This window comes from Macrotis lagotis, chromosome 1 (assembly GCF_037893015.1).
Source record: "Macrotis lagotis isolate mMagLag1 chromosome 1, bilby.v1.9.chrom.fasta, whole genome shotgun sequence".
In the NCBI taxonomy this organism is placed as follows: domain Eukaryota; kingdom Metazoa; phylum Chordata; class Mammalia; order Peramelemorphia; family Peramelidae; genus Macrotis; species Macrotis lagotis.
In genome coordinates, this window is record NC_133658.1 from 641,644,564 (window position 1) to 641,709,906 (window position 65,343).

Sequence of the window (65,343 nt, forward strand, 5' to 3'; positions counted from 1 at the left end):
CTAAGCAATATATGGAAAGAAGAAGTCCAAAAGCAAGTAGCAACTGTATGGCTCTGGCACGGAGTAGGGTTTCAGTGATAGCCTCAAACTCAATCTGAAGCCTCCCAAGAAATAATCAAGGCAGGAATCCTAGACCAAAGGAAGACTTCCAGTCTGAACATGCAAAGTTTTGCAACTGGCTGAAAGAAGTGAACTCTTGCATCAGTCTACTGTTGCTCAGACCCAAACACAAGATAAGAACTTACAGAATCCAGGCCAAAAGGGAAGGAATCAGACTTTGTACTGAATCAGACTACTTAGGAGCACTGAAATCTTGCAAATTCCCAACCTGGGCTGTCTCTGAGATCCTGGAACAACACAATACTCTCTACCCAAGAAAGCAACAATAGAAAAAAAAAAGTTCAGACTTTCCCTGCAGAAATGAATAGAAACTGGCCTTAAATCAGTTTTGAAGTTAGGAAGTAGATTGGAAGAATGGACAAACATAAAAGAACCCCACCATAATATTATGGTGGTAGAGATGCTCAAGACACAAAGCCAGAAAAGAATGACTTTGAAACATCTGCAAGCCTTTGAGAAAACCATAGCTTAAACATAAACTCAACTAGAATTTCTAAAAGAGAATCAAGAAACTTTATAGAAAAGGTAAAGAAAAAAGGATTTATCAATGTTAAAGTTTTCCAGGAATACTTTAGACAAAAGGTTGGGCAAAAAAGTGAAAGATATGGAAGAACAAAATAAAAAGTGAATTAACAAGAATTATAAAATATTACCTAAAGCAAAACACTCCCTGAAAATTGAATTGACTCAAACAGAAGCCAATTATTTCATGAGACATTAAGAAATAGAAAAACAAAATCAAAACCTGAAAGAATAAAAGAAAATATAAAGTATCTCATAGTAAAACAACTGACCCAGTTAATAGAGGAAAATATCACAACTTTTTTTTTAAAAGTTCATATATTCAAAAAAGTCTTAAAGTCAAGATGACTTTCTCTCCAACATTTCTCTCCAAACGATTTTTAAAAATCCACACATAAAATCTACTTCTGGAGTAACATAAACAAAGAAGGGGTGGGGAGAGGGAATAACTCAGGAAGTTGGTAAGAAAGTGACAGTAGCAGTGACCAGGGATAGGTCTCAGTAGCAACTTCAGAAACTCTCATCCCAACTACAGTAAGGGGGTTGAAAAAATGTCCAGAAAGAGATTACAAGATTCTCTGAACTGACACTGGTTAAAGGACCATTGACAAGATGTGGTTCTGGATTACAGTTCCAAAAGTGGAGAAGAATGCTTATGATCAGTAACAAGGGAACAGAGGACCTAAAAAAGAGATTGAAAATTAAGAAATTATTGGACTACATAAAAGTCATGATCAAAAAGAAAAGTCATGTAGATCATTTTTCAAGACATTGTCAAGGAAAACTGTCCTGATAATCTAGAACAAGAAGTAAAATAAAAATTGAAAGAATCAACCAATCAGCTCCTGGAAAAGATCCCAAATGAAAATTTCCAGGAATATTATAGATGAATTTCAGAACTTCCAGAAAAATATCACAAGCATACAGGGAACAATTCAAATATTATAGAGCCACAGGCAGAGCAACACAAGGTTTAGCAATTTTGACATTAAAAGGACTTGGAATATGATATTCCAGTGGACAAAGGAGATAGGATTACAATCGTCTACCCATCAAAACTGAGTATAATCTTACAGGGAAAAAACTGGATATTTAATGAAATAAAGGACTTTCAAGCATTCCTAATGAAAAGACCAGAGGAGAATGGAAAGAGAAACATAAAAAGGTAGAAAGGAAAGAGAATTCAAAAGGAGATCAATAAGAATAAACTGTTTTTATTCCTATATGAGAAAATGGTATTTATAACTCCTAAGAACTTTTTTTTAGGGCAGTTAGAAGGAATATACATAAGCAGAGGGTTTGGGTGTGAATTGAATATTATGGGAGAATATCTAAAAAATAAAATTAAAGGGTAAGAAAGAGGACTATTGGGAGAAGGGGAAAAGGAAAAGTAGAATAAAATAGATTATCTCACATAAAAAAAGACAGGAAAGAGTGGAAGAGAAGACGGAGAAGGGAGGGATTTGGAGAGTGGAGGAGGGATACCTGAACCTTACTCTCATCAAAATTGATTCAGAGAGAATAAGACACACACACACACACACACACACACACACACACACACACACACACAGAGTTGAGTATAGAAACATCTTGCCCTATCTACAGTAAAGTTGGAGGGGAAGGGGATAAGAGAAGAGGACAAAAGTTGATAGAAAGGAAAGTATTCTGGGGGATGTGGTAGACAGAAGCAAAACATTTGAAAATGGACAGGGTGAAAGGAAAGAAAGACTAGCTTAGGGGGCGGCTATATGGAGTAGTGGATAAAGCGCCAGCCTTGGAGCCAGGAGTACCTGGGTTCAAATCTGGTCTCAGACACTTAATGATTACCTAGCTGTGTGGCCTTGGGCAAGCCACTTAACCCCGTTTGCCTTGCAAAAAAAAACCTAAAAAAAAAAAAGACTAGCTTAAATGGCAGGGGAGAGGAATAAGTAGGAGAGAAATACACAGTTTTCAATCATAACTATGGGGAAAAAATTACATCAAGATTCTCTATAAAAGTCTCATTTCTCAAATATATAGAAAATGGAGTCAAACATAAAATAAGGCAATCTCCCATTGATAGTTAAAGTATATGACCAGATGAAGTAATCATGAAAAATGCTCTACATTGCTTTGATTAGAGAAAAGCAAATTAAAACAGGATATCATCCCACATCTATCAGATATACTTATATGACAGAAAAGAAAAAATGACAAATGTTGGAGGGGAATGAGAAAATTGAATCACTAATGTACTGTTGGTGGAGTTGTAAATTAATTTAACCATTTGGAGAGCAATTTGGAACTATGCACAGAAGGCTATAAAACTATGCATGCTCTTTGACCCAGCAATAACATTTCTGTGCCTGGATCCCACAAAGATTAAAAAAAAGGAAAAGAATCTATATTTTCAAAAATATTTGTAGCAGCTCTCTTTGTGGTAGCAAAAATACTGGTAATTGAGAGGACATCCATCAATTGCGGAATGACTGAACAAGGTGTGGACATGATTGTGATAGAATACTATTGTAATATAGTAAATGACAAACAGGATGTTCTCAGAAAAACTTGAAAGGACACGAACTGCTACAAAAGGAAATGAGCAGAGCCAAGAGAACATTATACACAGTGACAGAAATATTGTATGATGATCAACTGTGGATAACTTTTCTTTTTTTTTTTTAAGGTTTTTGCAAGGCAAACGGGGTTAAGTGGCTTGCCCAAGGCCACACAGTTAGGTAATCATTAAGTGTCTGAGACCAGATTTGAACCCAGGTACTCCTGACTCCAAGGCTGGTGCTTTATCCACTACGCCACCTAGCCACCCCTAACAATTATTCTTAGCTATACAATGATCTAAAACAATCCTGAAGGAATTATGATGTAAAATACTATACATCTCCAGAGAAAGAACTTAATAGAGTCTGAATGCAGATCAAAGTATGTTTTGAACTTTATTTTTCTTGGGGTTTTGTGGTCTGTGTTTTCTTTCACAAGAAAACTGACATGGAAATAAATTTTGCATGACTACATATATATTATCTATATCAAATTGCTTGTCTTCTTAATGGGGTAGGGGGAAGTAGAGAATATTGAAGTCAAATTTTTTTAAAGAGAATGTTAAAATCATTTTATACATAATTTGGAAAAAATAGAATATTGAACTTTAATTGATAAATATGTCACATAGAATGACAAAATTACACTTCTGAATGCTAACAATCAAACTTTATTAATCAAATGTACTATTAGAGGAGTTATGAACTGATACAATCATTCTGGAAAGCATTTTGGAACTGTGCCCAAAAGACAATAGTCTTTGATCCAACAAAACCACTCCTAGGACTATATCCCAAAAAGATCCAAAAAAGGGGAAAAGATCCACGTGTACAAAAATACTCATAGCAGTTTTTTTGGTAGGGGCAAAGAATTGATTTTTTTGGAGAATGCCCATCAAGTGGGGAATAGCTGAATAAATTGTGGTATATGAATGTGCTGGGAGTACTATTGTTCTGTAAGGAATCAAGAGCAGAGAGACCAGAAAAACCTGGAGAAATTTTCATGAACTGATACTGAGTGAAGTGAGCAGAAACAGGAGGACATTATTCACATTAACAGCAACATTATGAGATGATCAACTCTGATGAATTCAGCTATTCTTAGCAGTACAGTGATCAAGGACAATTCTAAATGACTTATGATGGAAATGTCATTCACATCCAGAGGAAAAAATTGTGGAATCCGAATGAAGAACAAAGCATACTAAGCTCACTTTTTAAAATTTCTTTTATGCTTTCTTTCTTTCTCATAGTTCTATTCCACTTAGCTATAATTCTTTCATAACATGTCTAATATGGAAATATGCTAAACACAATTGTACAACCTATATCAAATTATTTGTTGCCATGAGGAAGGGGGAGAGAGAAGGGAAGATGGTAGAAAAATGTGGAATGCAAAAGTTTCCAAAAATTTTGAAAACTATCTTTGCATGAAATGAGAAAAAATAAAATAACAAACATAAAAATGAGTGTTAATAATGGTTTATATAGCTATTAAACAAAACAATCATTAACTGCAGTAGGAACAAATCATCAATCTAATGTCTAGGGATTTCCATTCTGTATATCATATTAGAGCAAAACAGGATTTCCTTTCTATTCAACTAGAGATTGTATATCATACTAGTACTTAACAAGATGTCCCTTCTATTCAGGCAGATGGTTATGTGTCTTCCTCCAAGGCGGTTACCTGGCAAGCAGGTAAATCTCTGTCAATCAATAAGTTTTGCTCTAAGCAAACACAGGAGATGCTTGAGACTCATGTGGGAGGAACTCAGGAGTCAGTCTTAGTCCCAACCCAAGAGTAGGTTGAAGGCTAGAACTACCAGTGAATTTCTCATAACTAGCTATCAATTAGCTGATTTCACCCAAGTTCTGATAAGTAACCAATGATCTAATTTGTCTACCAATTAATTTACTTGATATTTATTAATATTCATTAATAAAAAAAACTTGCTTGCCATATTTGACATTGGTGATCTATCTTATCTAGAGATTTCATATGTTTATCAGTTATTTGTAAACATACTCATGTTATTTACCAACTTGTACCACACATATACTTAATATTTAAAAACAATGAAAAATAAACATCAAAACATTTCATCCCAAAATAATGTCCTATTTCAAAATTTACTCAGTTATATTAAGGAATAAACTTCTCATTATAGGTACATATGCAAATAGATGATCAACTTGCATAAGAGTGATAACTAATGGACTGACATTAACTTGGAGGGAGTTCTCCAGTGGATAGAACTCTCTCCTAACACTTGCTCTTTTCACCATGTCTATTGGAGATAAAGATGAACATAAAGACACTGGTGATAACACAAAGAGGGCTACCTAATTCATTGAATAACACAATCAGAAAGATAAGTTGAAACAATAGTATGAACCCATTAAGTTGAAATTTTAAATAATGAAGAAAAGTTGGTTTCAAAATGTCATACACAAACACAGAATATTAGAGGCATGCTTTGACTAAAGCTCATATGAAAAATCTATGACAACGTTAGGAAACTGCTTGACCAATGAATGGTTAGCTTGGTGTGGTAATTCAAAAATAGTATCGTGGGACTTCTGGGGCGGAGCCAAGATGGCAGCACAAAACTAAAATGCTTCCAGAGCCTTTCCCTACTAAAAATAGATGAAGCCTCTACTCTGACATTCACAACACAGATCCCACCAAGAAAAAGAGAAGATTCAAAGAAGTTTTCAGCTGTAGACATCATAGAGGATCTTCCACGAAGGTCTGTCTCTTTGGGGGGAAGGGGGAAGCAAAGTCCAGGAGGTGGGAGAGTGGGGAAGGAGGCTTTTAGCCACAGTGTAATACAGGTCCCAACAACTTAATAACAGAGGTCTGGGCATCTAGATAGCAAGTCAGCAGGGAGGATCCCAACCCTAAACAAAGTATGAACCCTGAAAACACCAGAGTAAAAAACAGGACTGTTAAGTCATATCTTGGACATAAGGGGAAAAAACCCTGCAAAGGTAAAGCCTGGACTGCATAGTCAACATCTTGGCCAAAAATGAGCCAAGGATCAGACCCCAGCCCCAGCAAAATAAAAACTTGGATCTATACTCCATATACCCCCAGGAGCAGTAAGCAAAAATGAACAAAAAAGCTCAAAGAACACTCATTATAGAAAACTACTTTACAGACAAAGATGACAGCAATACCATGTCTGAAAAAGAAAGCAGTGAAAAATCACCCCAGGGGAAGTATCAAAACAGTCTATAAATTGGACTCAAATATAAAAGCTCATCAAAGAGCTTAAAAAAAAAAAGAATTTAAAAACAAAAGAAGAAAGGAAGAAGAAAAATGGAAAAAAGAAACGAAAGTCATGCAGGAAAATTGTGAAATGTTGACCAAAGAAATCAACTCTGTTAAGTAAAAATAACCAACTAGAAAAAGAACCTAATTGAAGAAAATAAAATTCTAAAAACTACAATTGAACAATTAGAAAGCAATGACTTGAAAAATCTAAAAAAAAAAAGGGGGGTGGCTAGATGGTGCAGTGGATAGAGCACCAGCCTTGGAGTCATAAGTACCTGGGTTCAAATCCGACCTCAGACACTTAATAATTACCTAGCCGTGTGGCCTTGGGCAAGCCACTTAACCCCATTGCCTTGAAAATCTAAAAAAAAAAAGCAATGAATCAACAAGACTACAAGATTCCATCAAACAAAATAAAAAGGTTGAAAAAATTGAAGAAAATGTAAAGTACCTTCTAGGGAAAATGAATGACTTAGAAAACAAATCCAGGAGAGGCAATCTACGAATCATCGGACTACTAGAAAACCTGGACCAACAAAAGAACCTGGAAAACATCATGCAGGAAATTATAAGGGAAAATTCCCCAAATCTACTAGAACAAGATAACAATATAACCACTGAAAGTATCCACAGAACTCCTCCAGAAAGAGACCCTAGAATAAAAACTCCAAGGGCTTTAATAGCCATATTCTAGAACCCTCAAATAAAGGGAAGAATATTGCAAACAGCAAAAAGAAAACAATTCAGATATAAAGGGAATACAATCAGTCAACACAGGATCTCTCAGCCTCAACATTGAAGGATCAGAAGAACTAGAATAACATATTTCAAAGAGCTCAGGACCTGGGATGACAACCCAGAATGTATTACCCTGCAAAATTCAGCATATACTGTCAGGGGAAAAGATGGATGTTCAGTGAACTAGAGGTCTTCCAGAATTTCCTTGACACAAGGACCAGAACTGAACAGAACTAACCAACAATTAGGAGGAAATCAAAGAGATAATTTGGAACTACTTTGCCAAACTATATGCCAATAAATTAGACAACTTGAGTAAAATGAATGAATATTTACAAAAAATACAAAATGCCCAGATTAACAGAAGAGGAAATGAATTACTTAAATAACCCCATTTCAGAAAAAGAAATTGAAGAAACAATTAATGAACGCCTTAAGAAAAAAGTTTCTAGGTCCAGATTGATTTAAAGTGAATTCTTTTTTTTAATTTTTTTTTAGGCTTTTGCAAGGCAATGGGGTTAAGTGGCTTGCCCAAGGCCACACGGCTAGGTAATTATTAAGTGTCTGAACCCAGATACTCCTGACTCCAGGGCCGGTGCTTTATCCACTGCACCACCTAGCTGCCCCGATATAAAGTGAATTCTCCCAAACATTTAAGGAATAATTAATTCCTATTCTACATACTATTTTTAAAAATAGGAGAGGAAGGAGTTCTGCCAGTGTCCTTTTATGACAGCAACATGGTGCTGATACCTAAACCAGAAAGAACCAAAACAGGCAAAGAAAATTACAGATCAATCTTCCTAATGAAGATTGATACAAAAATCTTAAATAAAAATTTAGCAATCAGACTACAGCAAGTTATTCCTAGGATAATATACCATGATCAGGTTGGAGTTATACCAGGCAGGCAGAGATAATTCAACATTAGGAAAACACACAACATAATTAAACATATCAATAGTAAAACCACAGAAATCATATGATCATCTCAATAGATGTTGAAAAAGCTTTTGATAAAATATATCCATTCCCATGAAAAACACTAGAAAGTTTAGGAATAAATGGAGTTATCCTTAAAATAATAAATAATATCTATCTAAAACCATCAACAAATATTATATTTAATGGAAATAAACTCAGAGCATTTCCCATAGATTCAGGGGTGAAACAAAGATGGCCATTATCACAATTACTATTCAATATAGTATTAGAAAGGCTAGCTGTAGCAAATAAGAGAAGAAAAAGGAATTGAAGGAATCAGAATTGACAATAAGGAAGCAAAATTTTCACTCTTTGCAAATGATGTGATGGTAACCTGGATAACCCAAGAAAATCATCTAAAAAAGTCCTTGAAATAATTAACAAATTCAGCAAAGTAGCAGGATATAAAATAAACCCACATAAATTATCAGCATTTCTATATATGAACAGCAAAGCCCAAGAGCAAGGGATAGAAAGAGAAATTCCATTTAAAATAACTGTAGATAGCATTAAATACTTGGGAATCAACCTCCCCAGACAAACCCAGAAACTGAATGAACACTATTATAAAGCTCTCCTCACCCAAATAAAGTCAGATCTAAATAACTGGAAAAATGTCAAATGCTCATGGATAGGTCAAGCAAATATAATAAAAATGACCATTTTACCCAAATTTAATTACTTATTCAGTGCCATACCAATCAAACTACCAAATAACTACTTAACTGAGCTAGAAAAAATAGTAACAAAATTCATCTGGAGCAACAAAAGGGTAAGAATAGCAAGGGAATTGATGAAAAAACAAAAGGTAAAGGAAGGTGGGCTAGCTCTACCAGATCTAAAACTATACTGTAAAGCAGCACTCATCAAAACTGCCTGGTACTAGTTAAGGTACTGGATCAATGCATTAGCATAGGTTCAAAAGAAACTGCAGTAAATGACTACAGCAATCTATTTAACAAACTCAAAGACATCAGCCTCTGGGATAAGAACTCACTATTTGACAAAAATTGTTGGGAAAATTGGAAAAAAGTATGGCAAAAATTAGGCACAGATCCACATCTCACATCCTATACCAAAATAAGGTCAAAATGGGTACAGGATTTAGACATAAAGAGTGATACCATGGATAAATTAATAGACTAAAAAGTATTCTGTCTATCTACCTATCTGATCTATGGAAAAGAGATAAATTTATGACCAAACAAAAATTAGAGCACATTATAAACTGCAAAATGAATGATTTTGACTATATTAAATTAAAAAAGGGTTTGCACTAATAAAATCAATGCTTCCAAAATTAGAAGAAAAGCAGAAAGCTGGGAAACAATCTTCACAACCAGGAGTTCTGATAAAGGTCTCATTTCTAAACTATATAAAGAATTGCATTAAATTTATAAGATCACAAGTCATTTCTCAATTGATAAATGGACAAAGAATATGAACACACAGTTTTCAAATGAAGAAATTAAAGCTATATATAATCATATGGAAAAAATGCTCCAAATCACTATTGATTAGAGAAATGCAAATTAAAACAATAGTGAGGTATCATCTCACACCTGTTAGATTAGCCCAGATGGAAAAAAGGGAAGATGATTAATGTTGGAGATTGGGGCATTGATGCATTACTGGTGGAGTTGTGAATGGATCCAACCTTTCTAGAGAGCAATATGGCACTATGTCCAAAGAGTAATAATACTGTTCATACCCTTTGACTCAGCAATTCTAATTCTTGGACTATATCCAGAAGAAATTGCAAAAAATAGGAAAAGTTCAACATGTTCCAAAAAATTCATATAAGTTTTTTTGTAGTACCAAAGAATTCGAAAATGAAAGGATGCCTTTCATTTGGGGAATGGCTAAACAAGTTATGGTACATAAATACTATGGGATATTATTGTTCTATAAGAAAACATAAAGGGCTGGACTCTAGAGAACCATGGAATGACTTGCAGGATCTGATGCTGAGCAAAGGGATTAGAGCCAAGAGAACAATGTACACATCAACAACATTATGAGATGAACAACTTTGATGGAAGCAACTCCTCTCAACAGTCCAGAGAGTTAGGACAACTGTATTTGACTGGTTATGGATTATATTATCCCCAACCAGAGGAAGAAAAAAAAAACACACAGGAAAAAAAACCCTTCCATATCTGATGAACACGTTATAAAAATTATCTCTTATGCATCTCTTTCCCTTAATCATAATTCCTCATGCCAAAAATTACTAATTTGTAAATATCTTTGACCAAGTATGTATGTAAAATGCTAACTTGACTATCCCCTGCTGGGGAGGGATGGGAAGGGAGGGTAGAGGGAAATTCTGTAATTTGGAAATATGTATGTACAAATGGAAGAAAATAAATAAAAATAAAGACAAAAATGGTATCTTAGACTACTAGAATAAAAGCATAGTGGACAGAAAGTGGGACATGACCATCTTATTTACTTTGATCAGAGAACATTTGGAGCATTGGGTTTGGTTCTAAGTGCCATTTAGAAAAGGATATTTATGATCTAAAGTGTATCCAGAGGAAGATGAGGAATAATAAGATGAGGAAATTTACAACAAAGGAAAAATTTGGTTGAAGAGAATGGGAGTGGTTAGACTGTAAATGAGAAAACTTGATAAAGCATGATACTGTAATCAAATATTTCTAGTATTGCCACATAGCAGAATGATTGGACTATTTTGTTTCAGGGGAATACCTAATAGCAATCAGTGAATGTTAAAGAGAGAGGCAACAGTCAGAGTTGCTCTTAAATGGGAAAAGATTTTCTTTTAAATTCCTTGTCCCTGGAAGTCTTTAAGTGACCACTAGTCAAGGATGTTGTAAGAGAATCATGGGATTTTAGGAGATTAGAAACTGAGCTCACTCCCTCCATTTTACAGATGAAGAAACTGAGGCAGAGAGAGCTTAAGTGGGCACACAATTAGTATATGAACCAGAATTCAAAATCTGATTTTGATCAATTCCAAGTCTAACACTCTTTCTACTATGATTTCTACTCAGGGATAGGGTGCACTAGATGACAACTAGGATCTATTCCAATTTGAAGATTTAGAGAGGTTATAGTTCTATGGTCTTCATGATACAAAGGTATGATGACATCACTCCCCTGCTTAAAACCTTCCATGGTTCCCTATGGTCAACCAAATCTTGACCATATTCTTTAGTCTGTTATTCAAGGCCTTCAAAAATCAAGATCCAATCTATCTTTAAAACTTTCATCTTACCATTAAACCTCACACAATGGTAGTAAGCGGAAGCCTATTACCTGCAAATTACAACTTCCTCAGAAAACACTCTATGTCTTTACTCATAAGGTTCTCCAGGCCTGAAATTCCCTCTCCCATCAGTTCTCCTTGTTGACTTCCTATCCATTCCCCAAGCCTAGTTTCAAAGCTGCCTTTCCTAAGAAGTCTTTCCTAATCCTATCAACTAGAAAGGATTATCCCTGATCATCTACAGATCAGTTCCTGATCCATATCTGGTGACTGACTGCTGTAGACTTTGCAGAGTGCTACCTCACTTAAATCCAAGTCACTATTAAACAATACAATCATTAACCCCAGTAGGAACAAGGCTCACCTCCTGATAACATGGTCTTCTTTGAAAATGAATGAGGGGGCGTATAGGTGGGGTAGTGGATAAAACAGCAGCCCTGGAGTCAGGAGTACCTGGGTTCAAATCTGGTCTTAGACACTTGATAATTACCTAGCTGTGTGGCCTTGGGCAAGCCACTTAACTCCATTTGCCTTGCAAAAACCTAAAAAAAAAAAATGAATTAGAATACCCTGAAGAGATTATGAAAAAAGGGTAAAAAAACATTACCTGGTGGGAAAGAAATGGAAACTGAGGGAATGTCCATCAATTGGGGAATAGCTTAACAAACTGTGGTATATGTATGTAATAGAACACTGTTGTTCTATTAGAACCCAGGAGGGATGGGAATTCAGGGAAGCCTGGAAGGATTTGCATGAACTGATGCTGAGCAAGATGAGCAGAACCAGAAGAACATTGTACACCCTAACAACAACATGGGGGTAATAATCAGCCTTAATGGACTTGTGCAACAGTGCAACAATTAGGCACAATTTTAGTGTCTGGGACACAGAATGCCATCTGCAGCCTGAGAAAGAATTGTGGAGTTTGAACAAAGACCAAGGACTATTACTTTTAATTTTTTTTAAATGTCTTATATAATTCTGCAATATCTCATACTGCATGTTTCTTCCTTAAGGACATGATTTCTCTCTCATCACATTCAACTTAGATCAATCCATACTATGGGAATGATGTAAAGCCTAGAAAACTGCTTTCTGTGGGGGTGGGGGGAGGGAAGAGAGATTGGGAGAAAATTGAAAAACTCAAAATAAATAAAACCTTTCTAAAAAAAGAAAAAAAAATGAATGAGAAACAATAACCTTAATCATAAATTTTGGTTGGGGGGGCGGGGTTTGGAGGGATTGTTTTTTGGTAGCATAGAATTGGAAACAAAGTATCTTTCATTTGGGGAATAGCTAAGCATAATAACAAGGTGACAACAATAATCTCTGACTTTTTTTCTAAGTGGTTGGTATCTCCCATTCTTTCAAATATCTTCAAAACTGATCCCTCAAAACCCTCAATTTGATTTAATTCAATAAGCCTCTATTAAATAACTAGTATGTAAAAGATATTGCATTAAGTACTGGAGATATAAAATTAAAAGCAAAATAATACCTGCCATCTAAGAGTTTATATTCTACTGAAGAAATGTAATTTGTACACAGATAAGTCCATGATCCTTTGGAGAAGTAGAGATCACTACCAGGTGGGGTGGTCTGGGGAAACTTAGCAGAAGAATGGAATTTGAGATGGAACATTAAGGGTTGCATGTATTTTGGAAGATGAAGAGAAATGAGGAAGGAGTGCATTCCAAGTTTAGGGCACAACACATGTAAATGCATAGAGGTGAGTTGATAAATGATGAGTTCAGGGAACAATATATGAAGAAAAGTACTAGAAAATAAGGCTAGAATGGTAAATTGAAGCTTCTTAAGCATGAGCATGACATCAGAATGGTGATTTAGGAACATTCTTTTGGTAGAGGTGTAAAAGAAGGAGGCTTAAAGTAGGGAGATCAATTAGGAGAGTATTGCCATGATCCAGTGATAGTTATGTGGATGGAAGGAAGAGGATAGATAAAGACAAAAGACTATAGAGTTAGAATCAACAAAACTTGGCAACTATATAGGCACTGAAGGGGAAAGAATGGGATTAAGAGTATAGAAAAGGGCAGTCAAGTATGACTCTAAGATTGCTAACTTGGTTAACTGGAAGAATTATAGTTACCTTAAGAGAAATAGAAAAGATTGAATAGGCCTATAGGAGAAGAGAATGAGAACAGTTTTGCATGTGTTGAATCTGAAATGCTAACTAAACTTTCCAGTGGAGAGCTCCTGCAGTCTATAGGATTTGAATTTTCAAGGATTCATCTTGAATTGAATCCATGGGAGCAGATATGATCACCAAAGTAGAGACTATAGAGGGAAGCAAGCTCAAGACAGAACCTTGAAGTTTAGGAAGGAAGAGGATTCTATTTTAGATGATGATCCAGTAAAGGAAAATGAGAAGGAGCAATCAGAGAGTTAAAAGAAGAGCCAGAGGAGGGGAATTGCATTGTTAAAGCTGAAATTATTCTGGAGGAAGAGATGATAAAATATTTTTAAGTGCCTACTATTTTCCAGGCACTTGTGTTGAGCTTGGGGGAAAGGGGGGGGGGGGGGGGGAAGAAGGCAAAAAGACAATCCCTCTGATTTAAGAAACTGATGAGGGAGACAACTATCTACAAACAACCTACATACAGGATAAATAGGAAGTAAAGTGAGGGGAGTACAAAACTAGCAGAGAATTAGGTCACAGAGGATGAAGCCTGAGAAATAACCATTGGAATTAGCAGCTAGAGATGATCAATCGAGAAAACATTTTCCATAGTGATGTGGCCAGAAGTCAGATTACAAGTGGGTGCTGAGTGAGACATAAGAGGATGTGAGTGGAGATAATGTTTTCTAAACAATTGTTCTCTTAAAGGTCAACAGTAACCATCTAATAACCAAATCCAATGCAATCCCCATCTTCCACCTCACTGACCTTTTCATAGTGTTTTACATTGTTGATTTTTCACCCTCCCACTAAATGTTATTACCTTAGGGGAAGCTAGGTGGCACAGTGGATAGAACACCAGCCTTGTAGTGAGGAGGACCTGTGTTCAAATGCAGCCTTAGATACTTAATCACCTAGCTATGGGATTTTGGGCAAATCACTTAACCCCATTGCCTTACCGAAGAAGAAGAAGAACAAGAAGAAGAAGAACAAGAAGAAGAACAAGAAGAAGAAGAAGAAGAACAAGAAGAAGAACAAGAAGAAGAACAAGAAGAAGAACAAGAAGAAGAACAAGAAGAAGAACAAGAAGAAGAAGAAGAAGAAGAAGAAGAAGAAGAAGAAAAGACAGTAAATGTTCTTCCCTAGCTCAGCCTCAGAGACCTTACAATCTTACTTCTCTAGATGCCTAATTGGCCCTGCTATCTTTCTCTCAAGCATCTCATCCTTTTCCTGCAGACTTTTGTGTTTACCTAAGAAGACATCTCCACCTGGATGGCCCACCAACAATTCAGGGTCAATGAATCCAAAACCAGGAATATCTTTTCCCAAAAACTTGCTTTCCTTTCTGAACTTATGATTAGATGGTCATTAATTCCATCTATGAGGTTCATAACTTTTAACTCTTTTCTCACCCTTACCATTCAAATTCAATGTATCTTGCATCCAATACCATATTCTTTTCCAGCTTCTACCACTCTACTATAAAGGAAAGTTGCTATACAAATCTTATTATCTTATTTGATCTTCATAACTATGTGAGGTAAATGCTATTATTATTTCTACTTTGCAGATGAATAAACTGAAGCAGAGAGAAGCTTAGTGACTTGTCCAGAGTCACACAACTAGTGTCAGAGGCTAGATGTGAATTCAAGCCTCTGACACTAGGCCCAGAGTTCTACCTATTTCTACACCTAGTTACCTTAAGGTCACATAGCTATTGCCTCTTACTACCCACTTACAATATTGTAAAAAGTTTCCCACTTCTATTCTTTTGTTAGGGACTGTTGTATGTGGGAATTTTCATCACCTGGTGCCCTTGAGCACCAGAACATTGTTTTACTAAGTGCCACAGGAGTGGGAGTGAATTAGAGACTGGGGAGGATATTTAAGCACTTGTATTTTGGCAAATAAATGGAGACCTTGGTGTACAAAGGGAGAACTTGTCTTCCTTGTCTCCCACCCCCTCAGTGCTCACCTGGAGAAAGATAAGCAAGTCTGAAAAATAACTCAACATTCTCTTATTTTTCTAATCTAATCTTTCTAATCATTATATTGTCGCCAGGCTCACTTACCCATATATAGGGTTATGTCACTCCTCATCTCAAAAATCTTCAATTGTTTTCTATTGTCTATACACTAAAGCTCACATTTCTTACATGATCTGATATCACTTTACCTTTTGATCCTAATTTCATACTCTCTTCCATAAGCTCCACTCTTCAACCAGAATGGATTGACTACTCTTTTCCCTGAATGTTTCCAGAACTTTCCTGCTTCAAAATTTTTATTCATGCAATTTCTTGTCTTTTATCTGTTGAATTACTGTTCTTTTAAAATTCAATTCATGAAATATTCCCTAGTTTTCCCAAAGAATAATGAGCACCCCACAATGAATAATGATCATCCATACTCTAATTCAGACCCATAACATTGTTATATATTTATCTAATGCTTTTTGCATGTGGTGTTGTATGAAGCAATTGTACATCATGCATTAATTATTTATTATATTGGCAATTCAATGAAGGCTAGAACATTGTCTTATTGAAAATTTGCATCACCTCAGATTTTTAATATAATATTCTATACACAAGTAGACACTAAATAATTCTGTTGAATTGACTTACAGTTTTAAAAAAATCTGTTAGTACACTTGTGTTAAGTAGCCTGAGAATATAGTTCCTATTGAGATGTCTTATTATGAGAAGAAACATAAGGGTAAGAGATAAGGATAAGAAATAGGGGACACCTAAATCCACTAACTCAGGATCACAAGATTTTAGAGCTAGAAGAGACTTTATATATGATCTGATCTTGGAATTCTTAACCTGGAATCCAAGACTTCCAAAGGATCATGAATAAATTTTAGGAGGTCTGGGAATTTTGATGGGAAAATATATCATCTTTATTTTCATTAAACTTTGGTTTGCTTTGTAGTTCTATGTATCCTTTTTTGATTCATTTAAAACACTATTTATGGGAAGGGGTCCATAGACTCCATCAGACTGCCCAAGGCAGGGGCGGGGGGAGTCCATATCACAAAACAGATTAAGAACAATTACAGTTAAGAAGAGTAACACTTCATAAATTGAAACTAAGTAACATAAAATGACTTCACATAGAGTCACATAGTTGATATTGCTTAGATCAGAATGCAGGTCTTTCAATTTCAAATCCTTCTTTTCTGGCTATAAGCAACAGCCTCAAATGTCAAGGAAAGTTGTAAAAGCAAGGAACTTTCTTTGTTGCCCCAAGTACTAACTTGGACTGGCTTTTGGGAGATATATATATATATATATAAAGGTTATCTGGGACAGTCAGTGAGTTTCACAGAAATGTTGAAGGGGCAATTAGATAGGTCTTATTTCCCAAAAGGTCAAGAAGCCACATGCTTGAGGATAGATTGAGATAGTGTGAAGCTGTCATTTTTCTGAATGAGTCCTTGGCCCCTCTAACTTTCATTTTCTTCTAAATTTTAAGACCTTTCAATCCACTTGAGAACCTTTCCTCCTCCCCCAACCATTTTCACCCTCCCTCAACTTCCTCAGTTTTAACTTCTAGTTATTATTTCTTATATTTCTTCTCCAGTTCCACTGGAGATTCTTTAATAATAAAGCTTGAAAAGAGTTTGGACCAAATACAAGGAAATTGATATGGAAATCATATTTTTCCCCAGGTCAGGGATTCTAGCCAGTCAGTATATCAAGGTGCTAGAACAGAGTAGTAAGTATGTTCCAGGATGGGATAAGAAAAGGATTAGAGGCAGAGGACTATGTTTCATTGTGAGCTAGCCATGACTACTTGATCCAAAAAAGAGAAAAGAAATCTTCCGGTAGAAATCTTATTATCTTATTTGATACAACTGTCTCTTGAAAGTGGCAGAGATTAACCAGTCATCCTGAAGTCATTAACAAATAAGGTAAAGTAAATTAAAATAAATTAAGGTGATAATAGTAAGTGTTCTTACCCTCTTCTAGTCACTTTCTATCCACATTACATACACACACACACACACACACACACACACACACACACACACACATATATGAAATTACAGTTGCTCAGTGTGGGATATTGGGCTCCAAAATAAGCACAGTTATATACAGCCTCTGCCCTTGGCTGGCTTTCTATCTAAAATAGGTGAAGAGAGGGAAAGGAAGGAAGAAGTTGGAGTGGGACACCCAAATTAATCCTTCCTTCTGATAGAGATGGGGAAGTCAGCTGGTAGAATTAGGTGGTATGACAGACCAAAGAAGGACAACCTGGAACAAAAGAGCAGGGAGGAGGATTGAACAAGGACAGTTTCAAGAATACTTCAGAAGCTATGAGCCAGTGTTGTTCTTGACCATAAGACCACCAATGAAAATTTGAGGAAAGCAACAGTTCCCCCAACAATCAGATTCCCTCTTCCCTAGAGTCTTACAAGTCTGAAAAGTACAATGGATTTGAACACCTGGAACCCATGGAGGGTAGCCTTTATCAATCATCAAATATTTATTAAGCTTTTTCTATATGCTGAGCTTAGGAGGTCTGGGCATTGTTGAGCAAGAATTATGACTCATTCCTCCAGCTATCACAGAGGCTCAAGTCTTCCTGAAATTTGATTGACAGCCCCTAAGACTGCCCATACTAGATCTAAAATCTATCCAACCAGAGCCAACAGAAATATTTTTAAGCACTTTCTCTGCTTAAATATAAGCCCTGGTCTGAAGTGTAGACAGAGATAACTGGTGGTACAGTGAGCAAAACTCAAAGGCTGGAGTCAGGAAGATCTGAGTTTAAATATAGCCTAAGACACTTAATAACTGTGTCACTTACTCTCTGTCTGTTTCAAAAAAAAATGGAGATAATCATTGTACTCATATTCCAAGGTTGTTATAAGGATCAAATGAGATAATCACCATAAATCCACACATACACAGCATACCTACACATAAACTCTTGAAACATAGAAAGAGCTATGTCAATGCATATTCCTTCTTACTCCCTTCTAAGCTTTTGAGTCTGAAGAATCCAGGAAGTGACCATTAGACAATCATTCTCCCCATGTACTATACCCAGGTAGATAATCAAGCTGAAATTTCAGGTCTGGGAAAGGGGATGCCCCTGTCCTATATTCCTATCTTCCAAACAAGTCTTGAGGACTGTGAGGGAATCAACACTGTGACCCTAGACCATGCCTTGTAACCTGCCCCTGGTGCTAGAGTTGGAGGAGAGGAGAGGTATTGTTCTTCCTTCTCTCCAACAATTCAATTAGTCAGAAAGTTGCTGAGTCTTCACAGTCTCTTCCTTTACCTCTTTTCTTAACCCCCATCTTTGTTTCTCTCTCGATGGGTTTTATTTGTAGCTATGACATAGCAATCACAAGGGGCTGGAACTTCCCCAACTAGTCAGTCCATAAATGGTAACAGCCTAGGTTATTGCCTCATTCTCACATCAGTTTCCTGCCCTTTCCAGCCCTTCTTTCCTCCATCCAGACATACATTGGAGGCATTATTCCCCAAAAACAATGAAAATAAACAAAATTAATCCACAACCTGCCTTAAAAAATCTCAGGTGCTGATAGAAAGGACTGAATGTTTGAACTCCCAGAGAATATAATCCAACTATCCTCTTTCTGTCCCCAATATTGAGAAGGTAGCTTAACCTCATGAGAAATGTCAATCCTGACCAAATGACTAAACAGCAGCTCTGCAACTGCTTTTAACTCTTAAAACAGAATAACAACAACCAGAGAGCTCACATAGGTTATCAAAACCACAGTTAACTCTAAGATTAAAATAAAATAGAACAAAACCCAAAAACAAGAACAGTGGTTACAAGCAAAATGCTTTCTTTATTTTGTGGGAGAAAGGAAACTTGTCCCATATGTGCTGGGGACTCCCCCCCAATATAAAATCTGCTTTAGTGTGGACAAATTTCAATATATACATTAAACAATATATACATATATATATATGTGTGTGTGTGTGTGTGTATATACACAAACACATTATATATATACACATACATTATACAGTAAACTAGCCCTGACAATGGAGGGGTAACAACAACAGTGAGTTAAATTTGATTCATAGCAGGACTTTATGACTGGAACACAGGTGCTTGTCTGAGCTCAGAGACCACCTGATGCTATGTTAAACAGTTCTGGGATTTCACTATAGCTGAGATCATCCAGAGACTGAGCTGCAAAGGATTGTAGTTATGCCTACCTTAGGGCACAATTTTCTTTCTTGGCCTTAACTCTGAGGATATTTACTAATAGTAAAAAAGAAGAGTAAAAAGAAAAGGGTGGTCTTGGCATGAGAATTCTGACAGGAACATGCCAAAGGTGGAGACAGGAAGACCTGGGTTCAAATCTCACCTCTGAGACTTAAAAGCCAGTCACTAGGGTGACCTTCGGTCAGTCAGTCACTCTGAAACTCAGTTTCTTTATCTGTAAAATAGAGATGATAGGTGCGGCTAGGTGGCGCAGTGGATGGAGCACCAGCCCTGGTGTCAGGAGTACCGGGGTTCAAATCCAGTCTCAGAGACTTAATAATTGCCTAGCTGTGTGGCCTTGGGCAAGCCACTTAACCCCATTTGCCTTGTAAAAATCTAAAAAAAAAAAATAGAGATGATAACACCTGTATTACCTACCTTACAGAGATATTGTAAGGGTTAACTAAGAGTTTATATATAGAGTGTACTCTGAAAACCTTGAAACACTATACGAATGTCAGTTATTCTCTCTGTTCATCCTTGGCTCTGACCTTATCGTTTCAATTTAGAACTTGTTTTTCAGTCTCTGAGCTGCTTCCCATCCTTCTTTAAAGCTCACTTGAATCTTGGTTCTTCCTAGATTAGATGGGACCATTGAAAGGCTAGGGTTCCAGACATATCAAATCTCACTCTTCCTCCACACTACATGTTCACAATACACAGATGAATTGGCCTCAGAGACCAAGGGCAGGAATAAACTGGTGGATGGTATTCCTAGAATCACATGCTAAAGTTAGACGGAACCTTTCTTGGAACTGAAAAATAATTAAAAGGAGGAGATATCCAGGTTAGACATCAGCAAATCCTCCAGTCCTTCATTCGTTTAAGTTTTATTTCCTTTCTGTTCAGAACTCACCAGTGGTCCTGGGCTGTTCCACACACTAGCAACAGAGGATATATCTTTTGTTTTAGTAAGAGGGGAATTTCCAAGGAAATGCCAGATCCCAAACTCACCAGGCCTGGTGGCATCAAAGACTGACCCAAAGGCTTACTCCCAGTAGGTCCATTAGTTGAAAAGGTCTACTATCCAAATCCCTTCATTTTATTGTTGAGGAAATGAAAGCTCACTAAGGGGAAATGATTTTGTCTAGGGTCATAGAATTATAGGCTAGAAATGACTTCAGACTCCATCTCAACCAATCTCCTCATTTTACAGATGAGGAAACAGAGGCTCAGGAGGGTTAAGTGACTTGCTCAAGGTTATTGACATAGGTAGAAATAGTCAGAGATGGGATTTTAACCCAGGACCATTATCCAAAACCAGACTCCTATGTTAGCCCTTTATCATTACATCAAGGTGCTTCAACAATAAACTGCCACTTTCATGTGAAAAGTCCATGAGGCACAATAAATATGCCTCTGACTCATATCAATTGCCAGATTCTGGGCAAAACACTTAACTTCTCAGCACCACCAGGCAATCAAGTAACTTTTAATGGAAGGGGGTTTTCAAACAAGGCATTCTTCATACCAATAAAATCATAGCTACTGCTACACACACACACACACACACACACACACACAAACACACACCACACACCACACACACACACATACACACACAAATCTCCTTTTTAAAAATGTATATAATGCTTTGCACAATGATTATCTAATTAGACACCTGCTAACTGTATGATCTTGGGCACTCTATCTCTCTGAGCCTCAATTTTCTCATCTGTAAAATGAGATGGTAGATTTGAGGACATCTGAGATTCCTTCTACCTCTAGAAGGTACATAAGGGAAACCTCCAAGAGAAGCCAGGAAATCCTAAGTCAATGAAATCACAGGTCTACTTCCTATTCACAAAATGTTCTTCTTTAATCTTCACAATTGCCTTGTGAGACTTCTTAGGAATTTAGAAAACTAATATTAGAACCCTAAGGCACAAAGAAGATATAAAATCACACAATAAATGTCAGTTTGGGAATATAATAAATTACTAATTATTTTATCTTCATGTAAGACCAACCCTTTATATCATGCATACACATGTATACTATGACTCATTCTTATAGATGTGTGAACATTTGTATGGTACTTATTCTTTTTTTAAAAAATTTATTGCTCTTTTATCATGCCTGGCCATATTTTTCACTGCTCCTCCCTGCCTCCCCAGCCCACTCAGCAAACCTTCCTTTGCAAGAAAGAATAAAAAGGAGAGGGGAGGAAACTATTCAGCACAGTCACATATTCATACTTATATACTCCTTTGGCCAATGCTGCTTTCAAGGGAAGGTCATCCCCTTCCCCACTTCCCCACTCAGAACCAGCAAAATCCCTTGATTTACTTACTTTGGTATAATCTCTGTCCCTCCCAAATTTTTGGTGACTGGGCCATAATGAGAGAGAGACAGACAGAGGAAGACAGAGACAGAGAAACAGAGACAGAGAGAGGGTGAAGGCTGTTGATGCTCAATCAGTCCAGAAAGCCACACATATATGTAATGAAAACTATAATGCAGTCAAGAAAGACTGCTCTTGGAGTCAGAAAATCTGTATTATTATTATTGACCTTGGTCAAGTCACTTAATTTTGCTATAACTACATTCAATCTCTATAATTAAACATATATTATCTTTTTCACAGGTTTACTATGAGGACCAAATGAAATAATGTATGTACAGAAAAGCCAACTGTTTTCATCTCATTATTATCTCATTCACAAGTTTTTCATCAAGATTCAAAGAGAAATTTCTGGGACAAGAAGCTAATCTACTATTATTTTTAAATTTTATATTCAATGTTCAACTGTTGCACAATGCATAAAATAACTATTTTTGGAATGAATAGAGGAATTAGAGAGTAATCTCATCTTCTATAGGATTATTGAAAGCAACCTCACTGAAACTTCAGTGGCAGACAGGACTACAGTGAATGAGATGTACCTCCCACCTATCCTCACATAATTTTGATGGCTAGATCTATAATTTGAAAGCTTAGTATTTGATATGGCAACATCTATAAAAACATTGTTCTTTTTTTAAAAAAAAAGGAAAAGGACTTATTCTATCTATACAGAAAAATATTTTAGCACCTCACAAAGAATGGAATGCTCATCAAATGGAAATGGCTGAATGCATTGTGTTATATGATTGGGATGGAATGATATTGTGTTGTAAGAAATGACTGAGCAAGAAGCTTTTTAGAAAAACCTGGAAAACTTACCTGAACTGATGCAAAGTGAGGTGCACATTGTACACAGTACACAATACACAGTAACAGCAGTACTGTCTAATTATCATCTATGGATGATTTAGCTATTCTCAGCAATACAGGAATCCAAGACAATTCTAAAGGACTCATGATGAAAAATGCTCTCTCCAGAGAAAGAACTGATAGAGTCTAAATGTATATTGAATCATACTTTTTTTTTTGCTTTTAAAATAGTTCTTGTTTTTTTGGGGGGGGAGAGAGTCTATGTTTTCTTTCACAACATGACTAATATGTTAATCTGATTTGCATGACTGTACATGTAACCTCTATCAAGCTGCCTCTCAATGTGTGGAGGTGGGAGTGGGGAGGAGGGAGAGAATTTGGAAGTCATAATTTTAAAAGACAAATGTTAAAAATTGTTTTGACATGTGATTGGAAATTTTTTTGTTTTTAAATTTACTGTATCATTAGCTATAATATCTTATAATATACTAACAATCTATACTGTACTATGCTCTAAATGCAATCTCCTACCTCATTCCTGTGCAAGAAAGTTTGTCTGCCCTGCCCCAAGTGCTCCTTTGATTTAGGAAAGCGGAAAGGGTCATGAAATTAGCATTTATTTAAAGCCCACTGTAGGGCAGGCGTTGTTCTAAGCACTTTACAAATATTATTTCATTTGATCTTCACAGCTATATTTTTTAACGCAATCCCCTACCCCAATACTGAGCAAGAGGATCTGTCTGTAACTTTTTTTCACCCGGTTGAAAGGGAAACAAACGAAAGTGGGAAGAGCCAGGGTGGGGTTAGCTTCTGAGTCTGGACCCTCCCTCGAGCCAGTCTAGTCTACAGGAAAAGTCGGTGTATCACCATTGATCAAGTTGACCAGCTCCCTTTCCCCCCACCGGCTAGCAACCTCTCCACCAACCCCAAAGTGGAGGATTTAGTCTTCTGAAGTCTGGGGTTTGGCTAAATACTGCGAAAGTATAAAGCCCAGTTTGGCTCCGAAGAAGAGATCTGATAAAGAAGCACCCCACGCGCCCTGCCCCCTTCCATCCTCTTCCTTTGTCGGGGGTGGGGGTGAAGGGGGGTGGAGATGAGGGGTGGGAGTGGTCCTGGGGATGGAACGTTGTATATTAACGTCAGATATTTTCGTGTTGATCGCTGTGGAATTTTTTTCTCCTCTTCCTCTTTTTTTTTTTCCTTATGTAAAATTCTTCACTGCAAGGAGGAGAGAGAGGGTGGTGTTAGAATCCAGGAGATGCAAAATATATCTATAGAAATGAGAGTTTGAAAAAGTCCCAGCTCCCGGAGTAGACCCCTCGTTCTTCCCCATCTCCTCCTCTCCCCCACCCCCATGCCCACCCACCCCCGCCTCGCCCAGGGCTGACTCAGCATCTGGTCCCGGGGCAGCGGGCGGCCGAGGCGGGGCTGGGGAAGCCTCCGGGGGGCCGGCCCCCTGCCAGCCCCGAGCCCGGAGCAGCAGAGGCCACGCCCGCCGGGACGGACGTCATGCTGCTGGAGCTCAGTTTCGACCCAGCCGGGAGAAAAAGAGGCTGAAGCGGCTGTCTGCAGCCGGAGCGGCGGCCCTCCCTGCGAGCGCTCTGCGGACCATGCTGTCAAGCCCAGGATGATGCTGCCTTGGCTGGTGGCGTGGACGCCCGCACTGCTCCTCCTCTGCTGCCGCCGCAGCTTGGGTAAGGCTGCCCCACGCCCCCCTACCCCCAGCTGCTGGGCCAGGGCTCGCCCTCCCTCCCACCCCACCCAACGCGGAGCCCCGGGCCCGCACGCCACCCCCGGGGGCTCGAAGGCTGCCCCAGACCGATAACCAGCCAGAGAACCCTGGGCGCAGCTTCGAGGAAGCTTGAACTGTGAGCACCTTTAGTCTTTCAGCCCAAGGGGAGGAACTGGCAAAGGTTAAAAGTTGGTTTCAGGAAGCAGGTAGAGGGAAATGCCCTCTTGTCCTCTCCACTCAACCCCCACATCCAACCGCGACCCCAGGACTCCATCAAGTCTGAACAGATTTGCTCATGAGGTTTTCATGGAATTTATGACTACAAAGTGAAGTCAGTAACTTTAACAGTGTCTTGGATTTGGATCCTCTTTGCTCCCGCTCAATTCCCTCCCATTCACTTTTGCCTCCCCCCACTCCATTCAGCTCACATTGATCCAGCCTTTTTCTCTCTCAAGCCCCACTCCCAACCCTGACTCTTCTTCCCCTCCCCCAGCTTACCCTGAAGAAGAACAAACCCTTTCAAAATTCACCATTCCCCTTTTGCCTCAGTACGCTAAGGACTATAGTTAACAAGTCCCTTACCTTCCCAGTACACACCACTCTCTTGTCCCTAAGAGTGACTCCAACTTGGCCTAGTAAACCTTGAAGAGAAGAAAAAAGAGTTTAGAATGAGCAGGTTATTTCCACATAACAAACATACAAGTTCACTCACTCACCCAGATCATAATTTCCTAAACTGTTCTGACCCCGGTGACCCCTGAGCTGACTTAAGTGGTTTACCTGGAAGAATGCAATACTCATGACACTTTTCTCTCTAAACATTAACAATGAACATGTATATCAAAATATTTTGTAGAGTGGTTATCCTTATGAAAAGATTTCATGTATTTTATCTTATTACAAAATGTCACCCCCTTTCCCTCTCCCCAACAGGCACTTCTAGATACTGTCAATTTATTCCCAGACCAAATATCAGGTTTAACAAAGCTTACATATTACATAGTGTCAGGCTGGTTGGAGTCCGTTTTTGTCCTGATGTTTGGGTATTTTGTAGTCACAAAGATTGGAAAATCAAAAACCATCAGTATCAGAAAGAATCAGAAAGTCACTGAGGCACTGTCACAGACTAAAAGAGGAAGACAGATAACATTGTGTGTGAGACAGAGGCAGAAACAGGGAAAGAGACACAGAGATGATCAGAGATGGGCATTTTCAGAGAAATGCCCATTGGAAAAAACTCTGGTTCAGGAGTCAGAGGACAAAGAATTCAAATCTTGTCTCATAACTTACTACTTGTGAGACCTTAACTCAAGACACATCACTTTGTTAGGCCTTAATTTCCTCATCTATAAAACAAAGGGCCTCTGAAGTACCTTTCAGCTGTGGAAGTACAATCTCTAAAGACAAAGATTCAGAGATTCAAAGAGTCTTCTTGAGACTCTTAGGGAAAGTTACATTACAAAGGGATCAAGAAAAAGAAACCAGATTTCTTGTCAGAGGGGAAGAAACATCCAAAATAGTCTTCCTTTGTCAGAGGGAGAATAAAACTGAAATCCAAAAGGACAGGGACAATTTATTTTCAAAAGTGACTGAAAGCAATACTGCATTACATCATAAATATCCGAGGTGAAAAGAATGTCCAAGCACAACTCATAATTGTCCATAACTTTGATTGTGCCATGGACCCTCTGGCAAATCTGAGGAAGTCAATGGATCCCTTCTTAGAATAACACTTAAATACTTAACTCAGTTGTAGGCTTTTGAAGGAAATTAATTATATTAAAATACAGTTATCAAAATAATATTTTTTTAAGTTTGTGGACCCCAAGCTAAGAGCCCCTGATCTAGAGATCATGTGCCCAGCCCAGAAAGCATAGACCATACTCTTGTCCATGAATGCTTCACACATGAAACCCCAGACTCCAAGGGGAAAAGGTCTCAAAAGGTCTATTCCCCACATCCAGCCCTGAGCTGAGCCAATAAGGTTTGCTTATTGTGCAAGCTTTCCTAAATCAACGCAGGCTAATAAGTAAATATCTCCTATATGACTATATCACAAGAGGATAAGTTCAAGGAATCAAAGATGCTTATGGTAGAGAAGAGAAGGTAAGTAACCGCAGACTTCAAATTCTTGAAAGGCCATCATAAAGAGAAGAATCAGACTTTCTTTGCCCCCAGAGGCAAACCTAGGCCCAATAGAGTGCAGATGGCATAGGCAGTTTAGGCTTCATATCAGGAAAAACTTCAGTATTAGAGATATCCCAAAATATCATGTGCTATCTTGGAAGGTAGTGAGTTCCCTAACACTGGAGTTCTCTCAGTGGAAGTTGGTTGTCAGAGGTGTTTTAGTAGGAGTTCTTGTTCAGCCAGGAGCTGGACTAGATGACCTCAGAGATCTCTTCCAGCTCTGAAATGCTCTGGTTATAAGTTTCCCCAATAGGCAGAACCTCCTACAAGAATGTTGGAAAGAGATACAAGGTCCTGACAGTAAAGGGCTCCCTGACTTTTACTGGGAAAAAGAGACAGCAAGGAAACAGGGGACAATTAGATGGTGCAAATGGATAGAAGGCTGGGCCTGAAGTCTGGAAGACCCAAGTTCAAAACTGGCCTCAGACACTTCCTAGCTGTGTCACCTTGGGCAGGTTACTTAGCTCTGTTTGCCTAAGTTCTCTCATCTGTCAAGTGAGCTGGAGAAGAAAATGGCAAACTACTCCAGTGTCTTTGCCAAGAATACCCCAAATGAGTTCCAAAGAGTCAGATACAACTGAAAAAATGACTAGCTGACTACAATACTGATGAAGAAATAACAAATTTGAAAAGGAAATAATTTAGCATGTATGAAATAGAATGATATAGTTTAAAAAAAGTTTTATATCCAATCATTTGATTCCTCTAGGTCTCAGTTTCCTCATCTGTAAAATGCAAAAGTTAGACTAGATCAGAAGTCTTTAACATTTTTGATGCTTTGGACTCACATAGCAGTGAAACCTGTGGACCTCTTCTCAGAATACATGTTTTGAAATGCATAATATGGAATACACAGAATTGCAAAGAAAAACCAATTATTTTAAAATAGTTACCAAAATGTATTTTTGGAAAAAAAGAAATTTTCTCCCACTCCACAGGCAACTGAGTGGTACAGTAGATAGAGCACTGTCCTTGGAATCAGGAGGACAGGAGTTTGAATCCAGCCTGTGTGACCTTGGGCAAGTCACTTAACCCCATTACCTTGCAAAAAATCTAAAAAAAAACTAAAAAAAAAATAAGCAATCACAACTTCATGAAACTTACAGGAAGACTAGACTTAATACAAAAGGAATGAATGAACATGCATTTGGAACCCCAAGAGTTCACAATCCATACAGAAGTTTGCATTTTTATAACAGCAGGAAAAAGCAAAGAGAAGGAACCAGAATTCTCCACTTAAAGAGACTTACTTGGTATGGGAGGGAGGGAAAGTTCAGGAAAGGTGAGAAAAGAATAAAATCCCTCCTGAAGGGGAGGATAGAGGAGATGGCCACAACCTGTATTCTTTTCCCCTGCAAACTGCTGGACCATGAAGATCTGATGATCTGCTTATTATCAAGGGTCTGGGCTGCACTAGCAGTTTGTCAGCCTAGTTAGTGGAGACTGACTGGTACCATATCAACTGCCAAGTACAAACTGGGAGCCCAGTTTGGGATGCAAACAATAAATTATGTCAGCTCTAGGGAAAAGGGAAGGATTTGTCCTAGACACATTCAGGACTCCCTGCATGCTTGGGGTCCAGTGTTTCTGAAAAAAATAAGGTAACAAAAAAACAAATTCAAGGAACTCCTTAACATTCCTTAACAGCTCGCAATTCAATAAGACTCAGAAAGACCTGTATCTTGTCCACACACTGGTTCTCAAACCATCTTTGTGGCCTATCCTTTAGAAACTTCTAGGAAAAGAGACTTAGTCACCTCCCTCGTCGTTTTTTACAGAAAGGAATTTGTTTCTAATGCCTAATCTAAATTTTCCCTAAAGTGTCTCCAGTTGTTGTTGTTCAGTCATTTTTAGTCATATCCAATTCTTTATTGAGAGAAATGATTATTAATAACCTATATCTTGGGGAGATTCAGAACTCTCCCCTTCTTCCAAAATACTGACTTTAAGGTCAGTTTCTTTAAGGGCATTACTAATAATGAAATTATATTAATTCTACTCATCTTGGTCAGACCCCACCCAACTTTACAAGGAATTCAATCTAAGTGGGGAAGCCCATTGTGTTCTACTCAAATTTGGGTGGAGACATCCTTTTGACTAAATTGTCCTAGGTTATGGGTGACCTGAGGAGAAATAAATTCTCTGTCCAAAGATTACATGATCTCTTTATTAGCTTCTCATTACTTTGAAGCATCAATAAAGCCTGCTGTCATGATTGTCTTTGGGCTAAGAGAGACAGCTAAATGATTATCCTTTCATTAATTATCTATTGATCTTATTAATAAAATTATTAAATTGCTCAGAAATTATGTCTCTTTTTAAACATTACACTATATGACTCCATTTGGGGTTTTCCTGGTAAAGCTACTAGAGTGGTTTGCCATTTCCTTCTCCAGTTCATTTTACAGATGAGGAAACTGAGGCAAACAGCATTAAGTGACTTGCTTGGAGTCACACAACTAGGAAATGTCTGAGGTCTGATTCTTAAGTCTTCCTGACTCCAAGACCAGTGCTCTATCCCCTCCATTGTACCATCTAGCTGCTTTAATGTGTTCTCAATGCAAATAGAAAATCACAACCCATTTATATCATAGTTCACAGCCAGGTGTAGTGGTGGAAGACCTCAGATTGAATTCCAGTGCTGCCAGACTGCCACTTAATTTCTTTGTGATGTTAGACAACTTATATCCCTGCTCTGAGCATGCCCTGATCTATGATTGAGGGAGCAGGGCCAGATAATGTCCTAAATCCCTTCTATCTTTAAAATACCATCATCCTGGGAGGACTGAGCAGCAGTGTTCACAATAGGACCACATCCACCTGAGTGGCCACAGGCCAGCTCTTCTGGTTATTACCTCCTTATCTGTGAAACACCCATCTGTATCTCTGGTTTTCTAAAACAAAAGGTGCTGCTGCTTCTGGGGTGACAGCCTGCCCCACTTCGGTTCCTGGGCCTCCTGACTCTTCCTCTCCCAGTGAGACTCAGCTGCCTAGTCCCAGAAATGTCCAGTTTACTGCTATCCTTTTCAACCACACCCTCCACTGGGATCCAGGCCAGAATCAGAATCTTGACCCTAACATCTCCTATGAAGTGCAATACATGAGGTAAGGCCTGAGAGTGGGAGTAATGGGATCATCTGGGCCCCTCTGGTCATAACATACTTCCAGGATATGTACTTTATTAAGTAGGACAAGGAGTCCAGAATGCACAGTGTCACTGAGAACAAAGAGCCCTGAACTGGACATGAGTCCTGGGTTTAAATTCTGCCTCAGCTATTTACTAGTCAGATGACTCTGAGCAAGCCAAGTAATTGTGCTGTGCCTCATTTTCCCTATCATGATAATTTAATTTAATTAATAGATATAATTAATATATCATATTAATATAGTATATCATATTAATTATAATATTACTTGCTTTAATTTATAGAGTTAGTGTGAGAAAGGGCTTTATAGAGAAACAACAATGCACAGGGATCAGGGTACCCACATTCAAATCAAAGGATCTGGGTTCTAAATCCTGGGACTAAGCCTCAATAGCTATACGACCTCTCTCAAGTCACTTAACCATCTAAGTCTCAGTTTCCTGAATTGTAAAATGGGATGTAGGGAAAGGAAAGGCATTTATGTTTTAAGCTTTATAAAAATGATCTCTGTTATCTTCACAGCAACCCATCCCCATTTTACAGCTGAGGAAACTAAGGCAAAGGTTTAGTAACTTGTCCAGGGAGTGAGTGTCTGAAAAATGGATTTGAATTCAGGTCCTTCCTGACTCCAGGTCCTGCACTTTATCCACTTGTTGAACTAGATGGTCTTCCAACTTTAATCTTGTAAGCCTATGACAGACTTTAAAGTGTGTCATAGAAATGCTTTTCATGGTACCATTTGAAGAGAAGCTCTTGGATCCACCAGTTGTCTAGCACTGTTATGGTGGTAGAAGAGCATTAAGATGAACCCCGTGCCATCAAGGTCTTTATGGAATCTTTGAAGGATCAAATCAAAAGTCTGTGACACAGTTTGAGGCAAGCACATGCTAAATGGTTGACAATAATTGCACAATGTTATTCAGGTAATAATTATGAGGAATTACCTTGATAGAGGTCCTTCAGTTCTTCCAAACCCATTGATTGGCACATAGTTTAATAAATATTTGTTTACTGATGGATCAATCTGCTGGTAGTCTCTTTGGTGTCTTGTAAGCTCCTTGAAGGCAAGAAGAAAATGACTTTTTCCTTCTTTTTTTATTTCCAGTGCTTAGTATTACAGTATTTAGCAGATAATAGGTTCTTAATAAATGTTTAGTAAATTGAATTGAGTTAGACAGATAGGACTTGCCTAGCTGATGAGCCACCCCAAGAGAGACACTGCAGATGGGGAACCCCAATCTGAAGGAAAATGTCCAGAGGTGGGGAGTGAACAAGGATGAGTCTTAGGGGAATCTCCTATTGGGAAGTGGCCTAGGTTTAGAAAGATTCCCCCTCCCCTCAGGGAGGAACAAAACTGAAGGAGCCAAGATTGGGGGGGGGGGAGTGGGTTTTGGAAGTCAGAAAAATTGGGAGAGATACCACAAGGGAAGATTCCATGGAAGGCGAACTTAGACTAATGAAGTATCCTTCTAGGAAGGAAAAGACCTGAGGGGCTAGTACTCAGATTGAGGAAGACATCTAATCCATATTAGGTTCCTCCTCTGGTTCCTTATCTCCTGCCAGCATCACACAGTCCCAAATCCATGCTTCCTCATGACAGTCCTTTAATATTTCCTCCCCAGGTATTCTCAAGGCTCCTGGTGTGTTGCCCCCAACTGCTTCAGAACTCCACGTCTCTTCTGTGATCTGACCCTGCCAACCTTGAACCTTTATAGTGAGACCTACTTTGCCCGTGTTCGGGCTGTTGCTGGTGACCAGAAGTCTAACTGGACCAGGACAGATACTCGACTCACGAAAGATGATGGTACTTTTATTTCCTTTGCCCTAAATACATTCCAACCTCAAGTCCAACTTGAAAGCTCTTCTTCTGTTCCATGTTTCCAAGTCTTTCCCAAACCCCAGTCAAGGAAAGTGTTAGATGGGAGGGTCTTAGAAAGCTGTCTTTCAGAAAAAGCTCATCAAAATTATGCCAAAATAATTCAAGGTTCAAAAAATGAATGAGGATTAGTTATTTCAAAAAAAAGAGAAAGGAGGGGAGATAAATTTTAAGTCAAGAGGCAGTATGATATAGTGGATAGTGAGCTGAGCACAAAGCCACAAGATTCAGGTTCAAGTCCCACACCTACTGATGATTCATTCAGCTTCTCAGGGACAAAGACAGTGCAAGCAGCACAAATACCTGGCAGTACTCTATGCCAATAAAATTACAGGGTCATCCCCCATCCCCAAGAGGTTAGGGTACAGGTGACGGGAGCATTTTTTTATGATCTTGACATATAAAAGAATGTTAAAGTATAACATGCCATTTGTTCCCTGGAAGATATTAAAGTATATCTTTCTGAAGATTCTTAAAATAAGGAATGGAATTCATTCATTTCTTTAACAAGCACATATCTAACAGTAGAATTTCAGAACCAACTAGAATTTAAGGAATCTACAATCTTTTATTAAGTTCAAGATACTGGGGTAGGTGATGTTGTTGTTTATTCATGTCTAACTCATCATGAACCTGTTTGGGATTTTCTTGGTAGAGGTACTGAACTGGTTTGTCATTTCCTTCTCCAGATCATTTTACAGACAAGGAAATGGAGGCAAGCAAGGTTAAGTGACTTGTCTAGGGTCACACAACTAAAAAATGTTTGAGACCAGATTTGAACCCAGATCCTCCTGACTCCAGGTCCAGAATTCTATGTATTACACAACCTTGTAGATGAGAGAAACATATAGATAACTCACTGTCCCAACCCTCAGTCAATCAACAACCTTTTATTAGAAAGTCAAGAAGACCTGAATTCAAATCCATCCTTGGATACTTAGTAAGTGTAGGACCCTGAACAAATCACTTAATTTCTTTTTGTCTCCGTTCCTTCATCTACAAAATTGGGATAATAATAGAATCTACCTCCCATGGTTGTTGTAAGAATCAAATGAGATGATGTTTGCCAAGCACCTTAAAAAATGCCTGCCACGTAGTAGGTGCTATGTAAATGTTAGTTTTATTATTATTATTATTATCACTATTAATTATTATCATTAGACATTGACAGTGTGCTTGACACTATACTGATAGTTTAGGTAAGTGCAATTTTAGAGATGGGGTAGATTCACTGAACTTTCTAGCCTAACAATGCCATGTCTACTTGTTTCTAGTCATTCTTTGGATAGACCAGGTGAAACTACAATTAATTGGCAACACTCTCCTGGTGGAAATCTTGCCGGCCAGACCCCCAAAAGTCAATGGGAATCTTTCCTATGAACATCTCTTCAAATACTTCCGGGAATATGAAATTAATGTCACCAAAACATTGGAAAATCAAAAAGTAAGAAGAATGGAGGTGGGATGGTACTCCTGAGGCATGGCTATAGCCTATGAATACTTAACCCTGTCTTTAAAACCTCATTGTGGGACAAAACACTAGCAGAACTAGAAAACAGATCATTTGTCCAGTGGCCTAGGGCCCCCCACTCCCCAATTGGAGGTAGGGAGGTCATCCCTGCCCATTTGTGAGATTTTATTTATGACCACAGGGTAGGGGAGAGGAAAATTCAGGGTCATGGAAGAAAGAGAGCAATAGTGGTCTGAACTCCTGGCCACTAGAGGCCTGACCTCATGGAGGGGTCTTTAGATCTGATTCTAGTGCCATCTTTCCTGTCATCATCCCAATGCTACAGATTAATAGTGGGAAGAGATCTTGGAGGTTGTCCAGTCCAGCTTCTTTATAAAAACTAAATTCCTTGCCTAATGATATAGAAAAGTAGGGCCAGAAATTGAACTCAGGTCCTGTAACACTTGCATTCATCTGTTCACGGCTTTTATTGATACATTGGAAACCAGTCTGAAATAAAAGATTGTCCCTAAACCTATTATTAACCAAAGTTTCTTTTAGATCATTCAAGAATCCCAGAAGGAAGACAAGGAAATATTTAACTTGGCAGTCTCAGAAGCAAGGCAGGTTTGCATCAGAGTGAAACCCATTATCAGGTCCCAGAATAACATGGGAAGATGGTCGGATAAGGAGTGCATCACCATAACTAAGCCATGTAAGTGAAGGTCGGGTCTCAGACTCTGGAGGGTGGAGAACATGCTGAAAAAGGACTCCAACTATACTGAATTGGGGGAGATCTAGGGCTCTTCCCTTTCCCTTGTCTTCCATTCAGGTCACAAAATGATATCAGAAGCCAGAGCCTGCCCCTTCACTTTCCTGTTCAATGAATTTCCTATTCCTTTTGAGGTCAAATTCAAGTTCTTCTATTTAGTTTTGAAACCCCAGTTCATTTGACAAATGAGGAACTGAAGCATACAAGGTAAAATGACTTGCCCAGGATCACACAGCTAGGAAGTGTCTGAGGTCTGATTTGAACTCAGGTCCGGCACTCTAACCATTACACCGGGAAGTTATCCTAAGGGGTCCCTAATGCAAATAGAAAAATTGTTTATACTACAGGAAATAACCTGGCTTGTATGAAGGACACTGGATTGGGAGTGTCATTTGACATCCCAGTACTACCACTCAGTTTCTCTGTGTTGTAAGCCAACTCACATTCCCTGCTCTGAACATTCCCTTCACAAGCTGGTCCAGAGTTGTTTGGGCCTCATTACACATGATTCCCTTTCACATACTCTCAGGTGAAGCCAGACAAATCTTCTTCCTATTCTTGCAAGTTTTCTATTCCATTCCCCCATATCAGGTTCCCTTTCTGCAGGCTCTATTCCATGCCTCAAATACACTTCTCTCTCCCCTATAATCCAGATTTTCCTTCAGGATTCAGTCCAAGTGCCATCCCCTACGCGAGGCTTCTAAGTGCAGACCTAAAATCAGAAAGATCCAACATCCTGAGTTCAAATTTGGCCTCAGACGCTTACTAGCCATGTGATACCCTGTTTCCCTCAGTTTCCTCATCAGTAAAATGATAACTGGAGGAGATGGCCAACCATTCCTCTATCTTTACCAAGAAAACCCCAAATGGGATTATAAAGAGTTGGACTTGAGAGAACAACAAAACCACATTTCTAGCCCTTCAATTCCTCCTACCTTCTTTGCCAAAAAACGAACAACAAAAAAAGTTACCTGATACTGTTTTGCATATATTTAGATGTCTTCATATTATTTCCCTCAGTAGACTGGAAGCTCCTGAGAGCAGGCATTTTTGCCTTTGTAGCTAACCCCAAAACCTCACCCTATGCCTGGATAAATGCTAATCAGTGCTTGTGGATTTGACCTCTAGTAGGCTCTCAGGAACAAAGTCACCTTTTTTTTAATCCATCATCCAGTTTCACCATATCCTTTACTAAGCCTTATTCTTCCTTGTCGTCCTTCCCTCCCTAGAATTACACTGTCTCCTTTATCAGGGCTATGACAAAGCCCCATTAAAATGATATCAGCCAAGGAACCAGTCACTATTTATTTAGTGTCTCCTGATCATGTGTCAGATTCTCTAGCATAGGAAAGTCTATCTGGGATAGCAAAGATATGCAGTCTATCCCTTGCCATCAATATGCTTGCACTCTATTGAGAGGAAAAGACATAGCCACAAGAGGAAATAAATGAGAGTACAAGATAAGTGTACAAGATAATGAGCAATGTGGTACAGATGCATGGGTCTCTGATTTCAGCAAATGATGATATAGTTAAAATGGACATGGTGCTTTAAGTTTTGCAAAATACTTTACAAATAGTATCTCATTTTTATCCTTACAACAACTCTGAGAAGTGTTATTATTATCCACATTTCACAAATGAAGAAACTGAGGCAGGTTGAGATTAAGTGACTTGCCCGGAAACAGACAACTAGAAAGAATTGAGGCTGTATTTGAACTCATGACTGACTGACTCCAAATCTAGCACTCTATCTTCTGGGCCATCTACTTGCACTCTGATGAAGTTGCTGATGGAGCCACCAGGATTCATTTCCCCTTGAACTAAATATTGGAAAGTGGGGGTGGGGGAGAAGAACATAAAAGACTTATTTCTCTAAGCACAGACCATTTATAATAATGCAGTTTTTGTGTTAAAGTGCTATAGCAGGAGCAGCTAGGTGATGCAGTGGACAGAGAACCAGCCCTGGAGTCAGGAGGGCATGAGTTCAAATCCAGCCTCAGACACTTAATAATTACCTAGCTGTGTGACCTTGGGCAAGTCACTTAACCTCAATGCCTTGCAAAAACCTAAATAAATAAATTAAATGTTATAGTGAAGTAAGAGAGTGATAAAAGTCTGGCTGAGTTATACAAGAAAAGATTATACAAGTACCAACTTTGGGAGAAAGAGGCTGTAGTAATCAGTAGATTTTAGAAAGTTTTCTAGAATCAGTAGACTCTAGGTTTCTAGCAGTTTTCTAGAATCAAAAGAATATAGTAGAATCAGTACTGGGTGATGTTTGCCTATAAAGCCTTGAAGTGCCAGTAGTTTACATGAAGTGTCCCGCCCTACAAGAAAATTAACCTATCTGGGTCTTGCTTTAGTTATCACAGTGACTACCATCTGTGTCTTCTTTGCCTCCCTTCTGATGGTCTTCCTTGTTGCTGTCTACCTGAGGATTCAGTTCTACATAAGAAAACCCAAGAAGCCACCTGAAGTCCTGGTAAGCCAGATTCTACTTCTGATGACTGTAGGAGGACTACACTGGCCTTCTCCTCCTGGTCATTCCAGAGCTGCCAGCAAACTTGGGAGGATTCAAGGTTATTTAAGCTGTTTAGTCTCTAGGACTTTCAATAGAGTTAGAGAACAGAAATCTTAAGAGACAAGTCTTTTTGTTTCAACAGAAGGTGGGAGTGAGTGGGAAATGAGGAAGAACCATGAGGAAGAGAGAAGGTTTACTAAATACCACTAAAAATTTCATCATATCCCCCAAATACTGAGAAGCTACTGAGATTATGCTTTGAATTGCATTTTTATTGAAGTTCAGCTTTTGAGAATTAAGCAACATCGTGTGAGGAAACCTGGCCACTTTCTGTGCCTTAATTAACAGTAAAAAATGGCTACTCCAACCCCCCCTTACCAAGTTCTACCCTGACTGTTGATTTTGGGGTTAGAATGTTTTTTGCGGGGAGGAACAGTTCATTCTTGTGCAATGGTTTGGAAACTCCTGATCCCTCTACTAAAGCAGGTCATCAGCTGTTCCACAATTTATTGTCTTTGGACAATTTTCACTATCCTAGGCAATTTTATAAGTCATAGCCAGTTTATATTAGAGACCCTATTAGAAAAAGGTCTTCCTTACTTCAAGGCCAACTCTCAATAAGTATTTATGAAATAACAATTATGCATCAGGTACTGCTGAAACTATTACAAAGAATGAAATAATCCCTATTCCCTAGAAACTCTCAGCTAGGTCACACAGTGATAGAGCACTGGTCCTAAAGTCAGGAGGGCCTGAGTTCAAATTCGGCCTCAGACTCTTAATAATTACCTGTGTGACCTTGGGCAAGCCCCTTTCTGCCTTGCAGAAAGCAAAACAAAAGTCATTGAGGGAAAAGGGTGCTTACTATGGAGCAGACGGGCTGGAGGAGGATCCTGTAGACTTAAACCTGGAGGGAATTGAAGAGATGCTGGGGGTTTGTCAAGTCTCTGACCAGAGGATGAAAAGGAGAAATTGAAAATGATTTGGGGAGAAAAGCTCATTTTCTCTCAACAAGGGAACTAAGAAGGAGGAAATGAGATAATGAACTTGGTGTGTCCCAGACTACTAGAGCTTCTTCCCCCTGAGTTTGGGCAGATTGAATTCCCTAAACTCAGTGGTAGAGATTAGTGAATAGCATTGGGGCAGCGTGATATGTAAAGCAAGAAGAAGAGACTTCAACTCCAAAGATCCCCAAGTTCAAATCTCAGCAATTCCACTAAGGTTCCTGCTTGGTCTGACATCAGAATAGACATTGTTAGAAGATTAGAAAAGTTCTTTCCTTGGTCTCATCTAATTGCCTCATGTTATAGTATAGATCCATTCTTTTTAACCCCTTTCATAGAATTTCAAACTGAAAGGACACTTAGAGATCATCTAGTCCTACTCCCTCATTTTTCAGTTGAGGGAACAGGGGGCCTAGAGAATTAAATGGTTTGGCCAAGACTTCACAATTATGAAATTTCAGGACAAGAATGCCAGCCAGGTTTTCCAACTCCAGATCCTGGGTTCTTTCTTCCTTGGTTAGAAAAATGAAAAACAGACTGAGGTTGTTCTTCATTAGGCCCAATACAGCCCACTTTTATATACAGCTATATAAAGGTTAGCTGACTCGTAGCCAACTGGAACAAAACTTCTCCTTTTTGTTTGACTTCTTCCTCATTCTTCACTGTCCCATTCCTCCCTAGGCCTCCCTTGCCAAACAAAAATACTCTGGCATCCTGAGCAAAGAATCCTTCAAAGTGAAGCATGACGTCATCCACCACCTTGATGAAGCAAGCTTCCCCAAGGTATCCCCAGAATTGAAGAACTCGGAGCTCCATAGCAGCACAGACAGCGGCTTCAGTAGCACCAAACAGTCCCTGCAGAGCGAGGATCCCCAATTCCTCCTCCCTGTCCTGGATTCCTCGGCAGGTGGGACCCCGGGGGAGAGTGGCCCCCAGCAGTCAAAGAACAACCTCAACACTGGCAGTGAGGACAGTGGAATTTACCTGCACACCTTGAATCCACAGTCAGGACAGGAGTGGAAGCAGCCAGGGAGGGGGAACCAGCACCAGGAAGACAGTGGCCTGTCCCAGAGTTCCACAGCAGCCTCCCTGGGCTCCTCTCAGGGTCTCCAATACAAGAGGGTCTCCACAGCTCTGGAAGGGAGCAGTTCCAACCCCAAGCTGTGTGAGGAAGAGGCTGGGGCCAGTGTGGTCTTCCAGGGCTACCTGCAGCAGTCCAGATGCCCAGAACAAAACCAAGAGGGGTCTGCTAGTCTCGGGGAGGCCTCTTCCCCCACAGACAGCCCAGGATACAAATGCAGGGCCCACAGGGATGTGGAATCAACTTGGCCCCCTGTGACCCAGACCAAGGGCTATCTAAAGCAGAGCTCACCAGGCCAGAGCCTTGGGGTCCCTGGGGCTTCCCCCAGGCAGTGGATCAAGCCAACAGAGGAGTGGAGCCTCCTGAGTTTGGTCAACTGCTCTAGTGATCTAACAAGTGAATGGAGCAATCCAATAGACCACCCTCTTCTGAACTTCCCCAAAGCTCCCACTCCCTCAGGGATCTTGCATACAGATCTGATAACCTTGCCTCTGATCTCCAGTGTACACACCAATGAGTGATTTGGGTTACTCCTGAGTAACAGGAGATTCTCACTCAACCTCAAACACTATCTTTGATGTTGGGCCAGAATGGAAGAGGCCCATGGACGTCATGCTGGGGGCAGCAGACAAACAGTAGTATAAGCTCACTCTTCTGCACAATCAGAATCTACCTCATCTGCCTTAGAGATCCCTAGTCCATGAGAAGCCCTGACAGATGGAGATGCTCTGGCGGGCATGGTTTGGGAGGGGGAGGAGAGTACAAAACACGTTAACTGACACGTCCCTGTGTCTACAGTCAAATTCGTGTGTCAGAACAGGGATCTTGGGGACTAGCAACTGAAGGGAGTGGAGCAAGGATGACTTTTTCTCCCATTAAACCCTCCCTTTAAAATACTTCTTGGTTGGGTAAAGCAAGGGGTTTGGGAACCTCTGAAGTAAAATGTCTTGGCTAAAGTTACCTCTGGCTTGTGCCAGAGGAGAAAGAGGAAGAAGAATGAGTAAGGACAGGGTTGCATTGGTGGGGAAGGGAGGCGGGGAAGGGGACTTTAGAGCAAAAGTTTCCATCCTCAGAGGTTTAGCTTGAGAAGAGAGAGACAGTTTCCACAAGGGACAAGCTAGGCTTTAAACTCAGACTGGAAGGAAAAGCCCAGTGGGCTTGGGGAAGGAGAGATGTGACCAAAAGGAAAAGCCAACATTGAACCAAAAAAAAACCCCATAAAAACTCTAAGGGAGTTTTTCACCTGATCCTTTCAAACCATTGCATCTCAGGGCAGTGAGACAACCAACCTGGTTCCTACTTAATTATCTCTGTTGGCTCACATAACACTTAACTTCTATTGGCCTTAATTTTCTCATCTGTAATATAGGAACAATCTCGCCTTCAGTACTTACTTCACAAGGTTGATGTGGGTTTGAAATGAGATAATGTATGCAATGCATTTTACAAATTTAAAAGTATTTCATAAATATCAGCTGTTATGTTATTAATAAGTATTTATGGTGTTCTCATTCCAATTCAATTTGAATATTTTTAAGTACCTACTATATAAACACTATGTTTTTGTATTAGGGAACTATAAAGTTTAGATAAGATACAGTCTCTATTCTCAATGATTTTACTCACTCTAGTAAGTAGATAAGACATATTCAGGACATCCCAAAATATAAGTGGAATTTAGTAAGTTTTTGAGACCCCCTTGCAAAACTGGGTAATGTGGAAGAACTGAGTTTCTCATTAGAAAACTGTAATAGGTTCAATAGATTGAGATCTCAGTTCCAATATTTATTAGACTGTGACCACCAGCAAGTCACTTCACCTATGTGAAATGGAATAATCATATTCACACTACTAATTTTATAATATTCTAGCAAGGAAAATGCTTTATAAACTTGGAAGAGGCTATACAAATGTTAGCTGTTGGTAGTGTTCTTTGCTCTTTTTAATCCAAGAGGACCAATAATATTAGGAGCATGATGTCTTGACTTGCAAGTGAATTGCAAGTGAAAAGGAGTCATCAGTCTCACTCTCTCCTCCAGAGTCATTGGGTCAGGAGGCCTGGAGATGATCCCAGATGTGGTAAACACTGGTCTTTTTAAACGAAAGTCTTTCCTAGATCTCAGTTTGTCTGAGGCAATACTATCCAGTAATTTAAGGCTAGACAAGAAATAATGGCCTAGTTTGCCTACTCAAAAAAATAAAGCCATTAATGAAACAGGTGCTCAAAACCCTTAGCGTTCAGATACCCAGTAGAAGGGAATGAAAAGCAGAACTGATTTATAACTTACTAGTTGTATGTCCCAGGGCAAATCAAGTCACTTACCCCAAATGAGAGAGAGAGAGAGAGAGAGAGAGAGAGAGAGAGAGAGAGAGAGAGAGAGAAGTTCTAATTCTAACTTCACTACTGAGTAGCTATATAACTTTAGGCAGGCCAGTTTTCCCTCTGGGCTTCAATTTCACTATTTGAAGGATACCCTCCCTTGTGTAATTATCAAGTATCCATGGGATTGTAGGGTCTTAGATTAAGAGGTGAAAGATACTTTAGAGATCATATCTTCCAGCCTCTCCCCACCCCCACTTTACAAAGGAGGAAACAGAGACCCAGTTCACCTGCTGCAGATACTTGCTCAACTATGTGATCCTGAACAAATCATTAACCTTTTAGCCTCAGTTTCCTCATCTGTAAAATAGGAATAATAACCTCCCAAAGTTGATGTGATGATAAAAATGAGATATTTATAAAAGCAACAACACAGCATAATGCCCAGCACATAGAAGGTATTATATCAATGGCTATTCCCTCACAGCCCTTTAACTTTTTGTGCCCAAGGAAGCTAAGAAGGCACCTGGACAATCAGTCTCCCCATGTAGATCTAGATAGATAATCAACCTGAAACTTCAAGTCTTGTTGAAGTGATGTCTCCCATACTGTCTTGAGGATTGTGAAGATCTAATAGGATGACACTTTACAAACCTTAAAGCTCTATGTGGCTATAAAAGGACTTCTATAGAAATGGGAGAAAAATCTCAACTAGGGATGAAGCGATCTTTCAGATTGCTAAGAAAACTTGATGGAAGTTCCACAAAAGAATTTGGGGGTTTCCCACCCTCCACTTCCAAAATAATAAGCATTTTGAGAACTTAAAAAAAATTGCTCCACCCAGAAGGAGAATATTCCCAGTTATTATGCTTCTTGCATGTAGAAAGATGAGCTAAACTTCTGCTTGGGTCTGTTCTATTATCTGATTCATCTGCTATTATCAAATGAGATAATATTTATGAAAGAAAGGAAGGAAGAGAGAGAGAGAGGAATGAAGGAAGGAAGTGGAAAAGGAAGGAAAGAAAGAAAAAGGATGATAAAAAAGAAAAGACAAAAGAAAAGGAGGTACTTGACACAATGCAAGATGGAAAGATGAACTAAACCTCAGCTTGGGTCACTCTGGTTATTTGATTCAAATGCTGTTAGCTAATATTTGTTAAAAAGAAGTACTTGGTACAATACCTTGTATATAGTAGACATTCTACAAATGCTTACTCTCTTTCCTTCACCCCTGTTGAAAGGAACACTATGAGGATGTCTGTATTTGGAGCAGAAAGCCTACACTAAAATCCTGGTTATGTCATTTAGTTACTGATTAATGTTGAACCAGTTAATTCACTCCCAGGATCCTATTTTCCCTAGTTCTGGAAGAGGAAGTAATGGGGATGAATTGAAGAGGGTGCAATAGAGGATCTCTAGTGTTCATTCCAACTTTGGCATTCTTGAATTGTATTGGGTTGAGTTAGGTAATGTACTTTTCAAGGAGAAGCCAAGTAATACGAATCTCCAATTTGAAACCAGAAAAGTCATTTAGAGAAACACAAGTCCTCTTTGTGGGTTTGAATTTCTCATTAAACTGAACCCATTGTTATCAAGCAAAACCCAGGATCAGAAACATGAGTCACTTCAATCCATTTTATCATTCTCCAATACAGATAGGTCTTGGTGAAGTCTAATGGAGAGGGGTGATACATTGACAATCTACTTTCCTCTATGTACTCAAACCTTCATGCCTACTTTCCTTTATTAGACAATCTATGCCTGGACACCAAGAAAAAACTCATTTCTGGGGAAGTGCTGATAATAATCAGTCTTCAGAGAAGCTGATTAATTAACCCCGTTTTAGCCCTGCGTCAAACTTTCCTCCTGGTGCTGTCCATCATTGGTATTGAAATTGGGGTTTGTCACTTTCACCAGGAAATGAGGGTAGATCAAGGTTTTCTTCCTTCAAAAGGAACCCCATAAATCCCATCTCTTTGGAGCAGCCTCCTCACAAAGTCATTGGGAAATTGCTTTGGAGAGAAAAAAGAAGCAAGGAAAATAGAATTCAATGAACATTCACTAAACCAGTGCTATGTTTGGAGTATCGAGGATTTAGGGTTTACATCAGCCACAATTGCTACCTACAGCTTACAATGTAATAGAATAATGATATACTAGAAATAATTGTTATATATAATAAAACATAAATGCATTACAAAAACGGTATTGTCATATAGGGGAAAGACCCCTGGACTTGGAAGGAAATGAGAAGTGAGAGTGAATCCACATATATTTACTTGCATATGACCATGGGCAAATCCTACAAAGTGAGATTCAGTTTCCACATCTGTAAAAGGTTAACGAGAGGTGAACATCTAGATGACATAGTGGGTGGAACACCAGTCCTGGAGTCAGGAGAACCTGAAGTCAAATCTTGCCTCAGATACTCATTGTTTGATCATGGGCAAGTCACTTAATCCCAACTGTTTTCACACCCATTACCAAAAAAAAAAAAAAAAAAAAAAAAAAAAGAATAATGACTACCTACCACAAAAGGAGGTTGTGAGGAATGAAAAAAAATGTTTGCAAAACATTTTGAAAATCATAAAGTTCCATAAAATGTTATTATTATTATTATCATTTATTTTATTATTTAAGTGCAATAATGTAATCTATGAAGTAGCATTTGAGTTGGGCATTAAATGATATAAGTAGGAATTCAGTAGGAGGAAAAGGTTTTTGGACTAGGGGTTGGGACAGACAGGGAGATGTGCAATCAGGTAGGAGTGTAGAAAAATACCAAGGTGTAATTAATAAAGGACCTGCCTTGGAATTAAGAAGATCTAGGTGTAAGCCCTGCCTCTAACGATAGAAAGTAATGTCCTTGAGGGCAGGGGCTATTTCATTTATGTATTTATGACCACAGTGTTGAACTTAATTAATTGATAAATTGATAAATATTATCTCTGTGACTAAGGACTAGGGACTGAGCCTCTTGGGGCCTTCCAGGCAACTCTAAAAGTTGCACATGTTGTTTTCTGCATCATCAAAGAAGTTTCCACACTGGGAGTTTCATAAAATGATTAAATCATAGTTCCAGATTTCACCTCCCCCTTCAAAAAAGAAAAAGAAAAAAACTACTTGGAAGGGAATGGTATGAGAAAGGTAAGGTAGCAGATAGTGGAGGGTCTTGAATGTCAGGACAAGGAATTCAAACTTGACCCAGTAGGCAATAAAGCCACTGAAAGTTTGGAATAAAGGACTGACATGGAAAAATTCATTGAGGTAAAAGAATATGTAAGGGCAGTAGAGTGAAGGAGATTGTGGAAGAATTTGGAATTCTTTCTTTATTGGAATACGGAATTTTTTTTTTCAATAGTCCAGGTAAGAAGTAATAAGAGTCTTATTCACTGTTGGCAATATGGATTGACATAGAGGACAGATATAAAATATCTGTCAATGCTAATGAGAACAAGAGGTACAGGGTAAAGGTAGATTCACATATACCAGTTTCAAACTGGAGACTGGGTGTTAGCACTACAGAAAGAGTGAAGTCAAATGAAGGAGCAAGAGACTAAGAATGAAGTTCAAGGATTTGGAATGTCTTAATGTGGAGGAGAGAAAATTTGGGGACAACTCAATTACTCCAGATTTCTTTCTGGATAAAATGAGGGTGTCAAACTCCAGAGATAATACTAGCATGAAGTAAACTGGGTTTTGTCTTAAAATCCTGACAATGAGGAAGACAAGTTTCCTCTCCATGGTACTTCACCCTGTGGTCCTCTCTCTCTGCTGACTCCTGAGCACTCCCAATCAGAATCCCTAATCCAAGCCTGCCTCTCCCCTCCATTTCTTTGCAGGATCATATTATCTCCTTTTAGACTTTACCCATAATTAAACTATTTTCTGAGCTGCCCCCAACATTTTTGCTGCAGGTGAAAAAATTCTGAGTTGAGTATTTGGAAACCTTTCACCTAGGAGGCAATTTGAATAGCATGCTGGACCTGAAGCCAGGAAGACTTATCATCCTGAGTTCAAATCTTACCTAGATGTGTGACTGCAAGAAAAATCACTTGACCCTATTTGCCTCAGTTTCCTTATCTGTAAAATGAGCTGGAGAAGGAACTGGCAAATCCGCTTTAGTATGTTTGCTGAGAAAACCCCAAATGGGATATGAAAAATTGGATACTACTGCACAGAAGCAACAAAGAGGAATCTAATATTTTTTATTCCACAGTCCATCTATGAGTTACTGATCTACATATGCCATAGGTCATATGCAAGATCTAAGTAGAAAAGAAGCTTGTATCAAAAGACAGACCATTTCCCTATACTACTCCCAGAGGGCAGACAAGACAAAGGAAGGGGTTAAAGGAAATAGAACTAAGAGAAGCAGTATCCTCCAAAATGCTTTTAAGGCTCCACTTCTTCATCTGCCCAGGATGTCTTCATCTTGAATTAGTTGGGCTTTCTCAGGCTGAGAAATTGATGATCCTGTGATGATTCTGTTAGTGAAGGGAACTTCCTTTGCGTAAGGAGAGAAGGGAACTGAACCAACCTCAGCCAAAGAGGAAATTCTTCAGAACACTAGTTTCCCAATTAAGCAATAACTGGATTCAACCAAGATGGTGTTAACCTCAGTACATTATGTGTTGAGGTGAAGGCTGCTTAAGAGAAGCATGTGATTTATGCCTATACATTATAAGTGTTATGATTCATCACACCCTTCCCAAGAAGGATTGGGTTGGACATGCCCTGAGCTTTTTTTTCTAGGAACAGATATGAATTTCTAGGTGTGAAAAAATACTTTATTCACTAAACTTCTAAGCAGAGGGGAGTTTCATGCTGGTCCAAGATTCCTGGGGATTGCTGTTTTGAACATCATGATAGTTATGTGAAGTACATCAGGTGGTTAGTATTGATATTATCAAGCTTCAACCTACAACATAAGCTGCTGCTCTGGGAGGCCTATGTTTCCTGTAGTGTTGATGGGTTTTAGGGTTTCTTTTTAATCAAAACCACATTTTAAAACAGGCATGCATTTATATCATTTCCCCTGCTCTCATCTATATGTCCTCCCTACAATTCCTTCTCCTTCCCTCTCCACACTCCACCCTCCAAAAAAAAGGTACTAAGGAGCCATTGAAGATTTCTGAGTGGAGGAGTGATATGATCGGGGTGTGCTTTAGAAAGACCAGTAGCAGTGTGGCCGGAGATAGAATAGATTAGTGAAAGTAAAATGTCAGAGGTGGAGAAAAGGGTCTAGAGGATTCTCAAGGCCCTACCAGGAATGTACTAGGGTGGTGATTGTGGAAATGCAGAGGAAGGGATGATTTTAGGAGGCATTTTGAAAGAAGACTAGGACTAATCAGATTTAGGGGGTGAAGGAGAGGGAAGAGGCAATAAGTCAGAGAAAAGGGAGGCAGAATGGTACAGTAGAAACTGGGTTGACAGAATATGCAAGAGACCTCTCATCCTAGTCCTAACTGTGCCATTGATTAATTGTGTCTGACCAGGTTAGATTTCCTTCATTCAATCCACTCCAGTGACTCCCCTATTAACTCCAGGATCTAATATAAAAATCCTTTTCTTGGTTCAAAACCTGGCCCCTACCATTGCATTCTTCTTACACCTTGCTCATCCTGAGATACTCTAAGATCTAGTGATGGTGGCTTCCTAACTGTTCCTTGCACAAAGCATTCCATCTTCTCACTGTACATTTCCTTTGGGAATCCCCCATGCCTGAAGTGTTCCCCTTCCCACCTCCTGACTGCCCAAAACAGCTAAAATTCTACCTTGTTCCACAAGAAGACTTTCCTAATCCTGAATCCCCTTTTAATGCTATTCCTTTCCTCTGAGATCTCCAATTTACCTTGTTGGTTATACATGGGTGTCTGCATATTGTCCCCTCCATTAGATTGCTAGTTCCTCGAAGGCAGAGACTGTTTTTACCTTTCTTTATATTACTAGAACTTAGCATAGTGGCTAGCACATAATAAAGGCTTGTTGACTTGTCTGTGTGAACTTTTATTTCATTTCTCTGGGCCTCAATGTCCACAACTATAAAAAATGAGGGAGATGGAGTTGGAGCAGATTATAGCAAAAGGTTCTTCTGATTCTAATGTTTTTATCCATGACACTGCAATGTTTTCATGCCTATGAAATGTGGGCAATGAGATTGCTATTTTACCACAGAACCAGGAGATGGGGAATGGAATTGGTTTAAGGTATAATAGACTTAATTTGGTGTTGGATATTCTAAAATTAAGATAATGCCAAAATATCCAAGTGAAAATGTCCCAAGGAAATACGAATAATAATATTAATTTAGTATATACATAGCACCAGCAATATGTCGATCATTATACAAAATGTTCTATAAATATTAGCTTATTTCATCCTCATAACCTTAAGGAGAGGTGCTATTATTGTCCAGGTTATACAGTTGAAAAAACTGAGGCTAACAGAGGTTAAGGGACAACTAGTAAGTATCCAAGGTTGGATGCTATTCAGGTTTTCCTGACTCTAGACCCATCCAACACTTTATCAACTGTGTCTTTAGCTTGGTCTATAATGTATTTTGTCAGTTCCTATAACCTCGAGCATGGGGAAGAGCAACAGGTTCAAAAGACTCAAGCCACCTGCCAGAGATCACGCAAACAATGTTAGAATACCTCACCCTGGAGTTTCCCTTCAGTGGCTCTAGACTCAAAGGGAAATCAGAAGGATCTGTATAGATGATTTCAAGAACCATGTCTGTGGGTAGAAGCATGTCATCCAGAACCCAGCCTGGCCAGGCAGGTTCTCCTCAGTAGGTCCTCGGGTCACCCTGCACACAGGTATTGCTGAATCTGTGGTTTTTCCTTGAAGAAAAAAGACTTCACATCCTGCTGTAGGGCCCCAGAGTCCTCCTGGTCCTTTTCAAGTGATTGAGATGGCAAGGAGAGAAGATAGTTTGTGTTTTGCCTGACTCTGAGCCCACTACCCATGCTAGAGTCCTTTTGAGGTCTTGGCATAACTTAGAAAGCATAGATCATACAACATATCTCTCCTCAAGGCCCCTTAGGTCTCCTCTCTATTCTTCACATCCTTGGAAGGATTTAAGATTATGCTTGGTTTGTCAAATATGATCTGCCTCCCATGCCCTCTTCAGCCCTTCCCATGACCTTCAAGGGAGACTTTAGTTTATCATTCCTGCTTTTATTTTCCAGTCAAATAGGCCTATTTGCTATTCTTTAAACAAATGCTATCCACTACAAGAAACTCCTCTTGTCTCCTTGGTTACAATGCTATCTCGCTTGTTAAATAAAAATTATTCTTTTGAATTCTATTATTCTATTGAATGAGAGCATTAATAATACCTAACTTACCTGATAGAATGGTTGAGAACATCAAAGGAGATAAAGTATTAAGAAGAGTACTGAAAAACTGTAAAGCTTCCTATATACACTGAAATATTCATAATAGTACTTTTTGTGGCAGTAAAGAATTGGAAATAAAGTAGATGTCTATTGATTGAGAAATGGATAAACAAATTGTAGTATAATTATGTAATGGAATCTTACTATGCTATAAGAAACAATGAATATGATGCATTTAGAGAAACATGAAAACTTGTATGAGCTGATGCAAAATGAAGTGAGCAGCACCCAGAAAAAAATACACAATAACTACAACAATCAAAATTTCAAAAACAATAAAACAATCGAAAAAGAATGTTGCAAAATGACAAAAAACAAACTTGGTGCCCCAGACATACACACACACACACACATACACACACACACACACACACACACACACACACACACACCTCCTTTGGAGAAGTGGAAGGACCATGAGTAAGAAGCACTGTATATATTTTCAGATTTCATCATGCTTGGTTTCGTTTTCTTATATTAGATGGTTCTTTTAGAGAAGGAAGAAATAGGGATACTGGGGGTAGAGGGAGATTAAACATTATAAAGCAAAAGATAACAATAAAATTTATTTTAAGAAAAGAAAAATAAAAAACTATTGATATTGAATATTATAAGTGGATATATTTATATAAGTAAGGTAGAAGAAGACTGTCATTCACTGAATCCTTTTCTCTGTCCTGGAGAGGCACTTAATAAATTATTATTGATTAATTGATTGATATTAATTGGCTCTACATGTAATTGCATCAAGAGCAATAACTCACCAGAAAGTAATGATAACACAACCCTAAGTGGCCCACCACTTTAGGTGTTGTATAGTTTTACACTGATTTAGGAAAAAGAAAAAAATTGGCTGTCTATGCTCAAAGAAGACCAAAATGGCATCACTATGTCAAAGTCAAAGTACAGTGCATCCAACTGTGACTGAGCAGACCAATATGAGCTCAGAAGGCTCTACCGCTGTTTGGGCACAAATAGTCTATATGAACATTTGGTGGAGAAGTGGCTTTAAATTTACTCATCTCACTTTTCCTTCTAGCTACTGAAATTCTACTTTTCTTATAAACCACAGCATCCTCTTTGATATAGGTCTGCCTTGCTAGTTGGTTCTGTGACAGTGTCTTCCCGGTCTCAAAATCAATTCCAAAATTCTTCAAATAGACCTTGAATGTGTCCTCATATCATTTTTTCTGGCTCCATGTAAATGCTTGCCTAGTGTGAGTTCTCCATAAAATAGTCTTTTAAACAAAGCTACATTTGACATTGAAACAACATGGCCCAGGCCATTGGACTGCTTGGCAGTTTAGCTCAAAAAAGGACCTCAGTATCTAATATCTTATCTTTCCAGGTGAATTTTTCTAAGACAATTCATATGGAAGCACTGGTATACTGTCTAAGTCTCACAAGTATATAACAATCTAGTCAGCACAACAGCTCTATAAGTCTTCAATTTGATAGTCAGTCAAAGAACTCTGTTTTCCTGCACTTTCCCTTAGAGACTCCCAAATATTGAGTTAGCTCCGGCAATGCATATGTCAACCTCATTATCAATTTGTACTTCCCTAGAAAGTACAATGCCATTTATCCACAGTATTCAAAACTTCTCCATTTGCTGTATCCAATGGTTCCATGTATAAATAGCGTGTTGCTGGCTGGTGGAGAGCCTCTGTTTCCTTAATATTAATTGTCAGGCTAAAATGAGTAGAAGCAACAGAGAATCAACCATCCTCTGCTACATCCCAGCCTCAGAGATTTCATTTAGTATACAATCATCTGCAAGCAAAAAGTTGTCACCCACCAACTTTTTCTGCAATTTGACTTGCAACCTTTTAAGTGACACTTCTTAGAAATGTACCAATCTTAGTTTATTAGATAAAATTAAACACTTGGGTTGGTCTTAAAGTTGTACTTATATTCATTATTTCACTTTTCATTTTTTCTATCTATTTCTCTTCTGATTGAAGAGTGACTAGTCTGAATCAATTGTGTTAGAGGGAATCACTCTCTAACCTGCCCCTTTTGTTATTATCTTCAGCCTCATAGCTTAGTTGTACAGTCCCTTTCTAAACCAAATAGCACTCAAAACCAGGCAGGAGAGGAAATTGAAGTATTTAATCCTTCATTTTATCTTTTCCCCTGTGTGCTACCTCCTGATTTCCTCACCATTTACAGTTCTTCATGCACATAAGGATGCCCGTCCCCTTGTCCTCTGATACTTCAGAACTGAGACCACATGAGGTCCATAAAGACCCTAAGAACTCAACAATCATGAAAATAACTAAGGCCTCACTGATAATGGAATCCAACATTCCTCCCTCTCTATTTTACAAAAGGGGAAACTGAAGCTCAGTTAATGGAGGTGAAATCATAACAAAAAGCTAAGATTTCTAGAAATTTTCTGCATAGCTCTTTTCATAGATTGGAATGCATCTTATTCTGGGGAGAGAGAGAGAGAGAGAGAGAGAGAGAGAGAGAGAGAGAGAGAGAGAGAGAGAGAGTTGTGGGAGAGGGATACAAAGGCAGAATTTAGTTCAGTGTTTGAACCTTGATAAATGAGAAACTGATCAGAGCTCTCCAGATGCTTCACCTGACATTCTGAGGGGAAAAAAAGAGAACAATATTTTCATTTCTGGGCCCTAAGGTGTGAAAACCCAATAGACCACCAGCTTCCTGTTTTGTAAGACATTGGTTCCTAGAACAGAAGTTTAGGGTGGTTTTTTTTTTGAAGCATATTTACAATTTATTTTCAAATGCCTGGGGTATCTACTCTTTCTCTCCCCAATGTTTGGTTTTATATCTTCAACTCCTCAGGCAGAAGAGGGCATAGGTTAGCCCCTAGAACCTACTCCCTTCCCATATGACCGCTCTGATATTTGACCTTGAAGAGGCTTCTCAGCTTAGCAGTAAAGTGCTAAGAAAATCCTCTTTCCTTCCCCAATGTCTACATGCTAACCCTTTGACAGTAGATAGGAATCATTATCTACTGCAAACACACAAATGCAAATATGTGAGTATGAATATATATATATTTATATATGTATACATATATTTTGTGGCAACAAAGTGCTGAAAACAAAGCATATATTTATCAGTTGGGGAACAGTTAAGCAAATAAGGTCATGAAATATCAAAAACATGAAATATCAAAAAACAATTAATATGAAGAATTCAGAGAAAATGGAAAGACTTATTTATTTTCTACTTTTCCTAGGTGTAGCTTATTTGCAAATATTTCTCTGCTTGTTATCTCTCCATTTTCATGACTTAAAATATGTTCACTTGTTCCTTGTCCCATAGAATTGCAGATGAAGTGGCTGCAGAGCACTGATCAATTTTTCCTTTTCTAAAGTTCGGACACCAAACTAGATGTCACATTCTCATCCCTCTCTCACAATTCCCTCTCTGATACCAAGAATAGGACATATGTGTGAAAGCACATAAATATGTTTGCATATATTGTGTATGCATATGTGGGTATGTATGCATGACAAGAGGGACCTGGGAAGGTTTATCCTACAAGCTTCTGCCCATTTGGCACTCCCCACTTCACTATGACTAGTATACCCCCGACCACTTGCTTCTTTATCGTTGAAAATCACTGGTTTGACTAATTGAGACTCTATCCTGCTACTTCTCCTCATCCTCTCATTCCTATCCATATCAACACTTCCTCCTGGGCTTCATCTTCTGCCCATCTTTTTCACCATCACCTTTGAATTCCCTTCTTGTTAATCAGACCTCCTTTGTCTTCCATCTCTTCCTCTGAAACCCTGTCCCCATATATACCACCTCTCATTCCATCCTCTTTAAACCTGACCACTTCTTGACTTATAGGAAGAGATGATCTGTATTCTACTTGCCCCCCACTGCCATTTTCAGATGCATGCTGACACTACCATCACTATAAAACACCCTCTTCTTTTTACAGGTTTACTTGGGCAGATTGTGTCATTATGTCGCAAACCTTGCAGTTAGTTGTCATTTACTAGCCCTTGAAACATCCATTTAGCTCAAGTCAAATTCATTAGCATTTATTTAGTACTTCCATCCGACTTTTTGACCACTTGAATACCAGGGTCCTCTCCTCTATACTTTCCTGGCCATCTTACTTGGAATCAGCAATGTTTATGCACATGACCCTCCAAACCACATGTACATTTTAATTTTTTTATTTTTTGTGTGTTTATTTACTTTGCTTTCATTTTCAAATATATGCTGTCCTCCCTCTCACCGAGGTGAGCCAAACCTTGTAACAAAGAATTTTTTAAAAGAGCACATTTTCAAAAAGCAGTTCAGCAAAAACTAATCAACTTATCAGTAGAATCTGATCACTTATGCAATTCTAGTCAATCTCCACCTCTACAAAGAAGGAAAACAAGTGCATTTCTTATCTCAAGCTTGGCAATTTTAATCATATAGTCAGAGTGCTCAGTTTGTTGTTGTTATTTTTTTGTTTCCATTTATGCCATTCAGGTTGGTATACATATATATATATATATATATATATATATATATATATATATATATATATATAATTTGCTTTGTTCTATTTACTTCACTCTGTATTTGCATCAGATGGTCAACAAACATTTATTATATACTGGACCTTATTTTCAGTGTTGGGATTACAAAGACTCATAACACAATCTCAGCCCTCAAGGAGCTCATAATCTAAGGAGAAGGGGAAGACAACAAGCAAACAAATATTTACAAACAAGCTTCATCAAAGTTAAACAGGAAATATATAAGCCTTCCCATGTTTCTCTGAATTCTTTTTATTTATTGCTTTTTATGATATAGTAGTAATATTCCATGACATAGTCTGCTAACTATCCCCCAGTTGATGGATACTCTTTGCTCCAGTTCTTTGCTACCACAGAAAGTTGTGTTATGAGTATTTGGGTGTACATTTAGCCTTCTTTCTGACTTTGATCTTCCTGGGCTACAGCTGGTGTCACATCCAACTTCCTCTACCATAACACTATTACCTCCTTGACATTCAACTTCAGTCAGCTCCTGCACTGATCACAGCATAAAGCTCACCATCACTGGTAACTGCTCTATCTTAAAAATCCAAAACTCTAAAACTCTATTCTCTGATGACAAGTTCCATCCCACTTTTTGTGAATGTGCTCTTCACTCTCATAGGAACCTTTAGTCCTTGGAATATTTCTTATTCTCCAAGTCATTTGCTAGTATTCTTTATTTCATTTCTCTCTTATCACTGTCATTTTTAAGTTTATCCTCTATCCTTGAGACTTTTACTCTTTATCTCATTATCCTTATTTCTTAACTTGTTATGGGAATTGTGCTAATTCCCAACCCTATCTACCTTCAATACTCCTACATCAGCACTGCTGAGCTTTTCTATGAGGCAAACAGTGGGGAATCAAGAAATCATGCTAATGTGATTCACTGTAAATTTATTCTATCTCATTTCAGTTTGGGTCCCTTGGATATATGGGAAACTGTTGGGTCATTTTTGAGTAATTCCCTAGCATATTCCTCAAAACAGATGACCCAATGTTTTTTCTTTACCCTCTTATAACTCTACACCAAATTTTATTAATTTTAACAAATGATCATGCCTTCTGACTAAGAGACTATCCTAGGGAGCTCCTCCTTTTATTTCTTCCATGCTTCCAAACTTAGCTCCTTAGGCATCTTCTTCTGTCCTCTGGTCTCAAAGAATAAGTTGGTCTTTTTGCCTGGTTAGATCTAATAATAAATAAATAAATAATATCCATGGTATTATTTAAAACTTCAAGGTTTGCAAAATATCATGTATTCATTAGGCTAATCTCTTCATTTGTACCCTTGGTCCATGATCCTTATTTAACAGATTAAAAACCCAGAGGCCCATAGTTTATATAATTAATAAATGGCAAAACCAGAATTCACAACCACTTCTGATTTCACTCCCTTCTCTTTTTTTTAGGCTTTTGCAAGGCAAATGGGATTAAGTGGCTTGCCCAAGGCCACACAGTTAGGAAATTATTAAGTGTCTGAGACCGGATTTCAACCCAGGTACTCCTGACTCCAAGGCTGGTGCTCTATCCACTGCACCACCTAGCCACCCCATACTCCCTTTTCTTATAATCTCCAGGACCCTCCTCTCTTTTTCTTTCTCTCATTTCTCCCTCCCTCTTCCTCTTCTCTCTCTCTTCTTTCCCCATTTTTTGCTCTTTCTTTCTTCCTTTGTTTTTCTTTCCCTCTCCCCTTCTCTCTCTCTTCCCTTCCCTTTTCTCTCTCTCTCTCTCTCTCTCTCTCTCTCTCTCTCTCTCTCTCTCTCTCTCTCTCTCTCTCTCTCTCTTTCTCTGTTGGCTATTTCTCTATCTACTTGCAAATATGATCATTTCTTCCCTATCCTAAACAAACCAATATAAACCTTACCTGGAGGGTATATAAACTATTTCTATCTATTGTCCTATCTCTTTTTTCCCCTTCCTTGGTAAACTATGATTAGTTAACATTCCAAACTCTCCTTCCTCATCACCATCTCATTCCTCAACCTCCTTCAATCTGGCTTCTGACCTCACCATTGACTGTCAAATCCAATGAACTCTTTGACTTCTCTGTAACTCTGCACACTGCTGTACACCAGTTCCTTTTAGATACTTCCTCTTCCTATTGATGCTATAAAGTTCTCTTTACTTTTCTCCTGACTATCTGACAGCTCCTTCTCAGTCTCCTTTGCAGGTTTGCCTTCTTCCTCTGAATCCTCAAAGCACTATCCTCAGTCCATTCTCTTCTCAATCAGTCAAGAAGTATTTCTTAAGGACCTTCCATAATCCAGGCCCTGCACTAGGTGCTGGGGAGATAAGCACAAAGAATGAAAAAATCCTTATTTTCAAGAAACTTGCAATACATATAGCATGAATACAAAGTTAATAAAGGCAAATATATACAAAGAAGTTGAATGCAAGGTAGTTTAGGAGGGTGGCCCTTAGCTATTTAGAAGACTTAGAAAAGACTTTGTGAGATTCTTGAATTGCATCTTAAAGGAAAAAAGGGACTCTGTAAAAGTCAGAGCTAAAGAGGAAATGGATTCCAGGAATGGAAGATGGATGGTGTAAAGGCAGAAGGATAGGAAAGGGAGGCTACTATGTGAGGAACAGATAGAAGAACAGTTTGCCTAGACTGTAGAGCATGGGAGAGGGAATAATGACCCACAGGATTAAGGTCAATTTATAATAGGACTTTAAAAGATAAGCAGATTTCAGAACATGATTAATATGTATTTATGTTTATCATATTTATGCATGGTTATATATTAGATTGCTTTCTGTCAGAGGCAGAGAGAGGGAAGAGAGGGATAAAAATGTAAAACTCAAGACCTTGCAAGAAAATGATTGCTGAAAGCTACTATTACATGTAGTTGGAAAAATAAATTTAAAAATATTTAATAATAATAAAAAAGATAAACAGAGCTAAACCAGCAAGGTTAGTGGAGTAGGAAGACATATAGCCCAGTTCTTTCCCACTATTACTCTAATGAAGACCAAGGCAGCATCAGACCAATTGGTGATTGGGAAATTCAAGGAGAAAACAAAATGAGTTCGCAACCCAGGTCAGCACAGAGAAACAGTCTGTAGGTTGGAAATGAGCAGCTACAGATAGATGGCCCAAAATCCAATCCTAGAAGAAAAGAATGACTCCAATACTTCCAGAGAAAAATCTTCAAATAAGAGTACAACAAAGTCAACTGTAATTCCTGGAAGAAATAAAGCAAATGTTTTTAAATGATTTTATAAATGAGGGCATAATAGGTCAATAAAGTGAGAAACTCCAATGCGGGAACTGATTTGGGATGTTCAACTGTATTTTGGAATGAAAAGCATCATGAATGTCAGGATAAGCCTGGAACTGTGTAGGAATTAGAAATAAGAGCCAACTGGTAGTTCTTTTGCTTTGACATAAGAGCTAGGTCATAGACACAGTATTGACTGAGGAAGGATCTGCACTGAGAAGTGGCTGACCAGAACTCAAATAACCTGAAGAGAAACAGGAACAGAAAGAAGCAGCAGCTGTGTGACTCTGTTGGCAGAACAGGGTCTCAGATTCAGGCCACAGCCTAGTATAAAGCATGCAAACTGAGTGACCAAGGCAGAAAGTTCAGACTAAGAGTAAGCCTGAAGTTACTGAATTTCCTGAACCCACAGAGTCTTCCAACTAACAAGCATTAGACCCAAACTGGATCAAGAGTTTGCAAAGTTTAGATGAGAAAAATAGCAATCAGATTTTACTCTAGATCAAATCATTTTGTGTGGGTATACTGAAGATGCCTGAGATCTTTGAAGGATTCAGAACTCAATATCCCCAAAAAAGCATCAACAAGATCTCAGAGAATACAAAGGACCAAAAAAGGTCCAAAAATACCTCCAGAAGTACACATAATCTTTCACAAAGGCTCAATGTGAGGAGGAAAAAAATGACAATAAAAGCAACAAAAAGATTCCCAACATAAAGAGCAATTATGAAGAAAGAGATGCTCAAGATACAAAATCAAAAGAAGAGAATGACTCCAAAACTTCTACAAGTAAAACTTCAAACAATAACACAACCTAAACACAAAATCTACTAGAATTCCTAGAAGAAGTGAAACAAATGTTTTTAAATGATTGTATAAATAAAACCAGAATACCAAAAGAGAAAAAAAAAGATATGAGTGCTCTGCAGGAAAGACTTGGACAGAGAGTCAACAGTTTAGTACTAGAGGGACAAAACCTTAGCCAAGTAATAGATTCCTTAAAAGCAGGAATGGGTCAGACAGAAGTTAATGTCTAGATGAAAAAAAGAAATAGTAATATTGAGTCATAAGACTAAAAAATTAAAAGAAAATATAAGTTTTCTCATTTCAAAAAACAATTACACTGGAAAATAGATCAAGGAGAGATCATGGAACTATTGATGAATTCTCTGGACCAGAAAAATAATCTAGATATATTTCAAGAAGTCATGAAAGAAAATTGCCCAGATCTATTATAACCAGTCAAAATGAAAATTCAAATATACATATATATTTATATATATGTATATTTTATACAAATATATATATATACATATATATATATGTATATATATATATATTTCAGAAAACTCCTGAAAGAAATACCAAAATTTAAGGGCAATTTGGTGGTACAGTGGACAAAGCACTGGCCCTGGAGTCAGGAGGAAATGAGTTAAATTCAACCTCAGACACTTAATGCCCATTGCCTCTCCCCCAAAAAAGAACTCAAAAAAAAAATACTAAAATGAAAACTCCTAAGAATATCATAGCCAAAATTCAGACCTTCTGGGTCAAAGGAAAAAATATTGCAAGTAGAGAGAGGTCAAATATTGAAAAGCCAGTAAAGATCAAACAAGATTTATCAGCTATTAGATAGAAGAGTGAAGAATTTGAAATATGGAATTCTGAAAGGTTAAAAGAAGTAGCTTTATAATTATGAATAACTCACCCAGCATAACTTATATTGTTAAACTTAACTTAAAAACTTAAAAATCCTGCAAGATAAAGAAAAATGAACCACTAATGTAATAAGGATTTTCAATCTTTAAATTACTAAAATTAAAATACGAGATTAAGTGATTAAAATACTAGAATTTAGTAGAAAAATTGAAGTACAAGCACAAGAATTAAAAGAAACATGAAATGGCAAATACAGATGAGAACTGGCATGGATTAAACACATATAGTCTTTATATTCTAAAAAGGAAGTAAGTGTTTCTTCATTACCATAATGTCAGCAGTGATCAGTTAGGACTTAAATAAAACAGAGGACCTAGGAGCGATTGTATAATATTCTGATTATCTTACAAGAAGAAAGAAAAAGGAAGGGAAAAGGCAGAAAATATGGGGGAAGAGAATATGGATTCACCTAACATAACTGGGACCCACAAGTAGAAGCTACACAAAGAAGAGGTGGGAAAAGTGGGTGCCACTTGAACCTCACTTTCATCTGATTTGATCAAATGAAGTTAGAATTGCATCGAATGGAGACAGAGGAGAGAGGAAAATAAAAGAAAGGGCAAATTCCTGCATATTCAGGAAGACATTTTAAAGTTAAACAAGGGGACATATATATATATATATATATATGTATATATATACATATATACATACATATATACACATATACATATGCATATGCATGTATATTTTTTTTTCTAGAGATGATAGGAAACCACCAGACTTGGTCAAGTAAGAGAGTCACAGAGTTAGAGTTACACTTAAGGAAAGTTACTTTGGCAGCAGTGTGTAGAATGGACTAGAATGAAGATTTGAATGAATCCAAAGGGTTAGTTACCTGGATGTGTGAGATGTTATGAAGGGAAAAGTTACAAGATACAGAAAATGGTTGAATATGTGGAATGATTAAGATCAAGAAGTCCAGGATAATGCCAGGCATTACAAACATTTTCTATAATTTTTCTTTCAGTAATATCATGTATTTTCATGATTTCAATTATTTATAACTGTGGAAATTATTCCCAATTCTATAAATTTACCCTGAATTCCCAAACCAATGCTCTAATCTCACAGTTCCAATTGTCTGATAAATCCTGTTTGTATTTCAAATTCAACTTGTCCAAAACTGCATTTGTCAGCTTCCCCAAAACCTTCACTCCCCAAACTTCCCCTTTCCTAATTTTGTTGATGGCATCAACCTTGTCTCCGTCATTCAAGCTTGAAACCTCAAAGCCATCTTTGACTCTTCTCTGTCTCACATCCCTTATTGAGGAGGTTACCCTACTCCTAACAATTCTTCCTCTGCCATAATTCTCATGTATCTCTACTCTCACTACAACCACCATAGTAGTTACTAACTCTGGCTTTGACATTTTTTTAACCTTTTCTAAAAAAAATTACCTTGGTGTTTAGTATTTTATTTTTCTTTACTTTTATGTAGAAGCAATTTTAATATTTGTTTTTGAGTCTGAGTTCTGAATTCTTTACCTTTCTCCCTCTTCACCCCTACAGCTTGAGAAAGCAAGCAATTTGATATAGATTATCCAAGTATAGTCATGGCTTTGGCATTTCTAACAACCTTTCTAATAGACTTTCTGCCTATTTTCTTCTCCTTACCAATCCATGGTGGCCAAATGGTTGCCAAAATAATCTTCCTAACACAGGTCTGACCATGTCACTCCCTTTTGCTAAACTTTTCAGTTTAGCCTTGAGGATCCTTATTACCTTGAGGATAAAGTAAAATTTTCTTCACCTGGTTTTCAAGATCATTCACAATCTATCTCCAAACATTCTTTATAGTCTTACTTCATTTCACTTCCCTTCATACACTCTCATACTTCATATCCTGCCTTCTCCCAACTGTACATTTGCACAAACAGGCTTCCATTCCACATGACCACCAATAAAATCCTCTTCCTTTTAGACTTTTCTCTATTGCACTTCTTTCATGAAACTTTACCTGATTCAGCTAAGGGAATCTGTCCAAATATTATTTTCTCAGTTTTTTGCTTTCTTTCTTTCTTAATCTTGGATACCTCTATTTTATTTGTGTAAAATCTTTTTAATTTAATGTAATATAATTACATTATCTATTTTATACCTCATACTGCTCTCTATCTCTTGTTTATTCATAAATTACTCTCCTAATGTCTTACAGTTAATAGTAACAGTTTACTAACTCTTTGATTCCAGATTGCTCTCATCCAAATCAAATTTAGCATTTTTCTAGACTGAGAAGTAAGCAACAGTGACCAGAAACTCTTACCTCCTAAGAATACATTCAATCTGTGACACTATATTAACCTAATCAGTTTCTGAGGCATTTCTACTCACCTCTCAGCTCTCAGCTCTCCTCCTCCTTCTTCCTCAGGTCTCTTACACCTGTCTAAAAAGAAGAACAATGTAGTTTCACATAGCAAGGATACTACTTTCACTTGATGTAGCAAGTATTTATTGAACAGGTACCAATTTGGTATCTGGGAGATACAAAAGAAGTTTAACACAAGTTGTCCATCTGCAGGTACCCTCCAGTTTATTTGGGAAGATAGGATACCCTTTCAGGAAAAATAGCAAATTGATCTCATAGGTCCCTGTGTGCTCTGAAATTTTACAGTTTCATAAGCCAAAAATGAGCTATATAGACATTAAGAGAAATAGAAGATCAAGGGAAGAAGGAAAGATCCTTAAGGGTCTTTGGTGAATGAATGAGGTTTTGGGAAGGAGATGAGACTGGACCTTGACCTTAAAATACCTTTAAGAAGAATAAGATAAAAGAAAAGGAGAGATCATATTTCAGGTTGGTGTAAGGAGAAAGTGGGTGGGGAGGGAAAGGAGACAACAGGACAAAGGAATGGAGAAATGAGGATATTTTGTTTGAGGAACAATGAGAAGATGGTCCTGGATCAATTGTAAAGTCTCCCTTGGATAATTAATAACTTTGGGCAAGTTCTAAGAGCAATGATTTGTCTGAATGCAAAAGAGTAGATAGATGAGTGAAGCTCACCTGGGCTCAATAGCTCCTCCTGATATCAGCCAGGTATTTTTCCAGAAAGGTCCAACCAAGGACAATCAATCACCCTAACCAAGAACAATCTCCCTCCTTCTCCTGTTCTTCTATGGCTCTTAAGGTTTATATAACTTATTTTTGGTCCTTATAGAAGCTTAAAATTTCAGAGGTAGAAGGGACCTATGAGACCACCTGGCAGTCTTAATATGTGCCCTATCTCCCCAAATAAACAGGAACCATTGAGGGTAGGGAGGAGTTAGGGCCTGGATTCCAAAAAATGAACCAGAGAAGGTAATAGATTGTATGTTTGACTCTAGACAAATCTTTTTGCCAACTGAATGGAGTTCATAGCAAAGGTCATGGGGTGGGCACCACTCAGCCACAGTTTTCATGAGCATAAAGGAAATGGTTCTCTGACATGCTAAGCCAAAGGTATAGGGAAGAAGTAGCTATTTCTGGGGGGAAGGGGAAAGGAAGACACATGGAGAGACATGGGGAGGGATCACCAACACCTTAAGAAGAGGAAGTGATCCTGGTTCTAGTTCCTCCCCCAAATTAATGGGAAACATTTTTCCTGGGGGGGGGGGGAGCCCAAATGACATTGTGCAATGTTCCCCACCCTTTCTAAGTAGTCTGAGGACCTGTGAGCCAGAATAGGCCCTGCCTTGATGGTGGACTATAGCATCTAAACCAAACTCAGGAAAAGCCAGACCACTTCAGAGAGTTTCACTAGAGTCAAAAATTCAAAGGAAAGAGAAATCAACCCTAATGTACTGAAAATAAAGGTACAAATGTCATTCACCCCACCTTCTTCAACTGATTCAATTTCCCCAGTGGAAGGGAGGAAACAAGAAGCTTCTGTCATCCAACTCTTTATCCATTGCCCAGGGAGATAAGTCTTTAAAGGAGAATCCAGAATCCAGAGGTTCAGTTCAATATAAAATACTCTGAAGAAAATTCTGCACCCACTGCCCTTCCACCCCTCAAGGTCTACCTAAGTCTTCTTGATTCAGATCATTTTATCAGGACAAATGGACCTATTAAGAAAAATGCTATTCACACCCCAAAATATTAAAGAAATTGGGAAAGCAAGAGTGTTATTAATAATAACAATAACATATTCTCATTTTTATTAATTTTTTTCAATTATATCTAAAGGTAGTTTTCAACATTCATTTTTGTAAAGTTTTCTTCCTCCCATACTTTCTCCACCCTAGGATAGCAAGCAATCTGATACAGGTTATATATGTACAATCATGTTACACATATTTTCATACTAGTCATGTTGTAAAAGAAGAATCAGAATAAAGGGGAAAAAACTATGAGAAGAAAAAAGGCAAAAAAGAAATTTTAAAATGTAAAAAAAATATGTTTTCAGATTTCATAGTTCTTTCTCTGGATGTGGATGACATTTTCCACAGCAGGTCTTTTAGAATTGTATTTGATGCTGTACTGCTGGGAAGAGACAAGTCTATCATAGCTGATTATCACACAATGTTGCTGTTAAAGTGTATAATGTTTTCCTGGTTCTGCTCATTCCAAATAGCATCAGTACATGTAAAACTTTCCAGGTTTTTCTGAAATCTGCCTTCTCATTATTTCTTATAGAGCAATAATAATCCATTATATTCATATACCACAGCTTGTTCAGCCCTTCCCCTGACCCACACCACACTCCCTATTACTTTCAGTGGCTCCTTATTACTCTCAGGATCACAAAAGGTATAGTTCCTGGTCTCAAGGAGTTCACATTCTAATGGGGGAGGCAACATGAAAATTATATATACATATATATGTATGTATGTATAACTTAAATAAAAGGCAATCTCAATGAAAGTTCTCCTGCAAAAGAAATCAGGGAAGCCAAGAAATGGAAATAAGGTAAGGGGAACAGTCATGGAGACAGGAGATGGAGCATTATTTGGAAGGAACAAGAAGGCAGCCAGTGTGACTCTGATATGTAAAGTGCTTGGAGAGTAAGACTAGAAAGGAAGACATGACCAAAAGCCAACAAGAGAATTTTGTATTTGATCCTGAGAGTAATAAGGAGCCACTGAAAGTAATAGGGAGTGTGGTGTGGGTCAGGGGAAGGTAAGATCTGCACTGCAAGAAAACCACTTTTTCAGCACTGTTTCAGATAACTAAAAAGGTAACAGGAATCTATCTTCTTCTCCTAGTGGCCCTTCATCTGCCCTCATGAGAACAGAAGATGGTTTAAAGGACAAAGACAAGGAGCACCCACAAAATAAGCTTTCATATTGCTTATTAATCTCTTTTTAAAAATATTTATATTTTATTTCTTCCAATTACAGATAAAAACATTTTTAACATTCACTTTTTAAATTTCTGAGTTGGAAATTCTGTCCCTCCCTCTTACCCTTCCCCCATCCTTGAGAAAGCAAGCAATTTGATATAACTTATTTATCCATGTGAAGTAATGCAAAACAGATTTCCATATTAGTCAAGTTGAAAAATAAAATACAGATAAAAAAACACAAGGAAAATAAATTTTTAAAAAGTCGGCTTCCATCTTTATCCAGGCTCCATCAGTTCTTTCTCTGAAAGTGAAAAGTATTTTTCATAAGTCCTTTAGAATTGACTTGGATCAGCACATTGCAGGGAATAGTTATATCATTCACAATTTATCATCATCCAATATTTCTGTAACTATGTACACTCCTGGATTTGGTCATTTTACTTTGCCTTAGTTCATGGAAGTCTTTACAGTTTTTTTCCTGAAATCATCCTTGTCATTTCCTATAACCCAATAATATTCCATCATATACATAACCATAGTTTGTTCAGTCATTTGCCAAATTATGAACATCCCCCTCAATTTTCAATTCTTTTCCATCACAAAAAAGTTCCCATAAATATTTTGAACAAATAGTTGGCCTATATTCACTTATGGATAATCCGTGTGTAAATCTATTACACTTTGTGGAATATATATTCCCTTTTTACCACCCAGCTTCATTATCAGAGACCCTAGAGGCCATTTAATGCAGCAACCCCATTTTAGAGATGAGGCCCAGAGAGGATAAATTACTTGCCTAGAGTCCCATAATTAATAAGCATCTGGGGCAGGATTGGAACTCCAAGCCCAGTGTTCTCTCCACTGTGTCATCATAAGTGAGTACCTAGGAAATATAAATATCCTTAGAAAAATGCCATCTGTAACTCCTCAAAATCAAAGAAAAGATTCTTTTAAACTAGCTTTTGTTATGTGCTATCTACTTCACTACAGATGATTAAGAGTTGGATTTGGAGGGAGACATCAGCAATGTCATTGACATCTGATACATCCTTGTTGTACAGCAGGGACCTTAGATCCTAGAGGACTTTCAGGTAATAATGCTCCTCTCAGGTTGAAAGGGACAGCTATGTGACACAGTGGATGCACATTCACCTCCCTGATGTCATGGTTCTTCAAGAACAAAGGACAAATGTCATCATCATCATCATCATCTTCAGGTAGAAAGGCTTGGAGTTGGGCTTGGTGATGGAGGACCAGCCTCACTGGGGTTGGGGAGTCTCATCACCAGAAGCCTGGTTACCACAAGATGAATTCTCCTTTTTTTTAATCACAGAAGCTCATAAACCCACCTCTTAATTAATAAGTAACATGGTTTCCCTGTGGTAACCAGTCTTCAATCCAGAGAACAGTCCTCCCAGCTGCCAAGTGGAATGGAATGCATTAAATATTTACCAAACATCTACTACTTGTCAAACACTAGGTTAAGAATTTACTCATATTACCTTATCTTATTTGATCCTTACAATCACCCAGGAGATAAGGGTGATTATTTTATAGTTGAGATTGAGGCAGACTAAGCCTAAATTACCTGAGGCCATATTTGAATTTAGGTCTTCCCAAATCTATCCACTGAATCAACCAAACTACACTCTGTCCACTGAACCACCAAGCTGAGTTGAAAAAGATAGGCAGAATGAATGAAAAATTCAGTGGAATCATAAAAGGTTCATCAGTATAGAGATGGAAGGCACTTTAAACATCATCTTGGGGGGGGGCAGCTAGGTGGTGCAGTGGATAAAGCACCAGCCCTGGAGTCAGGAGTACCTGGGTTCAAATCCGGTCTCAAACACTTAATAATTACCTAGCTGTGTGGCCTTGGGCAAGCCACTTAACCCCATTTGCCTTGAAAAAAAATTTAAAAAAAAGATCATCTAGCCTAACTCTTTCATTTGAGAAAATTGAGACCCAAAGGCACTAAATTACTTGTCAAAGGTTACACAAGTCATAATTAGCAGGATTTGAGCTGAGGTACCCTAACTCCAAATCCAGGACTACATTGTCTCCTAACAGAAAGGCCAAGGAATTGGAGGCAATGTTCATTTCAAGTAAGTTGAATGATGCCCTGAATGGAACTCTTAT

At 38.3% G+C, this 65,343-nt stretch overlaps 2 protein-coding genes and 1 long non-coding RNA gene across 4 annotated transcripts in view; 1 reads left to right on the plus strand and 2 right to left on the minus strand.

Annotated features, from left to right (window-relative positions):
- Positions 1 to 24,070: 24,070 nt before the first annotated feature.
- On the minus strand, positions 24,071 to 60,328 carry LOC141507474 (uncharacterized). The gene is made up of 3 exons (XR_012474163.1): positions 60,275 to 60,328; positions 25,292 to 25,350; positions 24,071 to 24,195 (listed from the first exon to the last, which is right to left on the minus strand). It is a non-coding gene; the product is annotated as an uncharacterized LOC141507474 (long non-coding RNA).
- IL10RA (interleukin 10 receptor subunit alpha) lies at positions 24,531 to 41,138 on the plus strand. 2 transcript variants are annotated; one of them, XM_074215147.1, is made up of 7 exons: positions 24,547 to 24,671; positions 29,803 to 30,001; positions 31,665 to 31,846; positions 33,193 to 33,362; positions 33,930 to 34,083; positions 36,506 to 36,624; positions 38,349 to 41,138. In XM_074215147.1, exons 1-7 carry the CDS (start codon positions 24,605 to 24,607, stop codon positions 39,267 to 39,269), a joined length of 1,812 nt encoding a protein of 603 aa, XP_074071248.1. In that variant the 5' UTR covers positions 24,547 to 24,604; the 3' UTR covers positions 39,270 to 41,138. The 2 variants fall into 2 exon arrangements, with proteins under 2 accessions (XP_074071249.1, XP_074071248.1); XM_074215148.1 differs by lacking the exons at positions 33,193 to 33,362; positions 33,930 to 34,083 and having other exon boundaries at positions 24,531 to 24,671.
- A 2,728-nt stretch (positions 60,329 to 63,056) lies between the features above and the next one.
- SMIM35 (small integral membrane protein 35) overlaps positions 63,057 to 65,343 on the minus strand; it is a 6,690-nt gene continuing 4,403 nt past the window's right edge. Inside the window, exon 5 of the mRNA XM_074212206.1 lies at positions 63,057 to 65,343. This exon is cut by the window's right edge and continues 517 nt beyond it. The gene's annotated coding sequence lies outside the window, so the exon portion shown is untranslated.

Excerpts from the sequence above, each read along its gene's own strand:
- IL10RA (XM_074215147.1), top strand. The coding sequence starts at position 24,605 with ATGATGCTGCCTTGGCTGGTGGCGTGGACGCCCGCACTGCTCCTCCTC. Across the intron at positions 24,672-29,802 it reads CTGCTGCCGCCGCAGCTTGG|GTGCTGCTGCTTCTGGGGTG; the intron begins GTAAGGCTGCCC and ends CTAAAACAAAAG. Across the intron at positions 34,084-36,505 it reads CATCACCATAACTAAGCCAT|TTATCACAGTGACTACCATC; the intron begins GTAAGTGAAGGT and ends GTCTTGCTTTAG.